General features: G+C 46.6%; 2 protein-coding genes across 2 annotated transcripts; one reads left to right on the forward strand and one right to left on the reverse strand.

Moving 5' to 3' along the window:
• Window positions 1-29,685: 29,685 nt before the first annotated feature.
• Window positions 29,686-40,552, reverse strand: Alg9 (alpha-1,2-mannosyltransferase Alg9). The gene is made up of 2 exons (XM_077686775.1): window positions 39,139-40,552; window positions 29,686-33,529 (listed from the first exon to the last, which is right to left on the reverse strand). Exons 1-2 carry the CDS (start codon window positions 40,386-40,388, stop codon window positions 33,010-33,012), a joined length of 1,770 nt encoding a protein of 589 aa, XP_077542901.1. The 5' UTR covers window positions 40,389-40,552; the 3' UTR covers window positions 29,686-33,009.
• A 635-nt stretch (window positions 40,553-41,187) lies between these two features.
• Maf1 (repressor of RNA polymerase III transcription Maf1) lies at window positions 41,188-59,774 on the forward strand. Its single transcript, XM_077686776.1, has 6 exons — window positions 41,188-41,744; window positions 44,419-44,568; window positions 44,623-44,779; window positions 51,494-51,738; window positions 56,603-56,689; window positions 59,579-59,774. Exons 1-6 carry the CDS (start codon window positions 41,662-41,664, stop codon window positions 59,601-59,603), a joined length of 747 nt encoding a protein of 248 aa, XP_077542902.1. The 5' UTR covers window positions 41,188-41,661; the 3' UTR covers window positions 59,604-59,774.
• Window positions 59,775-68,655: the final 8,881 nt, after the last annotated feature.

Genomic DNA, 68,655 nt, shown 5'->3' on the forward strand with positions numbered 1-68,655 from the left:
CCAGACGGGATACCCTACAGCGCCATTAAGAACCTTCCCCATAACGGCAAGGAAGCTCTGCTGGACTACTACAATGAAATATGGGTTACAGGAGACGTCCCGATGACATGGAAAGAAGCATGGGTCAAACCAATTCCCAAGCCCGGCATATTACTAAATGGTCCTGCTGCCCTTTGTCCTATATCGCTGACATCCACCCTAGCAAAAACGTTCGAGCACATGGTTGCACGCCGCCTGAATTGGCAAACAGAGAAGGACCATGTATTCACTCCTGTTCAAATAGGTTTTCGGACACACCTATCAACTTCAGACAGTCTGTTGATCATCACTCATGACCTTGAAGCTGCAAAGCAACCAGGTGGCCTCGGCATTTTGCTCCTTATGGACGTTAAAAAAGCATTCGATAATGCCCCACCAGCAACAATAATACGTCTCGTGAGAGAAAGGGGACTTGGTGGGAGGCATAGTAGGTTTCTGGAGGGCTTTCTGCTGGAACGTTCCTATAAGATATGGGTGGGAGATGAGTTCTCTAGCCCTCGTGTGCTCGAGCGAGGTGTCCCCCAGGGCGCCGTCTTAAGCCCGACACTGTTCAACATCTTAACGGCTGACCTTCCCAGGGTGCTTCAGAAGGTTCCATGGCTAAGAACTACTATTTATGCCGATGACGTGACGCTCTAGACGACAAAAGGTGATATCACAACACAACAACGAACCATCCAGCAAGGCATTGACGTCACAGTGGAATTTCTACGCAATGGTGGTCTTGAACTCTCACAAGAAAAAACAACTTACATGGTATGTACACGTACCCCCGGACATCCAACTCCACCCTTCATGGCCAAGCTGTGCAAAAAGTTTTTACAGCCCGCATACTGGGCCTCATAGTTGACGCCAACCTACGCAACCAAAGTCAAGTTAGCGCACTAAGAGATACTTGCCTACGACTTCTCGACATACTCAAACGGTGCGCAGGTTATGAGTGGGGTTGTTCTACCAAGGCGCTCCTTCGCCTACACCAAGGTCTCATTCAATCTAGGATACTATACGTCCTACCGCACCTATGCCCTACCAAGACCCATGCTAATAAGCTCGAGGTTTTGAACAGGCGGGGCATAAAAATAGCCCTTGGCCTTCCAGCCCAGACTCCCAGCTTGGGACTTTACACGGAGGCTGGCATGAACACCCTTGCCGACCTCACCTCCGACAGGCATCTAGCACAGCAGCATCGCCTAGCTATGACACCAGCCGGACGTTGCATCATAAAGCAACATCTCAAACAGCAACCGCAGGGATCCAGAAGGCAGTTCCCGCAAGCAACATGGACAGCAGATGTGCCCGCATGTGCTCCAATTCCTGGACACTGCACCGGCCTTCATGGCTGGAGGGCCGAACAACGGAAACTGGTCCGAGCATCCTTGACACTTAAACAGCTAGCTAGACGAGGAGTATAACACCGCTCTCAGGGTTTTCCCCGACGGCTCAGTTGACCCAGTCACTGGGCGTGTGGGTGCTGTCTTCGTGTGTCCAGAATGCGATGAAAAGCGTAAGATACACCTTTTCGACACCTGAGATGGCCGAGCTGATAGCCATTCAGCGAGCTGTTCAGTGGCTGCGAGAACGTTTCAAAGAATCGGTAATTCTTACAGACGCGATCAACGTCCTACGCCGTCTAAAACGACCAGATGAAACCTCCGAGGTCATCTAAGATATCTGGTGACGAGTCAGCACGCTGCGGACCCGCGGACGTCTTGTAACCTTTTTCTGGATACCGGCTCACGCGGGAATCTCAGGCAATGCAAGGCCCACGGACTTGCGCAACAAGCCGCAAGGGACACATCAACTGGCAAAAGCTGCATCACCCGGGCTTCCCCCTTCTCTTCTGAGCATGGACATTCTCCTGAGCTTCCTTCGGTCATAGTGCTATCATCTGCATCTCAGGATGAGCAGACGGATGAGAACTGTGAAAACACAGCGGAGGAACCTTCACCTACTTCGAGCTCGGAATTTTATACCCGCTGCAAGGTGGAAAGGAAGTTGCAACTACGAGCGGCCCTGGGAGTGAAGCATCCCGTCATACCTCAGCATTGGTCCCGGAAATGGCACACCATCGTTCACAGGATTAGAACTGGATCGGCAAGAACCCCGTGCACTTTCGCGCCACAAGATACGGCATCCTAGACGACCCCGAGTGTCCGCGGTGCTCAGCCAATAATGACATTGCATTGCACACATCCGGTGGGACTGTCCTCGCTTAGCCGACTGTCGACAACAATCCTTCAAAACCGTAGGATTGGCAATCCCACCAAACCTTAATGATTGGCTTTATCCAAGCCGTTCCAATCAGAGCGAAGAACGGCGCCTGCTTGCCGCTCTACGAAACTTCGTCGAGAACTCTGGCCTTCACCATTTCCTTTAATTCCACACCCAATTGGATGTACCATTGGATGTATCATGCTGTTTCCCGACTCCCATTACCTAATCACTCTCCCCTAGACACCAAAATTCGCTAAAGCGTAACATGGCGTCTTTGTATCCCTTGTACATAAAATAAATGCGTGTTACCACCACCGCCACACCTTCAGCATACGGAAAAACTCATAAAAATAAGAACTTCCTAGACACTTCATGTTTTCATATAAGACGGCATATATTTCCCCTAAGAAAATGTTTTCCTAGCAATGCATTTGTGTTTAGACGTGAAGCCTACTTTAGGGGTACAATATTAATCCGGAGCTATACGGCGCGCCTCATCGCCGGTGTAGCGTCGGCGTGCAAAACCCCATAGCTAGATTGAATTAGAATTCTAGTTCACTCTACCCATAATTATAGTGAACTAAAATGATCTAGTGGCGCGAACGGCGAGGAATGGGCGTGCTTTTCTGTGTAGAAAACACCAGGTGGCGCTACTGCGCCCTCTTCCAGAGGCGCGCGCCGTCGCTGCCGCCGTAATTTAGGCGGTCGGCAGCGGTTATCATTGTCCTTGTTTCCATGTTGGGATGTAATTAACTTTTATCAAAGAAACCTTCTGCCTTTGCTATCCCCATACCTTGCTAGGTATTTTTTGTAGCTGATCCGGCCCACTTGAGCTGCGGGGCAGCGGCTATTAATCGAGTTGCTTGGTGCCTTCTGCGAACTTCACATAAGATAAGAGCGTATACGTTCGATGTATTGCTGGCGGACAACTGTCACGCTTATTTCTTTACGAGCAGGTTTACTTTTTTTGTTCTTACTGTGATTAAAGTACCAATGCTAACCTGCGTCTGGCTTTGCCTTTGCGGAAATATTCAAGCGACAGTTAGCACCTGTGAGTGAACGGTAGCTGCATATATTTGCATTTAGGCTGCCCATTCTATTGACTACATTTTCTATCCCAAATTTTCAATGAGTATCACTTGCAGCGTGTGCATTACATTGCTAGGCCGATAAGTAATACAAGGAAGGCGAGCTTCGGTGTCAGTGGTGTCAGCATGTGCAATATCACTAAACTCGCTGGCCGTGATGGTCCCTTTGCAGGCCTGATTGGCGTCAGCGTCTTGCAGCACACTTTGACACAGCTAGTAAATCTATAACAGAGCTTCCGCACAGAACACAGCGAAAGAATATTTGCGCAGACGCTTTGTCTTAATGTGGGCATAACAGCACGGATATCTTGAGAAGAATCTTAAGCTTTGCCTTTCTTCGCATCGATCACGTGGTAACGAAATAACGCTAGAATCGTTGACACAATTAATCTTTGCAATAGAGCATTGAAGGAAGCTGCAATCGTTGAGGTGGGCTGATTGTGGGAAATTCAAATTTCGTAGAGGCCAAAACAATTCATTTGGTGAGTCCTGCGATGAGAAAGAAACATCGTGGTGTGGCTACCACACCTCATATATCCTACTCGGCACTTGCGCTTTGCCGTGGCTTCTTCCTTACTGTCAAGACTCTTGTTGTTGCCGGCCTTATTTTTTTCGGCTTCCGTACGTATCTTCGGACAGAAGAGACAAATCCGGCAGGAAGCGCGAGGAGCGAGTGACGGTTTTCCGCGTGCAAGTCGCACTTCAGAGCCATTTATTATGGGATGTAATCCCGCAATATGCATACTGGCGCTTACAGATGGTTGAGGATACGGCCAAATGTTTGTCCAGTCTTCCCGCAGATTTTTTCCCCACTTCTTGCGTTTATCGTCCAGGTGAACGGCAAACAAAGAGACCTTGGGAGCACCTGGGTAACCGCTGTGACAACCTGCAGCAAAGCAGTGGCTGTCTGTCCTTCGTTTGGCATCGCGGCTGCCCGACCTGTCTCAAGCTCTAATCGATAGCACTCGCGAGAACTATAGTTTTCTGATCATTCCACACCTCTTGGTGCTGTAGAGGAACATCAAGAAAACTCAGAACAGGCGGAAAATGCAAGGACTCGATCACACACAGTCGGAGAATCTGTCTGACGCGCGCCGGCAACAGATCGAACATTCGCTCGTATAGCCTGCGCTGCTAGCAGACGATGCCGAACAACTCGATTTATAGCCGTTGCCCAATGGCTCGAATGGGCCGGATGAGCAGAAAAACGTTCCTAGAAAGGTACAGGGATAAAAAAGGCGAGCATCTTTCTTCCATAAAGGGGAATTAGTGCCACCACATCAAACAACGACAGTGGTAAGAACTGCCGAGCGTCTCAAGCAACGGCGTATTCAACAGCGGCGGCGCTGGAGGAGAGCGCAGCGGTGTCCCTGGCGGCGGTACACGCATTTTGCTTCAGCGGATACGTTGCACAGCGATCCCGTTCACGTCACTAGATATTTCTAGTTCACTATACCCATAATCAAACATCAATACTTTAATGGCATCAGAGTAAGCTTGTTTTTTTTTTTTTTTTTAAGATGGCTTTCCCACATTGAGTGTTGCACAGTGAAGCGTGGCCATATACGGAGGGAGTATGATTGCAGAAAACAGCTCTAATCTTTGTACTATCTTAAGAATTCAGAAACAAAATATATCACAATAGCCGCTAAGACGGCTCTACTGGTACGCCGACTTGCATTTGCGTTTGCAAATTATATAGCTCGCAGAGAAGTTGTAAATACTAATGGGGAATTCTCGTCTGCTGTCAATACTTGGGCTTCTGAGGGAGGGAAACAGACAGCCCAGTGTTCGTCCGCTGAAAAAAAAAAACTCTAATCTGTCCAAGTTTCATTCATGTAATTAACTAGGAATTACCAATCGCAAATGGCAAACAAAGTTGTTTTGTTTCGTGCACTCCTTCGACTACATCCCGGTAAAAGCATGCTGTCGCTCACGTTGAGGCTCGGCACGACAGCTTCGCTGGCCATCCTCCTTCACTGAGTAGAAGGGCAGTGAGTTTTTTCTCTATGTGTAATTACCTTTTCCCGGTTTATTCTTTTCGGTTTTATTCAGGGAGATGCCTAATCGCAAAAAAAATCTTGTTTGACAGCTCATTCACGCGAGCTGGGTATTTGGATGTCTGAAGCCTGCAACGAATACCACGAATCAATAGCGCCAACCACAGTGAAGTCACCATGACGCCACCTAAGGTCCCAGTAGGTTACAGACCATGTACATTACAAGCAGAAGTTACGGCTTAAAATGTACAAACGAAATGAGGCTTGCCAGCTAAAAATAGGTTTAGTTGTATTAATCAAAATAACCAAAATGCCAGCCAACTCCAGTTAAATTCATCAAGAAGCTACCGCGGACCAGCGAAGCGCCAATATTGGGTGTCTAATTCTAAGCCTTTATAAGCAACCAACGAGTGCTAGAGGCACAGATAGGACGGGGACTAAAACGAAACAGGTAGTGCTATAGCTACTCCCAAATAGCAAAATTAACATATCTGTATAGAGGTAAAATGTACGCTTTACGTAGAATACGCCCGTAAAATTACGGATTATTTTATTTTACAGTACAGTATTGGTTAAGCATTGGTTAAGCGTGCTGCGCAGATGACCCGACAGACAAGAAAACATCGGTGAAACGCGGAAATGTGGGTATTAGTACTAGTGAACTAAAACTGCGAGCGGGCACGCTAGTTCCCTGTAGATACCCCAAATAACATTTTCGCAAAAGGAGTTTAGGCGTTACACTTGGTGACAGTGGAACATAGGCATATTTTGACTTTTACATAGAAAATGTCGCATATATTATATTTATCACCATGAATTTTTTCGGTGCTGAATTAAAGGGCCTCTGCTTGGGTCTGGGGTGAAGGAAGTTTGGCACACCACTTTCCTTCACTAACATGGGGAAAACACTAGCGGGGCGAAATGATTGTTGTCAGTATGAGCTCAACCTGCACAAGAAATGTTGTGGACCGTGCGAGGTTTGCCACCATAGATGAGGTTAGTGTAGTGCAAAACGAAAATTAGCCCTTTTTTCGTACTTCAAAGCATTACTGACGCGAAATTTCCTGTTACGTTTTTTTCGCTGCTATGGGCGCCTATCAGCCCACTCGTATTAGAATGGCAGATTAGATGGGCGATCGCAGCGTGAATAGTTATTCACAGCCTGGTTTATTCATGCCAGTTTCGGTTTCGGTTAAACGAACACCGAGGCGGCCGCCATGACAGGAGGGTGCTCTTGACGTCACCGTTCTCGTCGCACTACGGCCGTCCTAAACGCGCTCGTCCACACCGTCCCAATTATAAATGCCGGGCCGTCCATGGTCGCACGCGCCCGGGCAGCATGACGCCAGTCACAAAACTGTGACGCTATGCATAAGACGAAGCAGCGCGAGCCAACAGCAGCCCGTGCTTTAGCATACGTCACGGGAGCCCTGACGTCGGCAGTTTGGGGCGAGGCACTCAACGCGTCTTGCTGATGCCAATGTAGAAAGGGTATCTTTTCTGAACTTTCTCGTTCGCGCAAAGATTAAAATTGATTTAAAATATGTTTTCTGAACGGTTACGGTTAAAAATTTATGGGAGGTATTTCCATATACATATATTAAGCATATTACAGAGTTATCTCAGCCGTAAAATTTTGTTAGTACTCCTTTAAAGTGCATTCTTCAGTCTTTTCTGTTACTCACTAAAACTTTCACCACACGCCAGTAATTTTAGAATTTCTGTCTTTATTTTCTTTAACAAATAGCCCTTCTTCGACCGGGTGGGCCGACCCCAGCCGAGCTCCGTCGCCTCCGACGTACGTGTGGTAGCGTGGTGTAAAGCGAGCGGCTGTTGCAGCCGTGAAGAAGTCCAGAAGCCGTAGGCTAACGTAACTGTTTACTTCATAGCGAGAGATGAGCCGAAGCCAAAGAGCAATGCCCCGACGGGCGAGGTAACAGTACAGGACTCGAGCAGAGTGACAGCATGGATTCACTGTTCAAACAGGAATGAAACTACAGCGCTTAGGTGGCTCGTATTTATACCCAAAACGGCCAACGGTCAAAACAGCGTTCCCTCTAGATTTGTGCACACGCTACGAACGTCACACACACAACGCTCTTTCCAGAGTTCGTGAGCAGTCGGTAGCATCGCCGCACGTTGAGTCCGAGAGAGGAGAGAGAGGAGGACTCCGCTGCGATCGCGGGGCCTCTGTGTCCTTGAAGCGCGTTGAGACATGCCTCGCCGGGCCGGCAACCGTCGAAGTTTGAAACGCGCCGAAACCGAAGCGTCTGACCCGGGCTTTGTTGAGACGTGAAAACATGAGTCACCGACACGGTGGGGCTTGTCTGAAAGGCGCACGTAGTGGCTTCGCCGCAAAGCCGAGGGGTGATGAGACGAAGCCCGACGGCGGGCCGATTCGTAACACCCTGTTTAGAAATGCGCGTAAGAGAAAACAGGTTGCCATAAGAAGGTTTTTCTTCAGTCTTTGGAACACGGGGGAAAGGAGATTGCAAAAGAAGGCAAAGAAAACCGGAGGCCCATAACATCATCCTTTGCTGTATAAAGGTTGATTTCTCTCTCTCTCTCTCTCTCTCTCTCTCTCTCTCTCTCTCTCTCTCTCTCTCTCTCTCTCTTAAAATAAAACCAACCCAAGCTCTAAACTAATGCCGGACCCAGGAAATGCAACCCTCCTTTCCGAAGTGCCCAGACCATTGTACGACATTTTGTCCATATCCATGCATAAAGTAACAATACTAGCAATGAAATCATTCAACACTCAAATATAAGATAAATTCGATTTTGTGCGTAACTTTTTTCTGTCTTAAGCTTACGTGCCGATAACTTCGAGACAAGGCACCCTCTCAGCGTAAGTTTTGTTCATGAAACGCGTTAAGGCGCCGGAAAGTGCCGGAGGAATACAGAAGCCGCGCCCCGAAGCCCCCTATGGCGGTTTCTGGCGAGGCCGATTCGCCCTTCGCACCCTCGTTTTGGGTGTGAAATTGTGAGTGCTTGGTTCTCGGTATACCCTTCATGATTTGCGATGATTTGAACATACGCGTTTTCTTCCTCACTTCGAAGTGCACGGACGAAGGCTCTTCCTTTGATGGACGGAAGACAGGGAGGGGACCGGGTGGAGAGGACTAGGATGTGGCGTTGATGATGATGATTAGTTGCTATCCCTTTGAATTGGGGCGTCGGTTGTCAGCAACCGACTTGCCTGTTTTATTCCACTTACTTGCCCTATCTCCTAGCTAACCTAATAGATTTGCCTCCCTCCCATCTCCCCCTCATCCCTGTTTTAAGCTCTCATCGCCCCCACCCCCCCTTTTTTCTCCCCCCACCCCGCTACTCTAAATTCTCATCAGTATGATTACTCCGCCTGCGTACCCATCCCTCCCCTACTTTTCCTCCACCACCATTCCAGTCGCCTCTTCGTCACCTCTATGGCCCTAAAGTTGAGGCTCCCCCTCATCCCAAATCCCAAAGCTTCCGCCAACGTAGTTTCCCCCTCACCCCGCGGTGGTCGTATGTCTCTGCAGCCCCTAACATTTTGGTCTACAGTTTTGCGATCACTGCCGCAGCTTGCACATGTTTCATCCTGCTGCCTGTAGATACCCGTGTATGCCCGGGTTCTCAGGCACCCCGCCGGTGCTTCGAAGAGCAATGCCCTGCCTCTCGAATTACCAGAGAAACCTTCCTTCCTAATTTCTAGTTTATCTGTCCTATAAGTCTCCAGGGCTTTTTTCGGTTCCATTCTGTGTGACCCCATCGTCGTCTCTGCTGCCCTTACCTGCTTTTTAACTGTTGTGTATACCCCACTTTCCCCTACCAACTTTCCGTACCGCTTGGTCAGCTGTCTGGTCCTCCGTCTCCACCGCGTGTCCATGCTCCTCATATACAGGTACTTAAAACACTCTCGCGGCTCATTTTTCGTCCTCCATGTCACGAAGTCGCTCCTCAAACTTTATCTTTCTCTGCGCCTCCATCGCCTCGAAAGACGACCAGCCCATATCCCCCTGTTTCGCTTCGTTTGTAGTTTTGCTGTGGGCCCCTAGGGCTGGTCTGCCTACCACCCTCTGATTTACCTCCAGGCCCACTTGGATCTCTGGTTTCATGCACAGAACCGAATTTCCGAAAGTTAATTCTGGTACCATGACCACTTTCCAGATTCCCCTTACCGCCTCGTATTTGTTGTAGCCCCAGAGGGCTCTAGACTTCATTATAGCCGCGTTCCGTCTTCCTTTCCTCTTAACGTGCGCCGGAATCTCGAACACACGGGTGTTTTCGCATTTCGCCTCAATCAGAAAAGCGACCGCCGCGGCTGTAAAATCGAACTCGCCGCTGTGAAAGGAAACGACCGCGCGTACTCGCATGGCCAACCGATGGTCCCACCACAGCTCTGAGTGCTTCCAGACATTGACTGCTGAACACAAAGTTTATTCGCGGCGCTTCACGGTAGGTGCAATTCTCGGCGGCTAATTCGAATTCATCGACTTCCTTCTCTTCTTTCTTGGCTTTTCGCTCACGCGCCCATTTTCCCATGACAATCCCCTCCATACATTGCCCCTGAACGACGCATGACAGAGGCCAATGATGCTTTCGCCTTAATTAAAAAAACTACTAAACAGGCCAGGAGGCAATCAGGCATGACCTACATGTATTTTTTTTAAATATAGACGGACATCACACACACAAAAAAACCAGAGCGCGTGCAACGCCCGCGCATTTCCATAATCTCCGCGCGAGCTCTCGTGTTCTAGAGCCCATGAATTCCACGGAGGCATTCGAAAAATCCCAGCTCTCTCCTAGCTCCGAAGACCAGTCTCGCTTCCGTTGAGTTTCCCATCGAAGCTTCAACGAACATGAGTCTGGCGCTAATGTTTTGACCCCAACGGCACCTCAGGGGCAATACACTATTACAGTTTCCGGTCGGACTACCTGGACAACCGTCTGGACATATTCAAGACAAACAACATCACTAGCTTCAAGGCACCTAAACTGTACGGTTTGCCATAGCTTGATCAGCTATGCAGGGTGACCGTGAGCATTCCGGGACTCCCCTGTCTGCTGACGGCGGCGCAGGACCTTCTTCGGGAACGCCGCGCCGGAGACCCGGGCCCGTGCATGGTCGCCGTGGAATCCACGGCCAAGGAAACGGCATGACATCGTGCCACCGACAGACAGCGGTGAGGCACGCCCTCGACTCACGGCGTCCTAATGCACAGATGGCTCGCCTTGGGAAGCCAGCATTGCGCCCATCCGGCGTATCAACCAGCGCTGTCGCAACCCCATCGGACATGACTGCTTGCTGGAACAGTGTGCTCTGGAGCTCGCAAGACGCGGCCAGTGACTCGGAAACCAGTGACGAAGAAAAAGAAAACAGCACGTATTCGGCCGTCGTGAAGGGCCTGCGTTGGCATCGGCCAAGTCGTCCTCGTTGGTGCCCTGGGGAGCAGTATAGTCGACTATGCGGCTTCAAACAGGTTCGTCGCCGACTTGTTCCAGCTGACACTAGCGGGATCTGAGAGCCCGTCGGAAAGCTGAGCCGCTGCTGGACCCGAGCCAACCACCCAGAATCGTGCTGATGTTTCACAGGTGCCCCGGCGAACTATGCCTTATGCCGTTGATTGACGACTAAGTGAGACTGGGTGATTCGATAGACGATTGTTTCTTTGACACTTCGGCGTAAGCGTATATTGACAAGCAGTGATCAGTTGCGCGAGGCCGACAGGAATGGTGTAGTCACCAGACATCCAGAGACTCGCTGTACCAACGCCCCCCCCCCCCCCCCTCGTCATGCCAGTGGCCATGTTTTCTTGCCAGTTTTTCAAGAAAGTGGAAGCTTCGAAATGTAGTATCAGTGTCCAGATTACGTCCTTGGAGCGCCGCATCTGTGAGCGCTTTTTTGTTTGTGTCCTCCACTGACCTCCATATGGTAGAGATCAGTGATATAAAGGATGCCTTCGTGCATAAACAATTTTGTCTTACGGTGTTTTTCGACATTTACAAAGCCTATGACACCGCTTGGCGGTACGGCATCCTTTGTGACCTGAAGTCAATCGGTGTTGCGGGCAACATGTTGAACATCCTTTGTAGTTATACGTCGGAGAGAACCTTTCGCGTCAGAGTTGGTTCTGCACTGTCAAAGGTTCATGTGCAAGAAAATGGCGTGCCACAAGGTGGAATGTTGAGCTGCACTCTTTTCATAGTTAAGATGAACTCTCTTGGAAAGGCATTGCCACCTACAATCTCTTATTCCATGTATGTAGATGACGTCCAGATATCCTATAAATCATGTAATATGTCAATCTGCGAACGTCAAGTCCAGCTTGGTGTCAAGAACATTGCCGGCTGGGCAGACAAGAATGGTTTTAAATTGAATCCTGCAAAAAGTTCCTGCGTTGTGTTCTCCAGGAAGCGTGGGGTCCATCCGGACCCAGACCTTACTCTTAATAGCGTGTCGCTTCTTGTGAACAAGGAGCACAAGTTTTTAGGTGTTGTGTTTGACCACAAACTCACATTCATTTTACACATCAAGGAACTTAAGCATAAATGTCTGAAAACAATGAATATCCTTAAGGTTCTTTCACACCAATCGTATGGGGCTGACAAAGAACTCCTGCTGCGCTTGTATACTGCTTTGGTTGGGTCTCGTTTGTACTATGGCAGTGTGGTGCATGGGTCGGCGACTAAAACAGCGTTGCGAATGCTTGACCCAGTGTTACACTTGGGGCTTCGTCTTGCGTCGGGTGCTTTTCGCAGTAGTCCGGCCCAAAGTCTGTATGTCGAGTGTAACAAGTGGAGCGTTGAGAACCAACGCACGTACATGGACTTGCTTTATGCTTTTTAAATTTCATCACTGAATAACCATCCTTTTTATCCTGTCTTTAACAATACATCCACATCTCTGCTGTTTGTAAATCGCCCATCCGTTCCTCTGCCCTTTTCGCTTAGAGTGAGAGAGCGAGCCTTGGATCTCAGCGCTTCGTTTTTAGATGTGTACAGATCATCGTTTTCAGACATTTTACCGCCTTGGAAAGTTCGCCCTGTGTCCTGTGACCTTTCTTTTATGAAACTTGACAAAAATCGGGTACCACGAGCTGCAATACTGCAGCACTTTCTCTCTCTGCAGTTTAAATACCCATGTGCAGAATTTTTCAGTGACGTTTCTAAAATCTCCACTATGGTGTCCTGCGCTGCTCATCGTCCGAATTTCAATGCAGCCAGAATTATGAGCGTACATACAATCATTTTTTCAGCAGAAGCATATGAAATTTTCCTCATCGTACAACACATTCTTGAAAATCAAATTCCCAATTCCATCATCTATACAGATTCCTTGAGTGTTGTTCGTGCACTATCATCGTACAAGCCCCCCAAAAACCACATAGTTAATCTTGTGTTCAACAAAATTATGTCTATCTATGCGCAAAAGCATGAGCTGCTCCTCTGCTGGGTCCCAGGACACGCTGGGATTGCTGGCAATGAGTTGGCAGACGAGAGAGCCGCTGCTGCTGCACTCAGGAACACTGTATATAGACATAACAACGATACCATATACAGACCTCAAGCCACACATAAGACAGCACTTGCGCAGAACATGACAAACACACTGGAGTTAACAGACAGATAACAAGTTACACGTTATAAAACCACGCTTGGAACCATACACCACTGACACACGCAACAGACACACGGAAGTCGCCTTGGCTAGGCTACGGATAAGGCACACCCATGCAACGCACTCGTATCTGCTCACGGGATCTTCAAGACCCCAGTGCAGCAGGTGCGGAGAGGCCCTATCCGTAGTTCACATACTCATTCAATGCACAGCACTTCACACAACACGACGCAAACACTTCCCACAACTATACAGACTACACGTCCCACTACACCCAGTGTTTTTCCTGTCTGACAATCCCATGTTTTCTATCAAGTGTGTTTTTAAATATTTAGAAGTGAAATTTTTAGACCTCATTTCATACCACGCATGATCACTCCCTGGCCCTATACACCAGCCATGTTCATTGTCGTTTTCTGATTTTACTTTTGTTTTTGCTGACTTTTTAGTGTTTACGATTTCACCTCTCATATATGACCATTGTTTTGGCGGTCTTTTCCCCAGTTGACCTTGCGCCATTAACATCCAACCATCATCATCATCATCATCAAGACAATTATACGACAGTTCTTTTTATAAGTGTGTCGATGCCGATCCCACAGAAGAACTTAATACCACTATCAAGGAAACCCTTCAAACATTGCCACAGGCTAATAAGGTAGCACCAGGCGCAATAAAATCCCTTGTTCCACTCAGTCCGGTAGCAGGTAGATTCTATCTACTGCCAAAAATACACAAAAAAGATGATCCAGGTCGTCCCATCGTATCCGGAATTGGCACAGTGACAGAAAAACTATCCCTTTATGTAGACTCGCTCATTAACAATATCGAACCCAAGTTCCTTTAATTTGTAAAAGACACAAACCATTTTTTAAACGATATCATTGAACTCAAATTCCGCCTGGTTCGCTGTTTGTGACTTTGGACGTAGCCTCATTGTACACTAATGTGCCCCATGGCGATGGCATACGAGCTGTCGTTGAAACTTATCAAGCCTTCTGCGATTTAAGTCCGGTTGATGGTGACACACTGGCAACGTTTTTAAAACTGATTCTCGAGCTAAATAACTTTGAATTCGATAATGCACACTATATTTAGATAAACGGTACTTCAATGGGAACGAGGGTGGGACCAAGCAATGCTAATATTTTCATGTGTTCTCTCGAAACAGCATACCTGGATAAATGCGCTCTTAAGCCCTTCTATTACAAACGCTTTAAAGACGACGTTTTTCGAATTTGGCAACATGGCGAACATGAATTTTTCTCCTTCATCTCTAGTTTCAGCAACTGCCACCCCCTTATCTCCTTTTCGCACCAGTACTCGGCTGTAGCAATCAACTTTCTTGAAGTCACAGTGTCCGTGAAGGATGCAAAACTAACTACAAATCTTTATAGAAAGCCCACAGACGGCCATCAGTACCTCCACTTCGAAAGCAGTCATGTAAAACATAATAAAACTAGTATACCTTACAGCCAAGCGGTTCGTTTTAAAAGGATACGCTCACAAGAATCCGACTTCAATCAAAACTGCGCAGTACACCGTGCCGCCCTGACTATAGACAAAAATACCCCACGCAGATTATTGACGATGCAGTGAGACGCGCAAGTATGCTCGATCGCAACGCACTTACTCCCGACGACACAACCTCGCACTCAGCAAACCACTAATCTGGTACTCAGTTATTCATCGTTAGCCCCTAAAGTAACATCAGTTCTTAAAAAGCATCTTAACATACTTATGCGAAACCAGAGGCTCCAAAGCATTTTTCAAGATCCGCCTCGCGTAGTCTATCGACGATCAGCGAACCTATGCGATTCACTCACTTCGTCTAAGACCACTAGCCCATCTTGCATTGGCTGCCAACCCTGCCAAGGACCGCGATGTCAAATTTTTCCCCAAATGACGACAATTGCCACAGCCAGCAGTACAGCTTCCAATTTCACACTAAACATAAAAGGTAATTTTACTTGCGACACCGAAAACGTGATTTATCTGCTCGAGTGTACCGAATGCCGGCTTCAGTATATTGGCCAGACCCGCAAGTCTTTTAGACTTCGTTTCAATAATCACAAGTCGCATATTAAGACACTCCCGAACATGCCGTTGTCCCAAAATATCAACGTAGTAGGTAATTCATTTAAAAAAATAAAAGCAACAATCCTTGAATCCGGTTTCTGCTCACATCATGATAGGGAAGTCAGGGAATCGTATCTCATTCACAAATTCAAATCTATGAAATCTGGGTTAAATGAAAGCGTTGGCGCGCTGGCTTTCTTGTCGCACTGATAGCCTCTGGGTAGCCTTTCTACTTCTGTTTACGTAGATATATTTGTGTTTGCATTGGCCCGCGTGTATGTGGTTGCGCATGACCCCCAAATAAGCATTTTTAGCATTTTTTTTCTGTCTTATCTTCGGCATTAGTCTCACAAGTGATGCCATCTATACCGCATTCCTTACGACCGGCTGACTGTTCAGATGTTACTGTTTTATCTTGGGTTTTTTTTTTTCGCTCTGCATTGTATATTTTATGCTGACTCCGCTGTTCAGTAGAACGTTTGTTTTTCATTCACTGCTCTTTTCCCATACCCATTTCCTGTTATTCTATCTACCTTTATTGTACAGCTGTCACTGTTTCTGCCAGTGTAAGTGACCTGTCACCTAAAAATCCTGTTAGCCTTGATATGGAATCAAATGTTCATCAACTGTTGTCGTCCTGCCCAACACAGCACGTGTCACCATGTTTACCGTGATTGGCTCCTGATGCTTTACAAGCCAGTTTACTTGCCATTTGATTTTATTCTGACGAAGGCTTGCCCCAAGCCGAAACGGTAATGCACTTTCGTTCGTTACCCGTTAGTCTTCTCTTTTACATATACATATTGTCACGGGAAAAATGAAACAGGGGAGTTTAATGGTGTAGACACACAGGGAGAAAGCACACTAGGCCGCGATGCGATAGCACTGGCTGGTTGGTTGGTTCCTTATGTTATGGCGCGTACCCACGCGGGGGATTGGCCAAGAAGCTGCCTGTAATAATTAGGCTGTGACCCGGTTTATTTTAGACAGAAAAAAAAGAAGTACGAGAAAAAACATCGAGAGTAGAAAAAGAAATCTTTGGATAGAACAGGATTGTCAGGAAAAAAAAAAAACTTGCGAATGAAGGCATAGCTATCTAGCAGGGCATCCGGCCTGTCGCCGCAACAAAGGAATGAAAGGCGATCCCGACATCTCTGTGGCAATATCCTATGACGGAAGCACCCAGGGAAAGAATAACGGTTAAAGATAAAGGGAGATTCAGCCGATTAAACGTGTATTCAAGGTGCGTGCGTCGCATCGAGGAAAAGCTGCGGCAATTTAAAAGAAAGTGTTCTATTGTTTCAGGGGCCTTGCAGAAAGGGCATTGAGGAGATAACGCCTGACCAGCTTTGTGTAGATAAAAATTTAAAGGGGGGATTCTGCAACGAAATTTTGTGATTGCGACCTCACATTTACGAGATTCGCAGAATTTAGGCTTCCATAAGTGAGAGAGGTGAATATAGTCGGAGCATGAACGAAGGGCATCTTGCCGATTAATTTGTAAAACTTGAAGGCGCCTGAACCTCGCCCCCAAAAGAAAACTGTCAATTGGGCAATTCACGACGGCAGGACCCCCAAGAGCCAAATTGGCTAATTGGTCTGCCATTTCATTGAAGATTATCCCTGCGTGACCAGGGACCCACACTAACCGGATCTCGCGAAGCTGGTAAGGAATGAATGAACGGAATGACCTGAGAATGGAAGAATCTGGCAAACAGGCAGAACGCGTCTCGATCCTCTTCCCCGTCTTCCTTTCAGTCCTTTCACACAGGCGCTATGACGCATACCCCGATGGGGGGGATTGTACTGCGGCAATATACACAGAAAGATAGGCCGGCAGTCTACAACGCCAAAGGAGGCATAGGGGTGTTGTTAGGCTCTTTTTTTACTACGGTTAGTGAAATTAACATTTTTTTAAATATACGTAAGATAGATAGAAAGAAAGAAAGAAAGAAGAAAAGGAAGAACATGTGCCCAGGGTGGGGACGAACCCACGCCTTTCGATTTGATCTCGAATGTTGGTAAGGCATTCGAGGTCAAATCGAAAGGCGTGGGTTCGGACCCCACTCTGGGCGCGTGTTTTTCTTTCTTTCTTACGTATATGTAAAAAATGTTAGCTTCACTAACCGTAGTAAAAAAAGAGCCTAACAACACCCCTACGCCTCCTTGGCGTTGTATATATATATACATATATAATTTGGAAATGAGGGGCTCGTTAGGAAATACAGAAAGAAATGCCGGCAGTCTACAACGCCAAAGAAGGCATAGGGGAATGGTTAGACTATTTTTTTACCGTTAGTGACGTTACATTTTTTTTATTAATTACGTGAGAAAGAAAGAAAGAAAAACACGCGCCCAGAGTGGGGACCGAACCCACGCCTTTCGATTAGATCTCGAATGCCTTACCAATTCGGCTATCTGGCCGACTGTGTTCTCCTTCACTTTCTGGGGTATTTATATTTTACTACAACTGTATCTGACGCTTGAGGGTGGTAGCCAGCGCCACTCAGACTACACGGGGAGAAGAGGACCTTCTTTTCAACCCCCGGGGCGTGACTCGAACGTCTACAGCCTGTCATAAGCGGGTAACTGGCGGGATACCCTCTTATGCTACCTTGGCATCAAGGCTGCCAGAACCGAGGCCCTCGCTAAGCTTTCGCACGATAATATGGTTTGGAAATGAGGGGCTCGTTAGGAAATACAGAAAGAAATGCCGGCAGTTTTCAACGCCAAAGAAGGCATAGGGGAATGGTTAGACTATTTTTTACCGTTAGTGACGTTACGTTATTTTTTTTTTATTAATTACGTGAGAAAGAAAGAAAGAAAAACACGCGCCCAGAGTGGGGACCGAATTGGTAAGGCATTCGAGATCTAGTCGAAAGGCATGGGTTCCGCCTAAGAAACTGGACAAACGCTATCGTCTCCCTCACTATGCTATACGCTGAACTGGCACATTGAACAAGATACCCGACCAATATATATATATATATTATTTAAGACTATATATCTGCAGGCCATGGAGGCCCAAGCAGGAGGGGCAAGGTGGTAATAATTAATATCGCCTGCCAGAAAGGACCCTGATTGGAGACAGGGATGTTTCATTGCACCAGATGTCATCTCACATAGGTTTGAATAAACAGCACCGGCCATACGCACTTTCAACAGGGATAGCAGCCTTCACGAGACAGTCTTGCCACCGAAAACGTGTGAGGTTGAGGCAAAACTCGGCTTCTGTTCCAAATTTGAGCTCATTAAAGCGTAGGGCTACTGTTCACAATATCCCTATGGCTCGTATGGTACATGGACTGAGAAGACAGCACAGACCAGAGAGGATAGGTGAAACAGAGCCCTCAACACTACCTAGAAATTTACGGTATGCAGTTGGATGGCCGGTAAACAAACGTAATCCAAGCCGCACAAACGTAAGTAAGCCGCACAATGCTTTGCGGAGCCATGGCAAGCTCCGCAAAGCATTGTGCATGGCCTTGGGAAAGCCGAAAGGACGCATAAGTCAATGATGAAATTTTTCTGGAAAGGCCTTTCAATGTGAAAACCCTTTGGCTGCGGATTTGGAAGTACAGAAGAAAAAAAACAGTGAATGTACACTGGACGCTTTTGGTGAACCAACCTTGAGGAGGACTTCACACACAGGACTGCCCTACATGGACATGGTTTTCCAGGGTTAATCTAGAAGTGTTCGTGACAATTAGTTGGTGTCTACCCGTGACTTTTTTCATAGTGTGATTTTTTTTTGAAAGCGTGTTGTGTGTCCCCAACAACTTTTTTTGAGTGGGCAGCATTGTTATGATGTGACATCGTGATGAGATTACATTGTGACAGAGGTGTTTTGTGCGTCGGAAAAGGCGTCGACGACAAGGAAGTTGGTTAAGAAAATCAGATGGCAGGCCGTGGACAATCGCCCTCTGTGGGTATGTGCCGGCTAGGTGTCGCCTCAAGGGAACTGGCCGAATAGCCTGAATAATAAAAGTGACGAGAGAAGAAGATGATGAGGTCGTGGCTGGGCATTGAGGAGGAAGAGGAGGTGGTAAAATGGTGATGAAGCAGGGGTATTTTGAGGAGTAAGGCTTCTGAGGGCTGCCCGCAAGATGCGGTGGCCGTGGTCTCCCGAGGCCGTCGTCGAAGACGCCCGGAAACCAAGCCAGATTACAGCGCCAGCCACGTCTACCTGCTGCTCGAGGGCCGCGCATTTATCGACGGCATCGACTGGGCGACGTGGTGTTTTCCGTGACGAGCTACGGGCAGCCACCGCATCCAGGACATTTGATCGTCTATGCATCAAGTGCGCCACAGCACGTGAGATGGTCCTTCTATTACCAGTTTCTTTGTGAACTGCAGGGGTATTTTGAGGAGTAAGGCCTCGGGAGACCACGGCTACCGTATCTTGCGGGCAGCCCTCAGAAGCCTTACTCCTCAAAATGCCCCTGCTTCATCACCATTCCACCATCTCCTCTTCCTCCTCCATCACCAGCCACGATCCATCATCTTCTTCTCCCGTAACTTTTATTCTTCAGGCTATTCTACCGGTTCCCTTGAGGCGACACCTAGCCGGTACATGCCCACAGAGGGCGTTTGTGCACGGCCTGTCATCTGATCTTCTTAACCAACTTCCTTGTCGTCAACGCCTTTTCTTTTTTAAAAAAATCGTGTTTTGCTGCGCGGCATATGAGAGGAGGTTTAAAGATGGGAAGAGAGAAGAAAGTAGAAGGCAAGAGAAAGAGAATATAGTAGAGAGAGAGGGGCTGCAAAATGCACAGTTGGTGATGAAACCGACAGGTTTTCCAGTCTACAGGTATGCATGCAGTCCAGTGGCGTGCAGATAGTCCATCAGCGACCTGCAGTATTATATTCCTGCACCCAGCGGTTGTAGTCATCCGGTTTATCCCACCGGAGACCAACCTTTCTGAGCGCGCCGTCTTGAGCTGTCCTTGTTCCCGCGCACGTCCACAAAAGATGCTTGTCATCAGCTTCAGTCGCCGGAGACAGACACTGGGGCAAGATCCTGGGTCGTCTTGTGAGTGCCCCCAAGTCCAAGTGACCGAAGGTGTGAGGGCCACCCCAACCCGAAGCCTCCCGAGAGAAACTTCTTCCACCCGGGAATGATTAGGGGGCAGGGAACAGGAACATGGGGGAATTAAAGCACGTGTGTTCCTTCTCAGAAGAGATTTCCGGGCTAAAAGACGGAAGTACGGGTCACAACGAAGGGGGCTAGGGGAGGATTCAGGGGGGGGGGGGGGAGGGGAAGAAAAGGGGGAAAGATGGTCCGCTAATTGGTTCAGTATATTCTGACCGTGCCCCTGTACACAATGTACACGGATCGTTAGCTCTAATGTTTTGTGGAGGCTGTGAATCTGCTGGCAGATCAGAGGTGTCTTCTTTACTTGCTTCTGATGTTTCACAGCACTAAGCGAGTCTGTGCATATATGCAGCTCCGTGATGTTATGGAGTGCACTTGCAGCATTGACTGTGTCATGTACAGCTTGGAGCTCCAGTAGCAGCGGGTCCGGAGTGTCGGTAGTGTAACAGCGCGAACCTTTAATTTCTGGGTGCGTGGCACTGACGAAAGCGGTCCGTCCTCCGTCCGACAGAAGAGCTGCGTCTGTGTTCAGTACACAGTGACCTTCAGGGACTGCGGTATCGGAGGTTGGCGCTGGCTGGTCACGGCGACGAAGCTTCGTCGTCTTATTGGTTGTCATTGTCGTGTACCGCCACGGTGGAAGATCGTCTAAGGTTGAAGTGACGGGAGACTCATTGCAAAAATGGGAATGAAGCGCTGCGGTCATTGGGATATACAAACGCTTGAGCTTCCTTCCTTCTTGCGCTGGTTTATAAGCTCCGTTATAGTATTGAGCTGGGCGTGTTCCTGTAGATAGGTATCGGGGTAAGACGAGGAAGTGCCGTGATGGTGCGCATGGCTTCTCTGTTTATAGCCTCAAGTTGCGCCCATTGTTGCATGGTAAGTCTGTGAAATTGTGCCTGGTAGAGTAGGCGCAGCTGGAGAACAGCACGTACGAGTCATCTAGCCACCTCCGTGCGGGCTCCTCCACTACGCGTTGCTATCCGGTGGATCAAGAGCATTGTTGTCGAGGAGCCCTTAATAATAATAATAATAATAATAATAATAATAATAATAATAATAATACTTTATTTGTACTCATGGTGGGTGGAACCAGGCGTACAGGGCCGCAGAAGGCAGAATTGCCCATACCTATTCAGGCTTGCGTACCCAACCTGGGACCCAAACACACGCACAAACCACAAACACGCACACACTATGCCACTGCGTGCCTTGCGTGCCTTTCGGAGCAAATGAATACCAGAACCAGAGGGGGGGTTTGGGGGATCGAATCCCTCCCGAAATCTTTTCCAGGCAGCACGTATAAGCAATACTTACTGTTGCTTTCAGCAAAATTACCCCCTTCCCAAAATCCTTACCCCCCCCCCCCCCCCCCCGAAAAATATTTCTGGCTACGGCTCTGCAAGAACCCGACTGGTGGATCAGAAGTCCGAGCACCCGCAGCTCTTCTTTGGTTGGTGTGGCAGCTGAACCAATTTTAAGTTTAAAGTTAGCCATGGAGGCTAACTTCCTTCCTGCCTTGCTGGCCACTTGTACGTAGCACGACTTCTCAGCTGAAATTTCTAAACCGGCTGATTCCGCAAAGGCATGAAAAACATCCAGGGCTTGCTGGAGATGACGGCACTGTAAACTGAGGTCTCGGTTTGTGGACCACGGTGTAACATCATCCGCGTAGATGTCTTGTAACTTCCGTGCCAAGGGTGCAAATGCGATGTTGAAGACTAGCGGTGCTAGCACGGAACCTTGCGGTACCCCACGATTCCGACGCGCAAAACACCTCTGTCACAATGTCACCTCATAACAATGTCACCTCATCACAATTATCAAAAATAACGCCGCCATTGGCGAAAAGTCGAATTTGCGCGGGTTCTTTTATGACGGAGACATTATCATTACAGAAAATTAGAAAATGTAAGGGGCCAAGAACGCTGCCCTGAGGGACTCCGGAAGTGACAGGAAGAGTACTAGAAATAGCACCGTACGTATTGGCTTCGATCCGGCAAATAATCCGAAACCCATGCTACTAGAAAGGAAGGCAGCCCGATGAGATGCAATTTTTGAATTAGTTTATGATGCGGCACTAAATCAAACGCTTTGGTTAAGTCCAAAAAAATTACATCTACCTGCCCACCATCATCGACTGTTGAAACGAAAGACTGAACAATTGAACATAATTGAGTGGTGGTTGAAAACCCCTTATTAAAGTCATGTTGAAAAAGAGATAGAGTCTGGTGTTAGCCAAGAAAATTTAGGATAAGAGTTCCTACTATATGCTCTAGAAGTTTCCATGAGGACGACAGAATAGAAATTGGACGATAGCAAAAGATAGAGAGTCACTTCTTTTAAAGATAGGAACCACAGGCGCCACTTTAACATCCTGAGGTCTAATAGCAGATCAAATGAACGCCTGAAAAATAATAACGAGGAAATTGGCTAAGGGTTCAGCATAACAACGCAAGAAATCGTTGGGTAAACCATCGGGTCCTGGAGAAAATTTTAGCTCATGTTAACGCCGTCGTAAGACCCCGCGTTAGTATCTGGGAAACTGAAATTATTTGAAGGGGGTACACCTGAGCTAGAAAATACGCTGTGAAAATGTTGGTTAAAATGGCAAGCGATATCCGAGGGGCTATCTAACATTGTCATTTTTTTACGTTCGCTGAGAAAACTCCAAAATTTCTGGGGGTCCTCTTTTATAAAATTGGACAGAGTAGTATTAAAATAAAACCTTTTGGCCTGGGGGATCTTTTGCGCAAGCGCAGAGCGGACTTCATTAAGTTAAGAAGGGGCAGAACGCTTATATCGCAAGCGCTTGGCTTTACGCTTTAAGTGAATTATCGTTCGCCTGATCCAGGGAGGGAATTTGTTCGTTTCCTTAGTTTTGGTGGGTATGAAACAATATAGGCAAAAGCAACACATGTTTTTGAAAGTGTTCCAAAGTACAGAAACATCATCATGATCAAAGTTAACCATTGTCGCACTGAGGTAATTAAGAACTGCCACGTCATTGGCGCATGCGAAATATTCAAGTTTCTTAATACTGCACGGCCTAGTCATATGCTTGCAGTATAAGAAAGAAGGTGACAGAGACGATGCTATATGGTCAGATAACCCACGCTCGATCAACCGAAACTTCGTACTGGTTGATAGAACGCGGAAGAAAAACAAGATCAAGTAGAGAACATGAAAGGCCGGCAAAACGCGTCGGTTGACATACAACTTGAACGAGATTTTGCTGCAGCAGTATATCGAAAATTGCATTTGCGTTGTTTGTAGTAGGAGCGTCAGCGCCTGACCTCAAGCGATCCCAATCAATGCTAGAGAGGTTAAAATCCCCGGCAATAATTATTTTCTGGTGACTATTTTGAGCCTTATGCGACTTTGAATTCAACAACAAGTCAGGCGCTGATTCCGGAGGTCTGCAAACGGCATATAATATAAAAATATTGTAAAAGAAATTTATCCTCAGGCACAGTCTTTTACTATCCTCAGCTTGGGGAAGTGAAGTCCTCTACGCAGGATTTAACAATAACTGCGACTCCGCCACCACGGGTAAGCCGATTTCTGCGGAAAATACTGCATGTAAGTCGGAGGTATTAAATCTTTATCGCTAATGCCGTCGTAAAGCCAGGTTTCCGTTAAAACTACGATGTGCGGGTCATGAGATAACAAGAGAGATTCCAGCTGCAGAGTTTCAAAGACGATAGTCTTTCTTGGGCTACCTAAACCCAGAAATTTTGGTCTGTCTGTCTGTCTGTCTGTAATTCGATTCAGCCATCCGGCCAAAGTAAAATTGAAATTGCGCAATAGATACTCACAGCCACGCGTAAACGTCTAAGCCCGGTTTATATGTTCATACTTGTCAACTTTGTTGAACAAGAACAAGACATTCCGCAAATATAAGACCGGCAATTAGTACACAAGGGATATTTACAGCGTTCCTACTCCTGGATGCTTGGTTTTTCGATAGCAAATGATATTCTACATCTACTGCAGAACAACGCGTACCGCCTGCTGTTGCCCGCGCCACTTCCTGGCGGCATATGAGAAATCACGGGGCAGCAGCAACGAAAGGTTCCACTAGCTATTTTTCACGTTCTGCTTGGAACGCACGTGGAGCACGGCAACGCGGTTCTATAAACCTTGAAGTCGGCCGCCTCGATTCACGTGCGTCTCCGCCGTACTGCAGCGCTGGCATCGAGGAACCCCGCCTGTAGCGGTGGAACGCGGTAAATTCAAATCGCCTTGAGCAAACCTTTAGTGTGCTTACCTTGGGATGAGCGCGACGGAACAGGAACCGCATGACAGGTGAGCGGGAAAGCGAAGGGGGGCATTTCCTTGGCAAATGTCTACAAAGACCATCGTCTTTTGACGACATTTGCAACGAAAGGGGCAAATACGCGGCCAATTTTTTTTTATTACGACGCTGCGCGTGTTGATATTAAGCAATCTGATACATTTAGAACGGGCCGGTCAAGACGCAATTTGATCGCTGGTTCTACTCAAATCAACGCCGCGCGATGCGCGCGCAGGTTGTTACAGGATCGAGGCATGGAGGAAACTTCAGGATTGACGGGTCTAGACTGAAATTTCAAAGGTGGAAGTTTTTGTCGCTCGTTTGTTGTTTCGTTCTATATGTAGCAATCGCCGTCTATTTTTAACCTATCATCAAACAGACCTACTTTCTAATCCCCTCTACTTATCGGCTTTAGTGCTTTCCCATAGCAGCTTTCTTTTCTGAAGTGTGTGCTGAAAGTAGTCCCCAGACGGAAATGATTTCCAGTCCCAGCTGTGTTATGAAAGTGTTCCAGTCTGAAATCATTTCCAGCTTGGACTGGAGTGAGGTTTCAGCCGGAACCACTGGCTGGAAACCGAAACTTCTAGGCTTGTTTCCAGCCATAAATGACACGTCTACTCGCTGGAAATCACCATTCCCAGCTGGAAAGATTCGCAGTTCTAGCTGGAAATCACCCTTTTCTTCCTGTAAATACCAATATTTCCAGACAGAATGGTGTAGCTTACCAGCTGGAAATTGCTTTATTCTTGCTGGTTCTACAACACTTTCTGGCTGGATATTGATTGTTTTCTTGCTGGACTGTGCACCACTTCCCAGCCTGAAATGGTTTTTCTTGCTGGATTCTGTCCCACTTTCCAGCGAGAATCACTTCTTTCATGCTGGATTTAGTAGCGCACATTACCACATTTAATTTCTATGTGCACCATTCTGACCTGAAGTCATTTGTAGCAGACATCAAAACACTATCAGCATTTCTGAATAAAAGAACTCTTCTGTGTGGGCTTTTGTGCCCCGAAGCAGTAACACAGAGATTTGATTGTAGGGTTTAACGCGCCGACGCAACGCAGGCGATGAGGCGCGCCGTAGTGGAGGGCTCCGGATTAATTTTGACCACCTGGGGATCTTTAACGTGCGCCGAAATCTCGTACACACGGGCGTTCTTGCTTTTCGCCTCCATCAGAAAAGCGGCCGCCGCAGCCGGGAATCGAACCCGCGACCTCGTGCTCAGCAGCGCAACGCCGTAGCCACTGAGCCACCGCGGCGGGTCAGTAACACAGAGGCTAGATTAAACATTTAAAACTATATTGTCTTGCCGTATATTATATATTTTCAGCCTTGTCACTTGTGTACCCAGAACATCCGCAGGGGCCGGAATCTCTACCTTCTTTGGGTAAATGGTCCTCCCAGTGATTCAGGTAGCCTATGAAAAATAAGGCATCATGAGAAACTGCGATGTCACGTGATCTTGTGAGCTTTGCAAAACTGCCAATTAAACCATTTCCATTTTGTTATGTGCTTACCACAGTTTTCGATGCCACTTTTTGGTCCTTCCACCGGCAGTCTTCTGGTTTGCAAGCCTCGTGTACCACATTCTGCCACGTAGACGTTGCCGTACAGATACTAAAAAAAAAAAAGAAAAAGCGATTTATTATAGATTGGTTCACCTTGTAACATATTATCACATGTGACTGTCTGCTGCACTTCAATTCTTGACGGTGCTGCACGGCTCATGCATTAATTACGCCGTGATTATTAAAATAGACGCCGATGTCTGAAACGCATAAGACCTTCGACAGCCACTCTCCCACTGTCCACAAGCCACCGGAATATAATAACCAATGACCCTGTCAAACTTTAGCGAGGCCCAATGCACTGTTTTTACGAAAGCGCCACACACGGTACTAAGTTACTGCAATGATCAAGACGGCGTTAGGGCTATGAACATGCACGCATTTTGATTCCGCTTCCCCCACTTAAAAAATCTACACACTCATAGATTTGAGCAAATCAATACGAATGCGCCCTTTCCTATATTTGGTAGCCTATCAGTGCATTTGAACGCCCAAACAACCACGGACGTCCGTGGGACGTCCGAAATACAGCCGGACATCCAAGGCCCAGTTTGGACGGCCACTGTACGTCCATTTTTGAACGTACATTTTCGGACGTACAGTGGACATCCAGAAACGGATGTACAAGTCCGAATGACATCCGCCAACGGACGTAAAAAGTTACTATGAACCGTCAAATAATGGCCTAAATCGAATATAAAAGCAAAAACAAAAAAGCCACTGTGCTTTTCAATTAAAAAGATTTTGTACATCAACACCCTGGCTTGTAGGTTTCAAGTTTCATCTGAATATTTCTAATATTAAGCTTAATTTTTTAATTGTTTTGAAGCACTTCACCAACTCCAACGATGATCTCTTTGGGGAAGGGTATATAAGAATTGAGAACCGCTAACGAAACGTGAAGCAAGTTCACTGTGTTCATGTATGCCGTCTGCCCGGTAGTGCGCTAGCCTTGCGCGTTGTACTGTACTGCTCGTTGTAAGAACATTAGCTTGTCGTTATGTGATTCTGTAAATTTTTACTCAACATCCAAAATACAGCCGATTTCGGACGTCCGACTGGACGTACGGAAGTGTGAAAACCGGACGTCCAACGGACGTACATGGTACGTCCATCGGCCCTGAAACGGACGTCATACGGACGTCCGCTACAGCCGGAATGGACGTACGGCGGACGGCCGACGGACGTCCGGTGGTTGCTTGGGCGGTACGCAGACCATTGTTGCAACCACATCTTTTTACCGACATTTCACTTTGTTAACGACAAGCGACGCGAATAACGCGGAAGTGATCCTGTCAACGTCCTCCACGACCAGCACGAGCGCGCGCAAAACCGCTGTAGAGAAAACAATTCGCTGTCAAAACTTTAGCCCAAAAGAGGACGTAAAACGCGCTGCAGCCACGTGCGGGCCTCTGCACGTACTCCAACGGGAACGGTCGAACACGTTTTAAATGTGTGAAATGGCGCCGGGCACAGGCGCATGAAAATGGGGTTCGTGCACAATTAAAACAATTTTCAAGAGGTTGTTGCTTTTTATTTCGGAATCGCTTATTGTTGAAGTGTTTTACTTACGTTGTAAAGCGATTAGCACACTTTTTTTATATTGTTAAACATTTTAAAAGCTCAAAGTGCTAAAACGTTCAGTTACAGGAGCACCTTCGGCTGGGGCTGGAAATATCTTTTCCAGCCCCACTTCCAGGTGGAAATCTTTCCGGCCGGGTCACAGATTTCCCGTGCGAAAAAAATTGTGTTCTGGTTGGAATTCAATATTTCTCGCTGGGAATGTTACGTTTCCAGCGGGAAATTAATATTCACAGCTGCCGCTGGAAAATTGCGCTGTAAATGGCTGGAAATCCTCATTTCCAGCAAGAATATGCAGTCCATTTTCATTTGGGTCACTTTGTACAAATATTTTGGTACCTCTGCTTGGAGGCATTTTTTAAAACTTTCATTTTTTCGTTGAAGTTTTGAAAGAACAAAATGACAGGCCTACTATCTGTTTACCGAGTATATGAATCCCACCAACTGATTCGCAGATGACGCCTAACTTATTTGAAAAATATTCAGTGATAACTTTCATTTTTAAATCGGATTCAGTTTCATTCCGAAGTTCAGGGACACCAAAAACTGCCAGATTAGATCGTCTGCTTCTGTCTTCCAGGTCGGCAAGTTTGCGAGTCTGGAAGCTCATTGAGTCTTTGTACATCTTAATTGTGCTGTCAAGGTCATCCAGCCTAGCCGTTTTAGTTTGAGTTCTGCCATGTGCTCTTCTATCGCAGTGTGTGTGTATGTATATATATAATATTGTAAAGGAGGCAATCGACGCGCCGGTAGCCGATTGAGGCGGTTTATTTACGCAGGGGTGAAGCCCATACGAACGCAGGTCCGAGCGTTGAGATAACCCAGCTCGTTACTTGCGCATGCACCTTCTGGGGTTCATCTTCTTCCCTTGACACGTCTTGGCATATCCCCGTGTCTGGATTGCACATAATCCTACCTCTCTCTTCCAGCACGATACATACCCCGATGACTCGATGGCCTGTTGTATCTGTTCATTATCATATATATATATATATATATATATATATATATATATATATATATATATATATATATGAAAGGAAAGAAAGAAAGAAAGGAAAGAAAGAAAGAAATGCCGGCAGTCTACAACGCCAAAGAAGGCATAGGGGAATGGTTAGACTATTTTTTACCGTTAGTGACGTTACATTATTTTTTTTATTAATTACGTGAGAAAGAAAGAAAGAAAAACACGCGCCCAGAGTGGGGACCGAACCCACGCCTTTCGATTAGATCTCGAATGCCTTACCAATTCGGCTCTGGGCGACTGTGTTCTCTTTCACTTTCTGGGGTATTTATATTTACTACAACTGTATCTGACGCTTGAGGGTGGTAGCCAGCGCCACTCAAACTACACGGGGAGAAGGGGGCCTTCTTTTCAACCCCCGGGGCGTGACGCGAACGTCTACAGCCTGTCATAAGCGGGTAACTGGCGGGAAACCCTCTTATGCTACCTTGGCATCAAGGCTGCCAGAACCGAGGCCCTCGCTAAGCTTTCGCAAGAAAACAGGGTTTGGAAATGAGGGGCTCGTTAGGAAATACAGAAAGAAATGCCGGCAGTCTACAACGCCAAAGAAGGCATAGGGGAATGGTTAGACTATTTTTTACCGTTAGTGACGTTACATTATTTTTTTTATTAATTACGTGAGAAAGAAAGAAAGAAAAACACGCGCCCAGAGTGGGGACCGAACCCACGCCTTTCAATTAGATCTCGAATGCCTTATCAATTCGGCTATCTGTGCGACTGTGTTCTCCTTCACTTTCTGGGGTATTTATATTTACTACAACTGTATCCCTATTTTCTTATCCCTATATTTACTACAACAACCCTATTTTCTTGGCCTGGACAACCCACCAACTGCGAACATGACTGCCGTTCCGTTTGAAGATGTTAGCATAGGAGAAATATCTTGAGTCAATGTGTTCATGAAAGTATGTACCTGCAGCTCCTTAATGACTTCAAATGAATTGGTGAGGATGGGAATGCGAGTCGGCAGGACCAAAATGGCACACAATGAGGGTTTTCTAACCATAGGGCACATGAACAAAAGTGGACAGCTTTGCACACTTAGAAAGTAAAAACTGAAACGAGACATTTTTATCAACAGCAGCACAAGCAAGTGATTATGAACAGAGTTTATTGATAGAAAGAAGGCTCCTAGGCCGCTAGGTGAAAGAGGGAGGAATGGGTACAGGAAGGGACGGTCCTTTGGAGTAATCAGTTCCGGTCGGCTGAAACCATGACAGAGCTCGATGTGGGCAGCACGCAGCAGTGGTGCACAACAGAGTAACCAAGAGTTGCTGCCTGCTGGCTATTCCTGCTGCAACGATGCACCTCGCCATTCCAGCCACTAGCATGTCCTTAAATCAAGCCTTTCTTTCAGTGACTGGAGGGACTGCAACCGGTCCAAGACGTAAGGCATGTTTAGGAGCTCTTATTTCTTCACAGCACTGTCTGCCAAATTTTCTTCAACACTGCTTACCCGTCCTGCCTTAATCTTTTATCATTTCTTGTGCTCTTTTTCTCACTGAGCACTCGTACACAAATAAAAAAAGTGTGAAGTCCTGACTGCCCAAATTATCTTTTCTTTTTGTTGCTATGTTTGAAGCTCTATACATACTAAAGTAAAGATGTTCTGGTTTTAAAATATTCATTTCACAGACAAAAATTTTATATTTGCACACGTCTAGTTGCGTATTATTCTTCTAATGACATAGAGAAGATACTGATCTTTACTTGAGTGTGCTTCCTCTGTGCCCACCATGTACTAATTCCTTGCAGAATTTCTCTGTCCTGGTTAGATTATACTAATTTACCTCTTCCATTATTCCACTACATACGAAGCAGATCTGTTTGACTGTTTGGCTGCTCAGCAACTTCCATATCTTCACATTTGCAAAGCACTATGCCTTCCATATGCAGGCCTTGAATGCACATCCCCTCCACAATCACACCACGAGATGTCAACAGCAAATCTCAATTAAGTATTCCAATCCTACTGGTTTTCACCTCATCCGACTTCATAACTCAGGAGACACTGCATTCATGTGTTAGTAACCCTCCAAAATAAAGAACTTCTCCCTACTCTTTATGACAGGGTATAGAGCTTGTGAATTTTGTAGGAACCCTTTAATAGCCCTATGCATGTCTTCACCATGACTACAGCAGCTCTTACTAGATCAAGTACTTTTTTTACATACAATGCCATGTCTACAGGTTTGTTGCAGTTTGCAAATGTATCTGTGGGATCCCACAGGTACACATACACTATGGCACAGGAAAAGGTGGGGTTCTTCAATTATCAGCCTCGGGCTCACTCTGGATAGTCCATAGGTCATTCAAAAATTCCCCACATCTTAATCTATGTGAAAAATGAATGCCGGATTGCTTTTTGGGGAGCTTGCAGCGAGTCTGAAAGTGACAAACAAAGAGACCCAGTCTTAAAGGCTGAGTGCTGGTTGTAATTTACTAAACTTTACTGATAACCCAGTCTAGCACCTTTAATAGAGAAAAGGCCAGTCATCCAGGAACTTTAATTTCGTAAGGGCGATGAGCCTCACAGATGTCTGCTATTTTCACCCGATTTGCATTATTTTGGCATAGCTTCCTGCTCTGACTGGTGGGAGTGGAACAGAGGCCCTCTCACACATCACAGCAGTATCCCACGGGTACTTGAGACCGCATGGAAACGATAATCCGATCTGCCTGTGGGAGGCAGCTTTTCCAACTGATCATTGAGAGCTGTACATGCCTGACTTGTCCTTAAACCACTACAGTGTCTTTGCCTAAAGCTAGATTACAAACAGTCCAAAGCCTACTACAAACATGAGCTATAATAAAAAAAAGAGTGTGTTTTGATGACAAAGAATAAGCTGCCCAAATCAAGGCGGATGAAAACAAGAAAGTGGTGTTCGTGACTAGATGCAACCAGCATTAAATATATAGTCTGCCTCGTTTGCCAGAGTTAGGCAGTGAGACAGCCTGAAATGAAGTGGAGGACCAAAATATATTCACTCAATAGATTGGCTAACTTTCAAAGAAGCTTTTTGTTTTTGACAGTCTAATTGCCATGGAAAGAGTGCACACATATGCCAAAACACACTCATGCCTACAAAAACATACAAATACGTACACATGCAGAACGCTGCAACTATATGGTATATCAAGAAACACTTGAAAACAACAAGAATTCACTTTGATTTCCCTTCATCCATCACAAGGTTATGTCTTTGAGAAGTGGTTTCACAATGAGCGCTTCGCCCCATTTTGGTTGAAAAACAAGATGTTGGGCACTCATGTAAGACAGGCCATAAATAAAAAAATGTAGACACACAATTACACCTTGAGCAACAACTGTTAACAGTCACACACTAGAAGGCTACTCTAGCTTCAGAATATTTCAGGTCATGGTGATTGCAGGCATATGTACAAAGTTTGTACTCATGCTTACAAAATTAAATAGATCGTAAAACTTGGGTGGATTTTACATTATCACATATTTAACAGTAAAACTAACTTCAAGACACTGCAGGCAAGGAAAATGCTCACATTAAGTAGCCCGAATTAAGACTGTTGTCGCAAAAAAAAAAAAAAAAAAAAAAAAAAGCATAAGCTAACTGTTGGTCTTTGCACCCGCAGATTTATTAGCAATAAGCTGGGTAAGCGAGCTGGTCATACGGCATCTACATCACATCTTAGTTTCGAACCTGCACACTGAATCGCCGTAAATGGCCACAGGACTAAATCACGGCAGACCCTAGCAGTTCTCATTATCCTTATGGTAGTATGTAAGTACTGGGGTCGAATCCACAATGTTTTTGTAACAGTCTTAAATATAGGCAATATACTCAACAATGCATCTGACCTACCGAGTAAATATGGCCCTCCTCTTCCCCTCCAAAATTTGATTTTTATTTTTGTGCATGGAATGTTTAAGGTATGTAAATAGATGGGTCTTAGTTATATTGAGAGTTTGAACAGTTGATGACAACAGCTTATATGGCACTGAAGATTGGTTTTCTGGCAGATATGGCACCTGGATCAGTTCACCTGGACTGATACTTGTAGAGCATGTACCTGTTAATTTTTCGTTCAAATTTTTGCATAGACTGCAATTAGTTGTAAGCTTTACTAGGTTGCATCATAGTTAATCTTCATTGGTTGCAAAAGTAGTTCCCACATATCAATGAATTGTTCTTCTGACTTTTCTTAGCTATGCATGCCACAGAACAAGTGTTCACTGAATGCTACAACCATTACTTACATAACAAGTCTAGGTACATTTAGAAATGCACCCTTAGGGCTCCTTCACAATTCTTCAGGCAGCTAGCTACATTGCAATATGTTTCTAAACTCGCACAAGCGAGTAATTGATAGAGACCGAATAAAAGCGTCTCAAGGTCAAGTTCTACAACAGGTTCATGCTTTCTACAAATACAAAATGCCTAAGTGTTGTTTGTGGCTGTATTTTTGCGCTTGAGAAGGTAGTAGTTGACGTACGAGCACTGCCGTTCTGTTACAAACGGCACATAGAAAGATCTTGCATAGGCTGGGGACTTGCTACTGTCCAAGAACTTCACAGAAGAGACCACCTCCCACTCTGGGCTGGATGAATAGTCCGGCTCACGGGCAGTCACTGAATGCCCATCAGTGTCAATGAGGTAGTTGCACAAGCTTGGATTCACATAGCGGGAACGCTCCTCCCTGTTGGCATCATTCATGTCGGTGGGGATGATGCGTGTCGCATTTGCACCAGCTGCATATGGCTTTGGGAGCTGACCCCGGAACTCGGACTCAATGAAGGCCAACTCCCAGTTGAGGGGGAGAAAAAACGACGAAGGAAAGCGGTACCACTCCTTGCCCACACAGAGAGTTGATGGTGCAACAGTGCCATCCTGGCTGCCACGACTTTCAGCCTCAAGGTTGGCGAGCGGCCCAAGCTCCATGTAGATTTCCATGGGGGCCCTGCAATGAAGGCACCAGCGCCAATTGTAGCAGCATTCAAAGCCCGTGCTCCCCGCACGCGGCAGTCGTAATGTTTTTACGTAACGAACAAAAACTGGGCTTGCGGCGATAAACACAATCATTTTCATTCAAGTGTGAAGTCCCCCCCCCCCTTCCCCCCCTTGAAAATGGTGCGAGTTTATCAATAAGTACCAAAAGGACCTTCAAATTTCAACCTCATAAATTTACTTCAAAACAAAACATGCCAAGTTCAAGAACTTCCTCTGCAGCCTCTTGCACTCTGCAAATGTGCACATGCAGTATTTTTGCTAATCAGTCCTGGAAGGGGAAAAAAAAACAACTATGATTTCCAAAATCTCTGCAGTGTACAGTATTACAAACATTTTTACTTTTTTTGGTACCTTTAGCCGCTTAACATGAGAAAGGTAATGTAGTGGACCAATTCTGTAGCACAGGGCATCAATGTTTCTGCATACAAGTCGCTAAAGTGCCGGAACTACAAAACCTTCATTCTAATGAAGCCAAAGGCCTATACAACACATTAGCTCTCCCCCTTAATAAATGAGGGCGTAGTCTTCCTCTATCACAACCTTATGCTCGAATACTGAAGTCCTTGTGTCTTTTTGGTTTACACTGAGGTTAAGTAACCGCTCCTTTTAATGTTTCAAAAGAAACCTTGACACTTCACTATTATGAACATGAGGAAACCATTGTGGGGCATATGTGCACTGGCTATATTTGGCAATCTTCAGGTTACAGTATACCCTCTCAGCTCTCTGTATCCTAATATACCAAGCTTCAAATAGCATGTTCCAGCAGCAATTGAAGATACCGTGGAAAAGCCATTTATAATTAGGGATATGAAGAGAGCAAATGCTGCACGAGATGACAGAATTACCATGGATCTAAAGGATGGAAGAGATATTGGACCATAAAATCCTGCAAAATTATTCGCAGCACGCCTCAGGACTACAAGAATGGAAAAAAAAAAAAAGGCAACCCAACTTAACATGTGGTGAGTTTAGAATGCTGAAGCTACACCTGGGAATGAGGGGTGTCATCGTAGATGGCTGCAAATTAATTTAGGCCAACCGGGGGTCTTTAACGTGCAGCCAACCTTGACACATAGGCATTAACATTTCACAGGGAAGCTGTCAGCCTCTTGCCGGTGGTGTTTCTCATGGCCTACATGTGCAGAGAAGAGGTGGAAGTGAAGCGAATGAATGTGGCATAGTTGTTCCCATGTCCCCTGAGAGGAAGAAAAAGAGAAGAAGAAGAAAAAGCAAGCTAACAAGAGAATGAATGCGAAACAACTGCTCACGTTCCACTTTAGATCAAAGAAGATACCTCCACACTGGCCCGCCGAGAGAAGAGCATGTGAACATCTGAAACACAAAAGCTTCGAGGAGACACCACGAACATGCGCATAGCAGGACACCAATCAACTGGACACTGCCCGCCAGTAAAATGTAATAGGTGTAGCATGAAGAAGGAACGGCAGATGGGAATGCAGGGTATAGAACGAGTAGTTCAGAACTTCGCTGACCATCCACTTCTGTAGGACAAAAGGGCTCCTCAACTTTTTTTTTTTTTTTTTCTCCATCAGAAAGACTGCCACTGCGGCCATATGACTGAACCCGCATCCTTGGGTTGCCAGCCCCATTCCAATCAACAGAAAGGGTGACATCAAAGAGCTTAATACAGACCCATAAGCCGCTGTATACAAGTTTGCTAAGATAACAAAAAATATCAGCAACACCCTAGATTTCACTAACCAAGTGAAAATGTTGGACCAATTAATGAAGCACATTCATGCCATCAAGCAGTTAATTGAGAAATGGAGATAATACAACAAGACCTAATCTATTAGAAAAAGTGTTCAATTCAGAAAATACAGCTGCAGTGATAGAAGCATTGAGATACCAGGAAGTAGAAGAAACTTACATCGGGCTTTTGGAGGACAAAGGAAATATGGTGAAAATTTTTCACCAGAAGAGTGAGAAGTAAGAAGTGTAAAAAGTCTTCCAGCTTGACTCCATTGCAAAGAGTCAGGCTAGAAGACGCCATCTCCAAAATTATTTACGGCCTGTCTAAAGGGGGTATCTGGGAGGCTTGATTGGGAGAAGTCTGGAATAGCATTATCTGGGGAATATTTCAGCCACTTGAGATCTGCTGACGACACCATTTTGTTCAATGAGCTTGGAGAATACCTGCAATGACTGCTTCAAGAACGGTACTTAGAAAGCTCACTCGTAGGGATAAAGACAAATATGAAGATATTGAAAGCAATGTTAAACTGCAATGCAAAGGATGTGCCACTCCACCTAGGTAATGAACAACTAGAACTGGATGAATAAAATTACTGTTGACAAATGATGAGAAAGAAATCAGGTGTAGTATTGATTTCATGCTGGGGTGCATATGGCAAGCACTCTCAAGTAACCTACAGCAGAATACTTCATTCACTGGAAAGAAAGGTATACAACCATTTTCCCTTGACTTTGGGGAAGAAACATGGGGACTTCTGCAATGAAAAGAAACGTACTGCTACCGTTGTTGCCTCTACTGAGATTTGTTGACAACCCAATGCTGGCACTGACGAACTGCCTCATCAGTATTTTGTCAGACAGACAATAGATGTCAGGCAGCAGTAAGAACTCTCATTTCACACCACTGAAAAGCTTCAGCGGTCAGTATTAACTTTCAATGGATTGAAACAAAAAAATGACGACAAAGGCAATGCTCACTAAAGGTGTGCGAATATTAAAAACTTAAAAAAATTTTGCAAACAGCATTGGTTATTCAACTTGAAGTTTTACCGTTCGAATATTTGAAACTTGTGAAGAATAGAGCTCTGTTGCATGACACGCGAACTTTCAAGTTTCACCGCACAGCATGAGCCATGGAGTTGGCTTTTTCCCACGACACCAAAGCTGTGCAAAAAAGCCTAACACATGCAAACCTCGTGCGAAACACGAGGTTTGGTATTCTAAACAGACTAAACAAGCATTAAACGGTTGCTGCTGCTAATAAGCAGCATATATTCGCAGTCTTGACGCTGTGATCTACCGAAACAGTTTTTACATTTTAGTGTCCGCTTACAGCTTTCTACATGAGCTGTTCAGCACAGTGTACTATATGACCTTATTCCAGACCGTGATGGCTGCCTGGTTTTAAGTAAAAATTTATCGGTACATGTGCATGTACACACATCAGAATGCATCTTCGTCACAACCCGATCCTTTTGTTAATGAGAAGTGGAGCGAGGTCCGAATTCCTTGCAAGAGACTGGTAGAAGGACATGCCCTTTCGAGGATCCCTCTCTTTCATAAGCGGCAGGAGTGGATGTAAGGGAAGGGCAACCCTGACCCAACTAGCCATTTAGGACAGGGACGCAGATGTGTAGCTAAATTTTTTGAGAAGTACTTCCTTAATAACGCTTCCGGCGCCACTTAGAACCTGCCAGCTTACCACTCTTCGATCTAGTTTGTCCCTGTCGAAACGAAGGACTAACTTTTGTCATAAAATATGACGTGTGCCCAGCTGCAACAAAAAAATTATTTGTAAGCACGTACGTCTCGACCACCACCGTTGCCGTAGTGGGAACTTTATGATGCTTATGGTTCTCAGTTCCACTTTATAGTTTGAAGTTCCATGGAAGTGCAGCTTGCTGGGCCAGTTGGTACATATCGAAGGAACGGAAACCAGCGAAAAAAGACGCAAAACGTGAGGTTGCGTTGTCTTGTCTCTCCTCGTGTTTTGCGTCCTTTTTCGCTGGTTTCTGTTCCTTAGAAGTTCCAAAGCTATAAAGCAGGGTTGATGTCGAGGCTGGATGATTGCTCCTCCACAACAGTACACTAGGAGCATGTTATATACTGGTAGGGGTGGGGCTGTCAGGAGGATACCGTCCCATAACCTAAATGTATGGAAAAAGATTGCAATAGGATGTGTACAGAAAGGCATGTATGCATATATATATTGTCTCTGTGTATACATAATGCAACCATCACATGACACCAAGTTCCTTCAAAATTTTTTGAAACTTTTCTTTAAGGTATCAAAACACACTTGGCTTACAACATTAACACAGGCAGCAACATTGCTTGAATCTTTCAATATCACATTTGATCCAAACATGCACACCACGAAACTGACAGTTGAAAACATTCTAGAATTTTTATAAAGCTTCACAAAGGCTCGTACATCATCTTTTCGTTGTCTATGAGAGCCACAATGAGGACTGTTGCAAACACAAGCAAGGAGCTCAAGTCTGCCCCTGCACAATGGATTTCTCTCCACCAGCATAGCCATTTCACAGCAGCCTCTGGAAGCATGATTCGAGTGCAACCCAGAACGCCCATTTTCTTTTTAGGACATTGACAGCATGCATGGCAAGCCCCCCGCAGAACTCTCTCCATCTTTGCATAGAAACCTAGCACCCCCCCTCCCCCCATCATCTTTCACTGATTGTGGGGTTTAACGTGCCAACGCAACGCAGACGATAAGGCACGTCGTAGTGGAAGGCTCTGTGGGATTAATTTGGGCCACCTGGGGAGCTTTAACATTTGCCGAAATCTCGACCACAAGGGCGTTTTCACTTTTCGCCTCCATCAGAAAAGCGGCCGCCGTGGACGAGAATCGAACCCGCGTGCTTGGGCTCAGAAGCACAACGCCTTAGCCACTGAGCCACCGGGGCGGGTTCCCTTCATCTTTCAAGGTTTGAGTACTCAGCACGTGTAAATGCTGGCAATACTGCGCTACGTAGGGTCCCTATGGCCACCAAATGAAATGGGAACAATAAAGGTGAGGGCACATGGTCCGGATGTTTGGTCTTCTTGTTTTGCCATATTTTTGCCTTTTTTTTATCGCCTTCAAGAATTTGAAAGCCCGCAAAAGGGAGTTGGTCTAACCAGGTCGCCCACGTGCAAATCTATCACTACTGGCTCTGGCCAGCAACTCTTTTTTGAATTAAAAACTTGCAAAATAAATTGTGTAGGTGCTTTCTTCCACACTAGGTTTGCTAAAGAGACTCCAGAAATAGTGACGGCAGCTACTGAGCTAGAATGCGGTAAAGCGCATTCCGGCTCAATGGACCTTTTTCCAGTACCGGTCCTCCTAGCGGCCACCACAGCGAGCTGAAAAAGGCAGTAAGGCACGCCCTCCCAAAAAGTCAGGCTTTCCGAGAACTCTTGCACAAAATATCCTGGTCCTGCAGTCCCTCCCACACCCACCAGTTGCCCGTTCCTTCCACATGAATGTCACAGTAGCAGGCGCATGTCCCCACAACTAATCTGCAGTGGTCGAAGCGCCCCTTTTTCTTTACTTTTTCTCCATTTTTGTTACTCCCTCACTCGTACCCATGTGCTTGCAGCATGGTCAGCTTCAAACGTCTTTGCCCTTTTCCTAGGAAAGCCTTTTTTGTGTGCACGTACAAACCCACCACAGGCTGTCGAAATAGAAAAAAGAAAAACGTGCAGTGCTAGACAGCACAGCCGCTCCCCAAGCAGAAAGCTGAGGGGCGCCCCTTTGTTTATTTTGCGGGAGGCGCCTGCCAGGAATGGCGGACCGGCAGCCTGCGCATGCGCAGATCGCCCACTGCACCAGCCCACCTGAAGTTGCGGTACAGCGCCACGGTCCTGGACACGGACAGCAGCGTGGTGGCGACGAGAAGGACGATCCAGGCACGCTGCGCCACGGTGGAAGCCACGCGGCGTGCAAAGCCCGTGAGCGAGCGTGCGGCGTGGCCGGCGATTGCCTCGAGTGCGCGGCCGCCGATGGCCGCGGAGAGGCAGATGAGCGGGTACACGGGAAACAAGAAGCGCTCTTCCTTGTGGGCCTGGGTGAAGAAGATGGCACACCACAGGTAGAGGGGCGCCAGCTCCAGCAGGCCGTCGGCGGCGCGGCCCGGAGGAGCGAGACGGCGCGAGAGCAGCACCGCCGGCGCCGACGCCAGGGCGACTGCAAAGGCCAAGTTGAAGTTGAGAATTCCATTTTTGAAGTAGAATGTCCACGGTTCGACTCCGTACAGGTTGGCGCCATGCTTGCTGAATACGTTGTAGGCGACGATGTTAAGCGGAGCCAGAACGGTTCGGCCGAAATAGTGCGTATCGACGCTCACAAGCACCGGCAGAATGACTGCGAGTGAAACACCGCAGTACAGCACAAACGACGAAAGCTTTCGCTTGACGCAGACGATGTCGTACGCTGCCGGGAAGCTAAGCGCTGCCGAGAATGGCCATCCAAGCAAGGCTCCGACGGCGGTGGCAAAAACCGTGACCCGATGATCACCCAGAAACCAAGCGCCAGAAGCCACCATGGTGGCATACATGGAAAACGAGCTGGGTAGGTAAGCGGTGCAAGCAACGAACATGCCGGTGCTGAAAAGGAGCAGGACGAGCGTGGAGCGAGCCACCACCGGCCCGAAGCGCCGAAGCACCCCCTTGTAGAAATAAACCTCGCAGAGAGCGCAAACGAAGCCCAGGATGCAACGCATGAAGTAGAACACAAGTACCCTGTTTGACTGAAGCAGGCTGCTATAAACGAGGCCTGGAAGAGCGTGGAGCCAGAGGTACGCGTATGATCGAATAGCGTACACCGGCGAGTACTCCCACGTCTGCAGGCCCTTTCCGTACATCAGGTAGTGCGTCGGCTCCCAGTAGTTGAAGGTCTCGTCACAGTCAGCAATGTTGTTCCACACCGCAGCGCATAGTCGTGCAGACAAAATAGCTTTGAAAGCTGTGTATGGCAGGGGTGCCCAGGGCCCAAATGTCTGGCCGTCAGACGCAGGTTGGCGGGTCTTCGCGGGCAATTGAAGCTTTCGAGGGTGGTCTCGCGGCTCCTTGCGACGCTGCCGAGCCATAGCAATGCACGTTTGCTGCGAGCTTTGCTTGCTGTGAGCTTACTTAAGTGGACGCGTCGGTAACATAGCCATCGTGTTGGCAGACAACGAGAACAAGCAGACGTCGCACGCCTACACGCGATGTCGCGGACGATGCAGATGCCGCTGTCACTTCAGACTGACATCGCGGATTAAACGAGGAAGCACACCAATACAAATAAGCATACGCTTTTTTATTTTTGTTTATTATGCAACTGTAGCCAAACAATAGTAGTTTATGGCTGTCATTTGGCTCAGGTTTTGTTGTCTTTGTCAAGGTCAAGTCATGTTTACAGACGCGGACCGCGGTTGGTCCTGGTTGGTCTGTTTCTATGCGCTCGTCAGTGGTCTGAGTTCTCTAATAAACTAGTTGCGAAGCTCGCGCGTCCACCACCAAGAAGTAGGGCACATCAGTGAAACCAAGTGAAACTAGCACCCGAAGAGCAAGCGTATTGGCGCGACATCTAGAAACTAAAACTGAACTTTAATAAACATTTACCTTGGATAACATGGATAACATAGTTTATTAATTAAGACTTGCGAATTTGAGTACAATACATTTACAAAAAAATGGTGAAATTTTATTGTGCGTAGCTGGCGCAAGAAGCCGAAAAAAAAGTTGATTACTACTTCAACTTTCTGTCAACAGATAGCAGGGTAATCTGTCTGCCCTTGTGCACTTCCCAGGTAGGGGTGGTAAGAAAAGGATTTTTGTGACAGACAAAATGTAAAAAAAAAAAAATGAAAGACACATCCCGATGAGCCCCGGGACCCCGGGTTCGAGAGTATTCGAATATTTTGGTGGTGTATGTTGTCTTCGGCCGCGGTTATCAGGGGAGCGACGCAAACAGCGCGCCGTGTTTTATTTTAAGGCTACCGAAATTCCTGTTGACGCACGGGAGGACAGTTTGTTGCCTGTTGGCATCTTTGCGCTCGACTGTTTTGTAGAAGAACCCGGTGACACCGTTCCAGAGCGGCAGCGCAGCTAACCCGAAACAGTCCGCCATTGTTAACCAGATGAAAACAGACATTGACTGCCATCCTAAAGTAATGATAACTGGTCTTAGGTCGAAATTTCAGAGTTTTGATCTTGCAACGAGTTCTGGAAGCTCCAAGAGCCTGAAGAAAAGTAAAGAGCCCGATTCCCGTTGTTATTCATCTAACTTCTCCTGCTAGGCTCGCGTCCGTTTTCGAACAGCAGCTCGTCAACAGTCACCGTTGCAACATCTCCCACAGTCACTACCACATCGCAACCATGAAGCTCCTGGAGAGTAGCCGCTTCGAAGCCATCAATGCTGCCCTGTGCTTCGAGACAGGCGATTGCAGGATTGATGGAAGGTGAGTACTTTTCTGGCATAGTTGGCATAGTTACGGTTTAGCTTTTTTCAAAGGATTCCACGAAAAAACTAAGCGTTGAAGCCTTTATTTCTCTCCTCGTTTTATGCGTACAGCTAATTAGTTCCGTTGGAACTTGTTCGAATCACTGAGTGGCATATCACGTACAGAGGGAGATGTGTAGTCAAGGCTGTTAAGTTTTTGAATGTTCACATCAGTTTGGCCTCTACAACTATTACTTTGTGTTGAGCCGTGACACCTTGCCGGGATACTTTTGCAGTAACAACGCAAAAGTATACCGGAGCAACCTTTCGCGCCAACTGTCTCTATCGTGGCTGCCGTTGTTATAACACAGCGACCGCAGTAATAATGGCCCGTGGTTTTGAGTAGTGGCGCATTGTCAAGTATGACCCGCTTTGGAAGGAACAAACGCTCTCTTTACCGTGCGTATGTTTATACCCTGTTTCCACAGCCAGCAATTGATATTCGGAATTTTCGCGCAATAACATAATACCCGTGCTACACGAGCGTTTGAAAGGACATTTGTGACGAATGGCCTTCGAAATTTGAAATCTCATTCGAATTGCACGGAGTTCCACCGACATGTACAATTCTCAAAGGCAGTCGAAAGTCTTCGCATTCACCCGCCATGTTTTGGTGTCGCCGCTGCTGCCCAGTCGCGTTGTTATGACTTGTCAAAAAAAATTTAATGGTAGGCCGAAAAATATCTTTGTGAGCGATAAAATTGATTATACCCTACATACACGGGCACAGCATGCACAAAACAGGCAGTTTCTTTTTTTGCACTGCCGGTGTTGAGAGTACAAAGTTGTAATTGTATAACCATGCTACAAGAGCGTTTCGAAGGCCTGTGAGTCGAATGTCATTTGACTGATGTGACACCTTCGAGCTGCTACACGGCGTTTTTCAAAGACATTTGGTTGAAAAATGCCATTTGAGTCAAAGGAGCACCCCCAATGACTTTTGGGGTTCTCAAAGGCCTTTAAACTCGAACGCTCGTTTCTGCATGCTGTAATCACAAAAACAATTATTTACGAGTAATAGCTGTGCTACACGAGCGTTTGGAAGGACATTTCAGTGGAATGGCCTTCGAAATTTCAATTTCCATTCTAACTGGAAGGAGTACCGCCGATCTACACGACGATTCAGCAGTTAAAAGTTTCCGCGTTCGCCTGCCAGGCTACACGAGCGTTTGGAAGGACATTTCAGTCAAATGGCCTTCGAAATTTCAATTGCCATTCTAACTGGAAGGAGTACCGCCGATCTACACGACGATTCAGCAGTTAAAAGTTTCCGCGTTCGCCTGCCATGTTTTGATGTCGCCACTGCTGCCATGTTTTGTTCTTGGCACAAATTTAATTTTAGAGTTAAAATGTGAAACGAAGGAAATATTAGTGATCAAATTGACAACGATTTACAAGTGCGCACAAGGCAGCCAGTCTCTTTTTTTCTTTTTTCGCACCGCCAGTGTTGACATTACCAAGCTACTTCGTAATCGTAGAGCAAGTGACAGAGAACGAAAACAAGAAAAAATTATGAAGATCGTGCACTTTACACCACATTTTGTTCGTAAATTACGGCATGCAAAATTTGCGCCGGAGGGTACGACCAAACATGGTTTCAGAGGCCTTTGAGACTCAAATGTCAGTTTTTGTGCTCCTTCGGCTCAAATGCCATTTCAACCAAATGCCTTTGAATAACATCGTGTAGCAGCTCATAGGTGTCATTTGAGTCAAATGACATTTGACTCAAAGGCCTTCAAAATGCTCGTGTAGCACGGGTATAAAACTGCGTTTAAAGTGCACGATCCTCATAATTTTTCACTTGCTTTTGTTCACTCTTACTACGATTACAGGGTAACTTGGTACTCTCAACACTGGTGGTGTGAAAAAAAAAAATATTGGCTGTTTCGTTCATGTTTTGTGTGCGCTTGTAGTTTGTGATCAATTTAATCACTAATAATTTTTTTTTAAATTTTAACTCGAACAGTAAATGTTTGTCAACAATGAAACAGGGCAGCAGTGGCGACACCAAAACATGGCGGGCGAACGGGGAAACTTTAAGCTGCCTTTGAGAATTGTCGTGTAGGTCAGCAGAACTCTTTTCATTTCGATCGAAGGCCATTCGACTGAAATGTCCATTCAAATGCTCGTGTAGCACAGGTAGTAGACCGAGCGATAGTAAACAAAAACAAAAAAGATTAGAGCATGCTTTTTGAAAACCAAATTTTCTTTGTAAATCGTTATTTTTGTAATACGGCATGCAGAAACTGCGTGCGAGGGTATAAACGTTCGTGTTTCAAAGGCCTTTGAGATTCCCAAAGGTAGGTTGTTGTGCTCCTTTGACTCAAATGCCATTTCAACCAAATGGCTTTGAAAAACATTGTGTAGCAGCTCGTAATTTGAGTCAAATGATATTCGATTCAAAGGCCTTCGAAATGCTTGTGTAGCACGGATATAAGCATTCGCTCGCTGCTCAGAGCAGTTATTAAAATCTTAAGACTATGCTTGGTCAACTTTATTCAGTCAGTCTTGAAGTATAATTTCACGCACCTTGGTGAATTTTGTGCATGTGCCCAAAGCATTACCAGGGAACAGCCCCTCACTGGGAAGGGGTTTGTTTCTTTTGTTTTTTATTTTTATTTCCTCCCCGCCAGGATTGAGAGCTACTCCTGTAAGATGGTGGGCAGTGACAAGCGGTTGTTCAAGACCATGAATGCCGAAGCGGGAGGCAGTCCGAACGACTTGCAGGCTCTGTCCCCGCCGCAGAGCGTTCCGGTGTCCCAGAGCCCAAGCAGGCTGTACAGGTGAGGCCGGTCACGGGGTGCGAGGTCGCTCTGACCCTGGCTCTCCTCGTGCAGCCGCAGCCAGAGTGATGACGGGGAGTGCCAGCTGTGTGACACCATCAGCCGCAAGACGCTGTTCCACCTGATTGGCACCCTGAATGCATCCTTCCACCCGGACTACGACTTCAGCCAGGCCAAGAGCGACGAGTTCAGCCGCGAGCCCAGCCTCGACGTGAGCACCCATTTCAGTCTGCGCTGTTCGTAGGGACTTCTGATTTGAGCCCCCCCAGTTGGTTCTACTTGCTGGTCCTTCTTGTGCTGAAGCAATACCGCAAGTTGGGCTAGTTGCTGCATCATGGAAAACACAAATAACGGGGACAGATAGGAAGGACACACACAAGCACTTGTGTGTGTCCTTCCCATCTGTCCCCGTTATTCGTGTGCTTTCAAGTTCCAATTCTTGTGCCACTCCAGTGACCGACATTATGGGCCGTATGTGGTGCTTCTACGTAGTGGCTGCCTGCATGCATTGAGTCATAATGAAAACATTGCATGTGGGGGTGTTGCCACTGCCAAGGGCTCATTTTATGTGACCCCAATTTCATGCAGAAACAGCACACACCTCCTTTGTGTTGATAAACAAAGCAGATAAACTGTAGGTGTTCACTGGCCAGATGCCTACAGTTTTAAAACCACTGCAATTATAGCCGGCAATTTCCACCACATGGCCTGATGCCTCATCTTTATTGCTGCATTATCTTTGTGTTATGGTTTGTGCCTGTTATTTAACATGAGCAATTGGCTGTTGTTTTACTCGTTCTTGTTATTTTAACAGCAGTCACTTCCAATGCCAGTGCCATCACATTTTCGCGACATCATGCTGTGAACTAGATTTATAAGGAAATTTCAATAAGTGCCGCGTTTGAAGCCGTCTGTGCCTTTCGCGTCTTTCGTGACCGCAGGAAAATTGACTGATTTTTTGGCGTCCAAGAAAACTTTTTCTCTGCTAAAAAAAAATTAGTTAGGCACTAATTACAGAAACAAAAAATGCAGATTATTTAATGGCCTTTCCAACAACACCAGTTTTTAAAATGTTTTCATACATCAGAGTTGTGAAAAAAGAATATCAAAATAAATTTTTTTCAAGTTGTCGAAGAAAATGATAAAAAAAGTTTTTTATAACAAACCACCGGTAGTAGAAAAAAAGTTAGAATATACATTTTGTAGGGAAACATTTCAAAAACACGCCCTAGAAAAATGACTTGCATGGAACAGTTTGTCAAATAATAAAGAATAAATGTTAGCATGTATGGTGCTCATGCCATGCGGTGAAGCCCAACCTCCATTTCAAACTGCAATTTCGGGTGGTTCCGTGGAAGAAATCTGGCACTTTGAGATTATCAGAGGCACCAATTTGTCTCGGCGTGATGTAAAAACATCTTGTCAATGACTGGCTTTGCACTTACGGCCAGCACAGTATTCGGGGCAAGCCCACGATGCGTCAAAATGTTCATGGAGTTGAAAACGAAACTCGGTGGTTGATGCTTGTTGACGTTCACTTACAGTTTTCTCTCAAAACATAAACTTTCAGTTTATCACCTTCTGACTTGCTGTTGTAGCCTTGCTTGCAGGAATTAGATCTAGAATTGTGCCCTGCAAACTTTAGTAGAGTAGCTGCTGCGCGATAAAAAAAGATCAGCACTGCAAGCCTCCTGCATCGCAGTGCAACCTAAAATATTTGAAATGAAACAGTACAAAACTTACTGGAGTCTCCGTCCGGATAGACTGTTCAACTAAGAAGCAACACTAGACCTCCGGAGATACCCTCGTATGGAAACGAAACTGGCAGGCGAACAGCTGGCGGTGTGTAAGGCCGGTTTGAAGCACTCTCCTCGTAGGAACAGATATCTGGCTATCGCAGAAATTCGGTTAGGGTTGGGTGAAATCAGGAGCGGCATGCTTTTTTCGAGGGTCAGTCGCGGACGCTTTAGGTGCCATGGCAGGTAGGCTTGAAGTTGGGTGACTGTGTAGTAGTGCCAAGTATGAATTTCTTGATGCAGAAACGAAACCGAAACTGTTGTAAACTGTTTGCGAATGGTCTTTTGTTAAGTAGAACTACAACACAACTTAGTACAACGTGTGCAAAGGCAATAAAACTGCCTAAAATCATAAAGTAGCTTTGTAAACAGGCTCTGCTTGACATTTTCAGCCGATTTCAGGAATTATTACTGTCACAGTGCAAACCTGACGATTGAAAATAATTTTCTGATTCACCATTCATGTCCTGATAACAAAAACCAAGCGCTGATGCAGAGTGATTACAAGTGGCACACAGTCTTCGTTGGTACAGTGACACAGGATGACCACGCCCCTTTTCCACACCCAGGTGATGCAAACCCTTGTCAAAAATGAAGCTGTTGTTTGAAAAATGAAAACAAAACTGATTTTGAAAGGGCATTTTCTGAGCTAACTCCAAATAGCTTTACTTGTTCCAGCAACGCCTGGGACGCAATGAAAAGGTGCCCCCAAGGTATTGTTCAGATTGAACAATTTTGAATAGGCGCCGTAATTAAAGAGTTAACATGCAGACAAAATACAAGTTTGTTTAATTTGAGATATTTTGTGTTATATAGTTCCCCTACCACTTGTCCAGCAGCAAACGATGCTTTATTCAGTGAGAAATTAATAAATTTAAGTTAAAATTTGATTGTCCCACCAAATCGTGTGTTTCATGATGTCTGCGATGGCGTAACCAGGACAGGTCTTCAAACGAACGTTAGTGCGCTGTTTAGTCTGCTGCAGACTGTGGAACACCTTGTTTACTGTCAGTCCTACTAGATGGCACCACCATACTGTGCAGGACCGCTGTCCGCCTTTGCTTTGTGACTGTATTTGCATCTGGCTTGTCTTTGTAATGGCTGGTAGTAATCGTTTCGTGAAACATTGGGCATGCTCAACAAACAAGGTCACATAAGACAGCGTCGCTTAACGGAGCCATGAAGAGAAAACACAAGTTTGGTTCATTCGAAAGGTTGCCTCGTTAGAACCATAACGACACCACTTATAACGCAAACTTCGCTCAAATAAGCTACATAATTAGGAAAAAAGGAAATGACCATGCGACCCACCAGCTCATTTTCCGCAACAGAACCTATGATGTCACTCGAGAATGCTCTGCCATTGGCGGAGGCCGGCAAAAGCAAACGCATGTTAGGCAGGGCTTACAGTTTGCATAGCGAGCTATATGCCCGTTAAACATACTGCACATTCCTTTTATGACACCAAGAACGGTGGAGTAAACGGTTTAAGTTCCGAATAAACACGCAAGCGTGTGCGCCAATGCGTACGAAACTACCGCCAGCCGAACTCGACATCTCGCCGTCGTCACCGTCGCGCAGACAAATATTCGGGTTCGAGGCTCTTCGGGGCCAACGAACCGTCCCAGCACGCACAGCCGCGACCTTGCTTGGTATCGTAATCCCTTCACAGGAGGTTTGCCGTCATATCGCCAACCAGCGAAGGTAAAAATAGAAACGAGGGGAGTAAGGAACAGCAAGCAGCGACGAGATAGTGACAGTCGTCGCAGTTTCGGAATGGTGTTGGCTTGCTGCTATTGTTAGGAGCTCGTTTCCAGTTTACAACCACTGAAAACTTCAGTTTGTTCGAGTACTTTACAATGAAATTTCGTTGCTACGTTTTGAAATGCCCATGTAGTACGGGCAAATCGTCGAGGAAGTGCGACATCCCCGCCGGTGAAGAGATCTCCTTTCATGTGCTGCCAAACGACGAACCGCGGCGAAGCAAGTGGCTACGTTTTGTGAACTTTGCAAACGGAGAAGAAAGGGAGCTAAAGGAAATACGAGTGTGCTCGCCTAATTTCCGACGAAGTGATTACGGCAGGAACGCTTACGTTAGCTCACTCCTGGGACATGCTGGCGCTCGTCGCCGACTTCGTCAAATCGCCGTAAGCGCTCTGACCTTGGGGGAAAAAATGCCGTACACAGCGCGCATTGACGCTCGTATCTTTCTGGTCGGAGCAGAGAGCTCGCGCGAATGGCTTTCCATACACGACACCGGCCAAATGGCATAAGCGATACTGCTACTGAAATTGAACTATTATTAACCGTAATAAAAATACGGCACATACGTACCAGTCTGTATTCGTCCGTCGCGGCGGGGCTGACGAGGCAGCGGTGCCGACGGCAGGGCGTTCGTCTGTTGTGGCTATCGCGGAATGGTCACTTTCCCGTCCACCGCGTATCCAACAACTCCTGCCGCTCGTGCACTTAGAAGCATTGAGCATTCAAGTGGTGTGAGGTTGTTAAATGCAAGCCCTAGCTCCGCGGCGAGAGTTTTGTTCTCCGGATCAGGCGATTCCATGACTAGGGCTGCGGGTGCACTAGGTTTTAATAGTATTTTTAAAATGGCCGCCGTCTCGGTTTTGGCACGAGTTGCCCGCGTGTGGGTGCTATATGGAGTCGACATACTAAGTATCTGTTTCATGGACCGGCTCGTATGACGCCATTTGTTCACGTCACCAAATGTGCAGTTTTAGCGGGAGATTTAAAATTTTGGCTTAAATTGCCTCATTTCTCAGTGAATAAAGCATCATTTGCTTCCGGGAAAGCGCTTGGGGTACTATGAAACACCTAATATTTCGAATAAAACAAACTTTTGTTTTCTCTTCATGGCTCCTTTAAGCCAATCGGCCAGTGTCGTGTGAGACAACCCCAAAGCACCGCACTGCTTTGCTGCTATAACAAGCATTGTGCGTGCAGTAGCAACAGCAGTACACACTGGTGCTTGCATGTTCACATGTACTATCGTAACTTTCACTGTTTACCCCACCATTCTTGCTGCTACAAAATGAATATGCATTACATTTAGGCGAAAAAAGCTCGTTATGCAAGCTTATAAGCCCTGCCTAACAGCGTCTGTTTTTGCTGGCCTCAGCCAATCGCACAGCTGTGCATATTACGTTATACGTTCTAGTGCGGGAAATGAGCTAGCTAGTCGTGTGGCAATTAATTTCCTTTTTATATAGCTTACTTAAGTGAAGTTTACATTGAAAGTGGGGTCAGTATGATTCTAACGAGGCAACCCGCCGCAGTGGCTCAGTGGCTAAGGCGTTGCGTTGCTGAGCACGAGGTCGTGGGTTCAATTCCCAGCCCCGGCGGCCGCTTTTCTGATGGAGGCGAAAAGCTAAAATGCCCGTGTGTACGAGATTTCGGTGCACGTAAAGATCCCCAGGCAGTCCAAATTAATCCGGAGCCCTCCACTACGGCGTGCCTCATCACCTGCGTTGCGTCGGCGCGTTAAACCCTACAATCAAACTACAATCAAATCAACGATTCTAACGAGGCAATCTTTTGAATGAGCCAAACTTGTGTTTTGTCTGCATGGCCCCTTTAATAGTTATTGACGGCAGAAACAAGAACACCTGATCTGACATTAGGTGTGCTGAAATGGTACTGAAGTAAATTTGCTGGTCGCTGCACTGTGCAGGGTAGCCTGCATAATGACTATTTAGCGTAAATCTATTGCTTGATTGGTTGTGGGGTTTTATATATATATATATAATATGTATATGTATATATTCTCCCCGTGTAGTCTGTGTGACGCTGGCTACCACCCTCAAGCGTCAGATACAGTTGTAGTAAATATAAATACCCCAGAAAGTGAAGGAGAACACAGTCGCCCAGATAGCCGAATTGGTAAGGCATTCGAGATCTAATCGAAAAGCGTGGGTTCGGTCCCCACTTTGGGCGCGTGTTTTTCTTTCTTTCTTTCTCACGTAATTAATAAAAACATAGTAATGTAGCGTCACTAACGGTAAAAAATAGTCTAACCATTCCCCTATGCCTTCTTTGGCGTTGTAGACTGCCGCCATTTCTTTCTGTATTTCCTAACGAGCCCCTCATTTCCAAACCCTGTGTATATATATATATATATATATATATATATATATATATATATATATATAATTGGTTTTATGGAATTTTTTTATTTCTTTACAATTGTCCTCAAGCTTTGACGGCACTTGCTTTTGGACTGGAGATTCTTTTGCAGCCATGCTGCAGTTGTCCTGCTGTTTGGCCTTTTCTAATCAGCTGTGTTTTTAGTCGCAGATAGCTGAGAGCACTTCTGTGGTAATATTGTGTGTACCCTATCTTCAACAATTGTTCCGTCAAAACTGCAGCTCGGTGTCGGCACAGCGGGCATCTGCACTACAGTGCCTGATACAACACTCCACCACCTGTGTTGGTGTTTCTACCACTGTGTTCTTACTTTAATGTGCTTACCACTGTGTTTTTACTTCCTTCTTAAAAATATTGAACAATCACTTGCAACTCATGGCTGTTCTGTTAAGCTGTAGCTAAATTTTGTATATTGAGGGAACAGCATGTGAAGCTATTTTTAAATTTCCTTTGGATTCAGTAAATTTGGGCTTGAATGAACTTGCAAAAAATATCGATTTTATTGTTCTACTTGTGCATCGATTGCCTGAAACAGTGGCTCCTAGCATGATTTTTTTTGTCAGCTATTCCTGCTTTGCTGCATGCCTGCTGGTACACAGAAGGCATTGGTGCAATTGAATAGATTAGTGGGTGTTGGTGCGACTCTACTGCTACTTTTTTCTCTTGCAATGCCATTCTTTTTACCGACTATCTTTAATTCTGATGTGAGCCGCTTGATAACTAGCTGTATTTTTCAATGAATATTCCAGTGGCGTGGGAGCATTTATGGGAAACTTGCGTAGCAGCCCAAGTTATCGACAGCTTGCTTTGGTTTTGCCTCTAGCCACCATGCCGTCATGGGCAGGTATAATGAGCTGAAGGAAATGGAGGTGGAGGGGGATGCATGCGGGGCAAATATTTTCACTGGAGCCATTCAGCGTGCATCGCACTCTGTTAATGCCTCTTATTACGTGGTGCGGTTTGTGCAGTGGGTGATGAACGCCGTGGACAGCAACCTCTTTGCGACGGCCAACCAGGCCTACAGTGCGCTGCGAGCCCGCCTGTGGGCTGCCATGGACAGTGAGATCACTCTGGCTGAGTGTGACATCTTCAGCTACAATCCGGATCTGGCATCGGATCCGTATGGAGAAGACGGCTGCCTCTGGTCTTTCAACTACTTCTTCTACAACCGTCGGCTCAAGCGCATTGTGTTCTTCACCTGCCGTGCCGTGAGGTAAACCACATAGGTATTGAATTGCGGGGAAAAAAAAATGCAAGAGCTTGCTTCATCAATTTGTTTGTCGCTCGAGGCTGCGGTGGATTATATTGTTATATTTACATTCATACTGGGGGGGCTTTCTAACGCCTTAGTCATTGAGCTACAGCGGTGAGTGCAGGGAATGCCCGAAGTTTGAGCTAGACTGTTTTGTAATGTCAAGTGTTTGTATTGAAGTGGGGGGGGGGGGCAATCATACGATTGTGCGACACCGGTCGCACTGCCACGTCATAGCAGTGCCACCAACGGTCGTGCCAGCCTTGTGGGCAGGTAGAGGCGCATCATGGCTGCCGCTTGCTACTGTAGGCAGGCCTTCACAATAGTGGCAACTGTAATTAAACAGGCTGGTTTTCTCAAGATGTACAGGGCCGGAATATTTGAGGGACTCGAATGAGGACAAAGGCGCTGTGCAGTGCAAGAGCAAGCACACTTTTTATGTCGGGGAGGCTTCCGGAAATGTGACAACAACAGTAGCAGTACTTAATTTCAACCCAGGAGGCTTGGGACGTGCTGGATAGTCCAAAGGCCTATACGGAGAAGCCCCGCACACCGACCTACAGCACAGGAAAAGGGGTGGAGGGGAAGGGAGAAGAAAAGGATGTAGAGGGGGAGAGGCGTGGGTTCAGCGGACTGTTTTCCTCAAATGGTGCGCTGCTTGGTGGCAGAGGCTCCGCACTTGGGAGGACACGCAGAACGAAGGAGTTCTGATGGCGCACTGTGCGGGCCAGGATGGGAGCCAGGTCGTTTGTCGTAGTGCGACGAATATGCCCTGTCAGTGGCTGGGGGAATGTGCAGCTATGCATTCACTAAGCAGACGTTAGGTGGGAGTCTCATGCTGCTACAAATTAGGTCTCTAGCAATTTCTTTTTAATGGTATCTGCTTCCTGCTTGGAAACTATGTAGGACTAGCACCACTGTGAGCTCAAGTACCGTATTTATTCGAATATAGGTCGACCTTTTTTTTTCCGAAAATGTGCTTAAAAATTGAGGGTCGACCTATAATCGTGACCGAAGAACCTCGACCTATAGTCGTGATCAAACATGGCGAGCGCACCGAGCGAACCGTTTCTCCGTCGCGCCCGGCGCTCCTCAATTTGAGGCGGCAGCGCGGAGCATCTAGATCAAAGACAGGCAAGAAAATAAAGGAAAAAATAACAAAACAATCAGCGTAAGAAAACCACCCACAGTCACTGCCGGCTATCACGCATTACCTGCGGCCGAACCGGACACGAGCGAGCTGACGTACTGGCTAGAGAGCCAGATTGGCTTGGCTTGGTGTCTTCGGAGCCAGGTGGGGGTAAAGGTGACTTTCGCCACCTAGCGTAGCCACCTCGTGAACGGAACGGCGTTGCCTGCTTCGCTCGCTGTCTCTACTATCTCCCGTTCTCCGTTTCATGCGCTTTCTTTGTGTTTGCTTCGTTGTGATTTCCGCACACAACGTTTTTCTCGTGCACATTTCGCGATGTCACGTCGGACTTTAAGCCTTTAAGCGCCGGGTGATCCTGTTTGCTGAGAACTTGAACAACTGCGCCGCTCAGCGAGAGTTAGTCGTTAATGAAAAGCTGATCAGGGGATGGCGGAAACAGCGGGACGAACTTTTTGCTTGTAGGGGACTGCGTCGTGCGTTTCGTGGTGGGAGGCACGATGCTCTCGAGAAAAAACTCCGGCTGCACGTGGAAGAGGAGCGTGCGAAAGGACACCGAGTGTCCTGCGAAGATATTCAGACCAAAGCTCAACAGTTAGCGCTGCGAGGCGGGATTGGCCGTTCAGCCTTCAAAGCCAGTCGGGGGCGGGGGTGGGTAATGAACTGCGGCGCATGCGGCGCAAGTTCCAACGACGACGCAGTGTGTGGCTCCGACCAGTGAGGTGACCGCGTTGTAAATAAATGGGAGTTTTAAAAAGTTTCCTCAAGTTTTTTCTGAAAAGTATGGGTCGACCTATAATCGAATATATTATTTTTTTTTTTTTCGGCGACTTCAATTTTTAGGGGGTCGACCTATATTCGTGCTCGACCTATTTTCGAATAAATACGGTAACCGGTCTGATCTTGAAAACTTGTTTGTGCGCTTATTTGATACATGCAAGCTTCGCAAATTAAGAAGTTGGCTGGGCAAGATGCTGTGTGGGGAAGGTATTTTCTGCGCACAGACGTAACCACTAACAACAAATTTTTTCACGTTCAGCGCACTGCACCTCGGTGGCTTGTACTGTGACTGTACTGTAGAACCTGGGACCTAATGGCAGCTCTGATCTGACGCACTCATCATCATTCATCAGTGGCACTGGTGCGGTGCCCACAGCCTTCTATTCTCACCGGCATCAACAGGTAGTCCTCGTGTAACAAACTTCATGGGTGCAGCGAATGACAGCCAGTTTCTATTCTAACCATTAAATACAAAAATAGACTCGCATGTGATAGCACGGAATCCTGTCATCAGCTATCTGATGGGGCAGAAAAAAAATTGCTCGCGTATATGTTGGCGATGCAAGGGCCGTTGTTTCGATGCTGGCAAAATGCCTACTGCATGTTTTTGAGGATTTCAGCGGCTGCCATTGAGCTCCTATTGCGCGCAGAAGAAAATTGCTCGCATATATGATGGCAATGCAGGGTCTGTTGATTGTTTAACGCTGGCAAAGTGTGTAAGTACTTCACGTCTTTGACGACTTCAGTGGCTGACAATGAGCTCCTATTGCGCACAGAAAAAAAAATTGCTCGCACATATGATGGCAATGCGGGGTTCGTTTATTGTTTAATTCTGGCAAAGTGCATACGGCATGTCTTTGAAGACTTCAGCGGCTGCCGTTGCGCTTCTATTTTACTACACAAATGAAATTAGTTTGTGCCATGGTGTGCACGCAGGCGTGCTTACGGTATGAAGAACCTTTACATTACCGTACTTATTCGATTATAAGGCGAGGGGGGAGTTGAAGGACTCAATAAAAAGAAAAATCTTGCACACTTATATCAGTTAAAAGAACCAGCTGAAATTTTTTTTTCAATTCTCAAATTCAAAAAGGCACAAGAGGTAGCTGTGTAAGTGCGTTTGGTACTTACAGCAATCCAACAATCTCTAGCTATCGTCATCTGATATATTGGTGCTTTCCTTGCTGCTTCCATGCTCCAAAAGTTCACTGTCCTCAGTGTCAACTAACGAGTTTTAAATGCAGCATTTCTTAAAAAAGAATTTGCCACCATGGTTTTGGGAAGCTTAGAAGACTGCATTCTAAGGAGGAAGCCGGCGCTCTTCATGAACTTCTGTGGCCAGCTTCGGCTGTTCTTGAATTCTGATCTGGAGGTGCTGCGATCCGATGCGAACTCTCATGCCATTATCTGCAACACTTCTGCTGTCACAGCCAAACTATGGCTCCTTGTTTCTTTGATGAATTTACTCAGGCTTTCTTTTACTTCGGGAGGCTACTTTCTTTAACTTCAGTTGCAGTCGCCATAAAGTTTTTCATGTCGCAGCACAGGCAAAGAAGGCCTCTGCTGCACCATGTTTATCGCGGAAGGATTGCACTCCTCTCAATCCAGCTCGTCGGTGAACTGCGTGGGCCTTTGAGGCTGCGTGCTGTAGCTGGTGCCTGAACCTTTTTTTTTTTTTTTTTTTTTTTTCATTTTCATCGTTTCATTAACGCCACACATTGTTTTCAAGGTTGACTTATATCCTGCCTGCTCCACAGTTCCCCAGCATTGCTCAGTGGCGACGTCTTGCTATAGTAACTTGCCAACTTGCAGAGGTCTTCATAAGCAATCCAGTGGAGTCAAATGCCACGCAAGACGAACGACAGGCAAAGCTTGCATGCACGCCGACAGGTATACACAAGTGAGGAGTGCGTCATGGGATGGCGCTGGCATCGGAACATTCTGACTTTCAACTCCGCTTGTGGATTGGAACATATTGGGTTGTTGGTGCTTCTGGTTTCATTTGTTTGCAACATCACATAATTCAACCTTGGTGTTCTCGCAGTTTGTGATGGTTGTTTTGCAGTCTGATCTGCCGTCGGATCACTTTTTTTTTTTTCTTCCTGGCGATGGCTCCAGGTTCCAGGGCAAACATGTCCTTGTGTTACAAAGTGAAATTTTGGAAAATGATTTCATTTTCAATGATAGTGTGCCTTTCCCCACGCCGAAGCGAATATTGAACCTATTTTCCTAAAATGTCTCAAATATAAGGCGGGGATAGACTTTGAGGCCCCGGTTTTTGGAAAAAAAAACCTCGCCTTGTATTAGAATAAATACTGTACATTATATAAGGGCTCATTTGGCGTTCTTGCTGGTTTTGAACGTGTGACTGCAGTGAAAGTCACAACTGAATTCTTTGTGTGCTAATAATTGTACACTGGACAGCACAGCAATTGGTATGTGATATCATGAATCAATGCGGTGTCACTGCTGCATTCAGTGCTGCAGTTATGCAGACACACCTTTCTATCTGGGTTTGCAGTAATGGTACCACTGTTTTGTCACACGTTCTCTATAGAAGAGAGTGTTTGATGCGATATTGTAACGAACGGAAGAGTTGCCCAACATATATGCATGCACTCATTCACCATTATGTTCTTTGACATACACAGTTTTGAGGACGTTGGATAAAAAGAAAGTGCTGCCGGGAGTTGGGCAAGCGACTGACTGTCAACGTCTTGTTGCACCATTACGTGGCATAGTTTCCTATACAGTCAGTCCCCTTTAGTCTTTCAATGTGATTACCATTGCATTTCATTGTATTGTATGACTATATGTGGCATTTGCTTTGTCAATTTTCGTTTACGTCTAGTCTTAGCACAAATTACAAAATCTGTGCTGCATGACGTTGCTTTACAGTGCAAACAGCTTTGAATATGGTCGAGATGAGCTGGAACATGCAATGGGCATGGATCTGGAGGAGGATTCTGCTGCTGACTTCTCCAGGTGAGACTTACTCTTCTTCTGTTCTTGTCCAAATCTGTGTAAAAACAGCAGCAGCGCTGGGAACCATAAATGGGGGATTACCCTGACAGTCAATTTTTGTTTAGGCAGTTTGGCAGTGCGGTCTGTTGCTTCTTAGTTTTTGCATTTTGTCTGAGCTGTGCAGATAGTTCAAATTATTCAGCCTGACTTGATTAGTGCCAAATGGTGGCAAATCATTTTAATATTGAGTTGAATACGAAATGGTGGAACTTCGAATTCCAATAAACTTCATAGAAAGAAATGCCGACTCGGTTTCGCTCCTGAATGAAATAATAATGTTATGTTTTTGTTTGCGGTTTCGGTTTTCATTTTGTTCCAACACCCTGGTTTTACGTCGTTGCCGCGGTGCAATGGGCCAGTGGGCTAGTGTTGGTGGATTGTTTGGCTATTGAGGAGCAAGCCATATAGTCAGTATGAAAGTGGTGCAGGCTATGCTGCTGCAGTTCATTTCACCTAAGTAAAAATTCTCTTTTACTGCCTGAACTATTTGGCAGCGAGCAAAGTAGTAGTTAATTTGCACATCTTTGCACATTTGGGATGCGATTTCTCATTTGATTTTGGCTATATTTTGGAATCTTTGCCTTGTTTGCTGTAGCAAGAGTTTTCTGTGGCTGTTTCCCATTTGGAGCTGTTTAGCTTGACAAATGTATAATGTAGCTGCTGGGCAGTGGTGTTTGCCTAGAGAATGTGGAAACCAAGCTCATAGGGCACTAGCTTCTTGCATTTTAAAATGTCTGGCTAGCTGCAGCTTGCAAATGGTTTGAGTTCTCTGAACTGTGAAGAATTCTTGCTGCTGAGAGGGAGAACATATTTCCATCAACCTTCCCAGCTTACATTTTCTCTGTTAAGTCTTAAAACACTATGCGTGAGGCATCGTCAGTTTTGAAAACATTTAGCGCACTCTTTTTCTCTGTGGTTAATTTCTAAGCGCAATAAAATGCGCTTCCAATAGTAATTAGTGTCCCTTTCCGGACTGTGAAATGTGGGAAATGAAAGAATGCCTCGTATTACAGCTGGTGGATTAGCTTATGGGGTCAATCTCGGGGGGCAGGTCTGTCTAGCTATTTTCAGAGCTGCCTTGCCACCCAGCTGCATGGCCACAAAGTGCTGTCCCAAGACTCGTGCATGACTGAGCACTTGCGCGCAGTACAGACTCCTAGGCTTCAGCAAGAATGTTTGTCTGAATTGGGCTCAGTGGAAAGGGGCTCCTCCATGAAAGAGGGTGCCGGCGGAAGACCAGGGAAAGTCATCCCCACAGTTAGCAAGTCCCGGTGTGTGTCGAGGATGGTTTGCAAGGGAGGAGCGAGGCTGCATGTGGCTACACTGCTGGCCAAGGTTGCCGCCCCTTCAACCTTCAAATTAGGCCACGTGCACAAACAAGGCATAGGCGTTGAGAAGGTCCCCACAAATGTTACTCCATCAGTATTTCTATTTCTCACTTTGAGACAGTCTAGCTGTCAAAGCATAGCTCTTGGTCAGCCTAGTTTGCGTTATACCTCCATGTTGGAATTTGTGGGGACCAGGGTTCTTACGGCGACCCATCTCGCACTCGAGATGGCTGGCCGCAAGGCTAGCTCCACTGAACTCCGCCACGGACCGCCAACTGGCGTAGCGGCAGAGAACAGCAAGGAACACACAAGACACAACGAAATGGCCAAACCCGCGTTTATTGGGTGCTCCAGTAACGTAGTTAGACTCATTGCTCGTCCTGACCCAGCCGACTGGCGAAGGTCAGGAGAAAGGCACAGTGGGGGCAGACAAAGGAAGGCAAAGCGGGAGCTCCAGTAGTCACGTCTGTGGTGTCTGACCGCTGCAACCCAAAAACCCCTTCCCTTGTCCCGCGCACTCGGACCGGCTCTCTGGGGCCCCGACACGTGAGGGGGATCCGCCGCGCCACCGCCGCGACACGCCTGCCCCGCGGCGAGAGACGCGCGGCCGCCGAAGAGGGAGAGGGGACCGTCTCCTCTTGTCTCGGCAATGGGCTGCGAGGAATGGGGAATGCACCAGAACTCCGGGTTTCCCACAAGTTCCATGGCCAAATGCATTTCGCCGTGTGAGCAGAAAGCAGGTAGTGGAATATTATTAGCATCGGCACCATTGGTAACAAACATCTTGGTTGGGCCTTCATTCTTTTTAGTCCTGTGTATACGGCAGAACTTCATCTATGGTTAACACGTTCACTGTGTTGTGGGTCGCTGGTGGGTCATGGCCTGTGCTCCTTCTATGCGGCAGCGAAGTTACGAGCATGCATCTGCTCGTAATTTCAATAGCTTCATCACTTCGATAACTTCATGCGATAAAGAAGAATACATTTCTGGTGTTAAATGCAGTGACCCCCTCAATGAGAACGTTTTCACGCTGCGTGTGGTGTGACTCACCGGTGACCCACGCTCGGGAACGCTCTGTGATGTGCTGCCATCTGAGGTGTGAAAATGCAACCAATGTATATTTATATATTGCATTGGACGTGGGGCACCGCTATTGTTTTCACGGTGCCGAGGGGCAGCCTATTTCTCTGTTGTGTTGCTCACCAACATTTTTCCAAAGTTTTTGAAATACATTTCATGCATATTTTCTGCTGCTCGCAAACATTTCAGCATTTTTCAAATTTTTCAGGTGCGGTGTGACCCACCAGTGAGTCACACCGCACCTGAAAGATATGCCGAATGGCCCACTCCCACTGGTGGGTCACTCCGCACGTAAAACAAGACCTGAAGAAGGGGAGAAGACGATAAGTGGGCAGAGCTGCAATGGACTCATTTCGTTTTCACGTCACTCATGATATTGCCAGCCCAGATGGAATGGCGGCCATAGCGCTTGCACTGGTCTTGCCTTCTCTTGTCTTTCCAGCCGTGCCACCCAGGAGGCGTTCTGAGTGAGAACCTCCGCATGCAGCACCTGTGCAAGTTGGATCCGGACCCACCGTCCGAATCTCCCGTCCACCTTTGCACTGCATTTTCCATTCACACGCACAATTCATGATTGGCTGATCACATGGTATATTACTCAAAATTTGTACATAAGAGTGCATTATGTACCTCACCAGTTTTACGCTGTACAGTCAGAGATTTTAGCTACGTGTTTTTAAAGTCCAACATGGCATATAGTACCTGTCTCACCCATCACTCCTTTACACCTACCTGCCACATTTCCCGGTTCCTAAAGGTCTGCCTATTCGAACTGCTTCCATAGTATTGGGTGTGAAAATTGACACCCAAGTGCTGGTTTTTCTGGCATTTTTTTTTTGCGGTTGTGGGATGTCCGGTGCCACTTAATAATTGTTTGCTGTGAATGCTGTGAAGATTGCTTTTTTATTCTCTTTTTTTGTCTTTGTCTTTGGTGGGCACAAGCAATAAACCCCAAGGATTTTTGTCTGTATGGTATCACAATGCTGATCGGCTGACTTTGTTACCCGATTGCTTATCTGCAGTACAAGTGCTGATTGGCTGGCCTTGTTACCTAGTTGCTTATCTGAAGTACAAATTCTGATTGGCTGGCCCTGTTACCTAATTGCTTATCTCTATCTGTGGCAGTTCTAAGAATGCTTTGCTATGGAATACTACCAAGTTACCACAAGCTTCGTGTTTTTGTTCCTTGCAGTGTTAATGTACATTGTACCATTATTTAACCCGGAGTGAAATAAACAGTTGAGACCTTCTTCGTTGGACTTTTACTTCATCCACTTCAAAGTTGTAGCATGCCATAGTTATCACCTGGAATTCCCCAGGGTCATGTACAAGGGCATACCTTCATTACCAGGCCTACTTTTGCTAAAAACTGGCAACGTGGGGGTTTTGCTCTTGGTGTGGCTTGCTATTCGATATAAGGTGAAAGTGAAGAGGGTTTAGAAATAAAAGTTGACTAGCAGCAAGTACACATTAAATAGTACCCGTGTACAAATGATTTTCGCAAAACTGCAATAGAAGCAGCGCAATACACAAACAAATGTGGCCTGATTCCCCGCCCCCATCTCTGGGCGCGATGCCGGAAGAGCAATGGGTGGAGGCGAAAAATGGCGGGGAAATGTCAAAGCCAGTGTTTGGCTGTAGTGGCTGCCTGTGACATGCTTGTTTCGCCGTGTTTCCTGTAAAGGCGCGCCACAGGAAGAATGGTATTCAGTTTTTGTTTTGAGCGAAAGGAAGACTCAACCTCTGTGCCTTCCGTCTCCTTTTCCGTGAATACATTCACAACGTACACTGGTTTCGCTGCAAGCCCGCCAGGAAATGCCCGTGAACGATTTAAACGCAGGGCCTCCAAATATTAGGATAATCATAAACTCCGTTTATTTTTTATTGTTCTCTGATGTTGCTGTTGTGAGCCCCGTTAAAACGACTTTGTTTTATTTGTTTTATTGAACAGCATTTATTTGCAGTGCAAAAATCCCACATGCATTCCTTTTATATCTTGTACTGACGTAGGTATTTCGACTTTTTGACAGCTTATTTTCAAACAAATGGCGCTACTTTGTTTAAGAACAATCATATTTTTTCCAAAAAAGGGGTGAGATGTTGCAGCCATCAATTAGTTCTCTTACAATTAAAATACGGCTGAGTGTTACGTGCCGCATGAATTTTCATTATAAAAACGCCGCGGAAGACGCATGCACGATGCAGAGAAACCAACCAATTTATTGTAAGCTTACGACTATTAACAGCTGGCAAACCAATATACTTTACTTTGACAGCAGCATGTAATCTGCTTGGCAGTCATCGCCGTTGTATTGTCTAAAAATTTCAAGGAGACATGTGCCGCCTGTGAGGCTGTGACCAGCCTTCCCAACTCGAACGATTCAGGGCAGCGAAGGCGGTAGCTTTCCTTCTGGGCTTTGTTTCTTTTAACGCCTCTCAGTCGATAACATTCCATCCTGTCGCCATTGCAGCGTATCCCACAAACTTAAGCCACTTATAGCGCACCTAACCACTTGATAGACGCCTTTGCAAGGGCGCGGGCACAGTGTGTAAAGCAGGCGGCTGGCCAGGACGGTGAGGCTCGGCCTACCCAGTGTTGCGCGGAGGCGCGGTAGATGGCGCTGCGCTCGCTCGGCAAACTTGACTGCACGGAGCCTGCTTGTCACCGGTAGAATCATACCTCTAATGTTGTTCTTGACCGGACATGTTATTCTGTGCAGTGGTTATACACGCGTGGTGCTCGTGAGCGTACATCTTGTCTAATGTCTGCTTCCTCTACCGCGAAGCATTGGCGGCACTCTCAGGACGCGGGCCGCTAAATTTTAAGCGACAACCACATGGAGCGTTTTGCTCGCGTCTGACCACGGCCGGACTGGAGGAGCGGCGGGCGCGCACTTTCGCGCCCGCCGCTCCTCCAGTCCGGCCGTGGTCTGACGAACGAGCTTCGAACGTGCGCCGTAGAAGCCCGACCAGCCATTTGTCAAGCAAAACATCGGGACAACCACAACTTCTGGGCCGAAGTTGCGGCCGCAGTGCGGCGCGGCACTACCGATATCAGCGGCGTCGAAAGTGGACGACAGCGTCCGTGTGCGTAAATGCAGAGCATTTCAGTAACTCACGATGTCACCCGCGTTGTCCCGTCGTAGTCCGCACCGTCCTTGTCCGCACCCCTCCCCCTGCACTATATAAAAAAAACTACTATCCGGCGCCAGGTTTCGATCCCTCGACCCTGCGGGCGAAACGCAATGGGCATGGTGCTCTACCGACTGCGCCAAAAAGCCGACACAGAGCGGGATGCTATGAACGCGCCTTATATCGTTGACTCATTCAAATTACTGCTGACGAGCGCTCTCTCTCCTCAGCAGTTGCCACAAGTGCAACTACATTAACGTAACGCAAACTACTTAACGTCGTGCGCCCCCGGAAATGTTCTGCATTTGATCGTGCCCCTCGCGAGAGGGATGTTTATACAGGAACTCCTACTTCTAGCGGACTCCTGGCGCCCTCTTTCTGCCATTGTAGAGACTATGAGGCGGTCTTCGAAGGGCGCCAAATTTGAATTCTACAAAATCGATTTTTTTTGTACCCCCCGCCCTCCAAAAATTATCAGAAACGCGCAATTGCCTTCCATTTGTTATTCCGATTGAATCTATCACAGAAAAAAAAGGATCTCATAAGTTCTTCTTGACCAATTCCACTTCTGCGTCCAATTTTATGAATTAAATACGACAGCTCTGGCTACATCGCTTGTAGCATTAGCATGATTGGCCTCGTCTGTCAGTGCGTGAGAAACAAGCGTTATCAATGTCAGAACTGTAGTGGCGCATTTCATTCCATTCGTGCTAGCGTGCTTGCGTAAGGAAGATCGGGGATCCGCAATAGCTTTTCATGAGTCAAATAAGGGAGCTCTGGCTGCATCGCTGGCAGGGCTAGCATCATTGGCCTCGTCCCAAGGTCGGTGCGTGAACAACGTGTTATCACCGCCAGAATTTCTCAAATACGGCAAAAACTAGGCACACCTGCCAATATTCGTTGATCACCTAGCTCACGTTTTGAAGGTCGTTGGTTCGAATCCTGACTCGACCTCTATCATTTTTTTTAGGGACAGAGCTGCAAAGCTTTTTTTTTTTTTTAACCGCATGTGCCCCCGTTCGTTGCCTTTCATTTCTCAAGTGATGTTAAACACAAACCTCAGTACACTCCAGCACTGAACTAAGCTTCATGCTTTGAATTCACGAGGCAATCGGTACATAACTTAAAGATAGGCCTTCTTATGAACAGTGGCCATATTAACTACGCCAAATAAAGTAGCAGGGAAGTTGTACAAGGTCCATTCTTTTTTATCGTGCTGTCTGATTTTGTTCAGATTTGGCTGTCACTACTTGAAGATGTACATTTCTCAGTACTTCAAAATTGGCCTGCAAATATTTTTAGCAGTGAAGACAACATCCATCATTCCATTTTCCTTTTTATTTACTGATTACGCTTCGACCTATTAACAGCGACTTGGAACAGAATGCTGAAGCCTTTACCAAAGCGCGCGTCTCATGTGGTTACTCGCCCTCTCCAATGTCCGTTTCGCGCCGATGCCGGCCAGGCGCCGTGACACTTCATGTGGTTACCGCTTTAGCCATTTGTTTGTTAACGCTGCGGAGGTTACGTGTTTGGGATTAGAGCGCATGGTTTTCATGGTGTGGAGGCATTCGCGTTCAGCTATTGCGAACGTTGCTTAAGCAGATGTACGTAAACGCCGTTGCCGGAACGTCGCGCTCAAATGAAGCGCAATAATTTCTTTGAACTGTCAGTTTTGTTATGTGCATACCGCCCTCGCCAGGTGTTGGCAAAGAAAGCAGATGTGCGTTTTTAATAATCTTTTGACGTACTAAATATTGTTTTTTACCTTTCGGTTCATTCTGCTTTTTGAGCTTTCACAGTGATGATCTTTGCTGGTTATTTTGCGTAAGCAAAAACCAACCGGCACAGTATTGTTAACTGTTGTGTTTCAGATGGGATATTTCAGTGGTGGTTGAGACTAATGCGGTGTTTGACATCACTGCTTGGCCTGCGGGTATGCAAGCAGCATATTGCTAACTTCTTGTCATGGAAACATCTCTGCTTTCTTCATGTAAAGGATTGTTCCCTTTAATTTCATCCTCAGAACCTTTTTTTTAATTCTTTGCAGAAACGCTAGTCTACACCCACCCTGACCTGAAGTGAAGTTAAATAGCAGCATTACATCTTCTGCGTACTCCTAGCAAAATCTGGAACTTACCTTTCTCTCGTAGCCCAAATGCAGCATTGGGACAGCGTTTTCAGATGTTTCTTTTTTTTTTTTTTTTCGCCGACAAAATGTTGGGCGCACACACGAGACGAGGCACTAACCGTAAAATCCTTCCTATTCACAACAGCGACCCATTGCTGTCGTAACTCCGGCGAAGCGGGGAACCGATGAAGAGCGAACATTTCACACTTGCAAGTGTCGCGAGTCGTGCCGTGTTGCGGACACACGATCGCACCCAGAACATATCTTTTGCACTGGTTGTTCGTGCAGCCGTGAACTGCGCAATGCCGGCCACTAGATCCTTCATGGGCATATGGCATGTCATCGGTTAAGGAAAAAAATACACGAAAACACACCAGGGGAGTCGCAGACCACGCGTACCGACGATGGGGAAGAAAGATTTTTCACAGTTCAGTCCAAGAGGGCAACACTGGGAGCTTATTCTCACCCTCGGAGCGCCCGCGCGCAGTCCCTGGGTCGAGGGTGAGCGAAGCTAAAGTTTGCCGGGCGAGGGCAGCGCTGACATTCATCGCGAAGCGGCGTCCTTTTCGTTTCGGGGGTGTGAGGGGCGTTCCCACCGCCCTTTGTACGTGCTGGCTGGCTCGTGCAGCCGGCGGTCGCTTTGTTCGCATTCCGGAGTAGGGGGGACGGGTACTTCGAGTGGTCGGGGAAGGCGGAAATTGATCCGGGAGTGCGACAGCGTTCACAGCGAGCTAGCTGCACGTGCGGTTGTAAGACGGACCGCGCGGGCCGGCGGGCGTCTCCCTCGGATCGGGTGCGCGGGGCGAAAGAGCGGACGCTCCCGCAGTCGTTTCGCGATGTCTAAGGTGGTAAAACTGAAAGCCAAGCAAACCCCTGATATTGTTGCATGGTCAGCTGCCACGGCATTAACAAGAAGGCGAAAGAAAAGAATCCATCCATTAAATTCAACGAATTCCCGGCGAAAGCGCGCCAAAAGGAAAGACGGTAAGCATGGATCACTGTGGTTCGAAAGGTGAAATAAATTGGCCCATTTTTGTTTGTATGTGTGCACTTTCAGTTTACATTTCCCGGATTTGAAAATGCGAACTAGTGTTCTAACGAGTCCTCCCCTCTACTATTTTTTTTAAATGCGTGCTGCCATTGATTGTTTTCCGCTATAATAAATTAACTTGGGATTTGTTTAGCTGGTGCCGTTCGATACCGTCCATATATGGTACAATAGGTTCATATTTTGCATGGGTGAAAAAGAAAAATAGTTTCTAGCAATTTGACTGGCTGTAGTAGCTCCGTTCATTCTTGTTATTATAATTTGTATTCTCGACGGGACTGCGTGTTCGTTTTTTTTTTGTTTCTCCCACATTTAAAAATACTGGTAATTAAAATAGTTATACACCAAATTCTACGTATTAATAGTAATTAAAAGTTATACACCACAAGCTGTTCTGTTGTTTCCGCGAACTGTCACTCTAACCCATAGTTGTACTCCAAGCAGGTGACAAACATTGCGAACAAAAATTCCATCAGGGACAACTGCGACGCTGTGTAGCGCACCCCTTAATTAGCCTGTGCCTTTTTAATGCATTTTTATAAGATGCAGCTGATTGTTTCAAGAGTAAGAAATAACCTATTAACCATAATCAATCACGTTTATCTTATATTTCTTGCAAGCCTCAGTGTTGCTGCAGTCCATAAAATCCGCATGTCCGAAGCGCGAACACGCGAAGGAAGTAACAAACAAAAGAAAACTACGCTATGACAAGCTGAACAGCTGTCGCCTTGCAGACGAAAAGACAGCAGCCGCCGAACAACGCGCTTCCCCCCTTGAAATCGTCGGGGCAGTCTGCCGGTCGAGCGGCGGGTAGCAGACGACAAGACAAACGCCGACAAAAATGAACTCACTATATACTTTACGTTTAAACCGAACTTTCTGGACATGTGCTGACGCGTACAGTTTCATAAGTCGAAAGAAAATTTTACCCAGCCCTCTTCCTAGCGCGAGAAATGCAGCACGCGCGCAGCGAAAAAAGCACGTGCCGAAGCGGCGGCCGGCCCGGCGTACTCCCGCGGAAGGTCCCTGAAATTACTAAGGTAGCGCCATCTTTAGATGGTGGCGGTGGTGGTGGTGGTGATGTTTATTGACGGGTGGACCTAGCCTTGCGTGATATGCCGGCAATTGCTCACCCGATCAGCACCTTTTTACCGCTTTGCGCGGGAATTCACCATGACTCGCTGAGGCTTGTGGCGCGTAAAAATTGCAGGATCAAACGAAAGATGTCCCTCCACGTGATCCAATGGCCTTCCGGGAAAATTAAATCGTTCAAAGAGGCATGCGGAGCGGCTATCCTTCGAAGTTCTTTAAACAATGCTAACCGCTCCTCCGCATGTCCTCGGCAGTCTATAATAAAATGACCGATGTCGCCTGTAGCACCACACATTTGATTTGAAAAAGATCAAATCTTTAGATCTCGCCGCCTTTCGCCCTCGCTCGCGCTCCTTTCCTCCTCCGTTTTTTGCCATTTTCTTTTCCGCCGGCGAACGCCGCGCGCCATTGGCCAACGGCCAGTGACGCAGTACCTCGTCCCGGCGTTGTTTGTTTTTTCTTCTCTTCGCCGCCACTGTCCATTTAAATTCGCCATTTTAGGCTCAGCTGCCTCGGAGCAGGCCTTATCGAAGCCGCCAGCGTATAATAACCGATAACAACCGAAGAGTCAGCTGCTCGTTCCAAACAAGTGTTGCGTCGGCGTCACTTTATGTAGCTTCGCGATGCCGAGTTGTGCCTTCGGCTGCTCGAATAAGGTCACTGCCAGCTCGGCTGTAGCAAGCTGTAATTTATCAAAGCCCACACATGAATCAATGTTAGCTGTACAGCATAAAATGATTCACAATTGCGCTTGTTAGCGCGCTTCTGGCCTTGGAATACGGTAGTTATTATAGAACTGGGCACTACAGCTAATTGTAAGCTGAGCGCATTGTTTAACTGCGCGTTCTTTGTGCCAGCCCTTTCCAGATATGCCCGACAGGGCCTTACTCGAAGTAATTGTGAACGCCAATCGCACGAACATTGGTATGCCACGGACGCACTGCCAAAAGTACAGCCGTCATGGGCGAGGCCAACGAGGAGACGCGAGAACTTTGACCCTGACAGCAGCCTATAACGACGTGAAGGTGACATATATTTTTCAACAGCGTCAAAGAACCGGAAAATGCACGGAATAAAGGTGGCATGAATGTCAGTAGCTAATGCGGGACGCGTACTGAGCGCTAACGCAAAAAACGCGAACGCAAAAAAGCCAGCGCAGCGCTCGAACTGCCGCGAACCAAGGTCACCGCGAACCATGCGCAAGCCCTCTGTGCAGCGCTTGCACGACCACAACTCACGCAAATGCAAGAACGGAATTACTGTAACAGAGCAATTTGAAACGTCCACGTTCCATCCTTTCGCGTTCACGAACTATCCTGAGGATGCCGCACACGTAAACAAACAAAGCGCTGTCCGTATGCGCCAGCGGCATCCATCCCGCAAATATCCCCTTCTACACAAAAATATACAACAAAACAGCCTCACTTAGGGCGTGTTGGTAATACGGGCTCTAGAAATACTATGTAACGGATCAGTTTGAAACGTCCACGTTCGATCCCTTCGCGTTCACGAACTATCCTGAGCATGTCGCACACGTAAACAAACACCGCGCTGTCCGTATGCGCCCGCGGCATCCACCCCGCAAATATCTCCTTCTAGACAAAAATATACAACAAAACAGCCTCACTTAATGCGTGTTGGTAAAACGGGGCTCTAGAAATGCTATTAATGCTACGAAAGAGCGATTGCGGCGCGAAAACAAGAGCAAACTGTACGAAAAACTGCAGCGAGTGGCCCGAAGCGGTGCGAGGGCGTCTGCTCTGAGGAAGCCAACAAAAATGGCGGCCCCGCCGCGGAGTTAAAGGGACCGCGGCTCCATGGACCGCGGCGCCGCAGGTGAGGGGAGAGAAAAAAAGAGGAGGGCAGCGGAGAAGGAGGGAGCAGTTGGCGCTACCTTAGTGGAGGTCAGTGGCTACCTTAGTAATTTTAGATTCAGCGTCTAAAGGTCCAACGAGACGAAAGGTCCAACGGTGGATATTCTGTCTCGTTGGATCTTTCGTCTCGTTGGACATTCAGACTCGGTGGATCTTTCGTCTCGTTGGACATTCAGGCTCGATTGGACCTTCCGTCTCGTTGGATCTTTCGTCTCGTTGGACATTCAGGCTCGATTGGACCT

This window comes from Haemaphysalis longicornis, unplaced genomic scaffold (genome assembly GCF_048455015.1).
Source record: "Haemaphysalis longicornis isolate Haplotype H1 unplaced genomic scaffold, Haemaphysalis longicornis Haplotype H1 scaffold_1, whole genome shotgun sequence".
Taxonomy (NCBI): Eukaryota; Metazoa; Arthropoda; class Arachnida; order Ixodida; family Ixodidae; genus Haemaphysalis; species Haemaphysalis longicornis.

Coding starts and splice junctions, on each gene's coding strand:
- Alg9 (XM_077686775.1), bottom strand. CDS start 40,388: ATGGCTCGGCAGCGTCGCAAGGAGCCGCGAGACCACCCTCGAAAGCTT. Junction 33,530..39,138: donor GCGCTGTACCGCAACTTCAG/GTGGGCTGGTGC, acceptor CCTTCATTGCAG/GGCCCCCATGGAAATCTACA.
- Maf1 (XM_077686776.1), top strand. CDS start 41,662: ATGAAGCTCCTGGAGAGTAGCCGCTTCGAAGCCATCAATGCTGCCCTG. Junction 41,745..44,418: donor GATTGCAGGATTGATGGAAG/GTGAGTACTTTT, acceptor CCTCCCCGCCAG/GATTGAGAGCTACTCCTGTA. Junction 44,569..44,622: donor AGCCCAAGCAGGCTGTACAG/GTGAGGCCGGTC, acceptor CTCCTCGTGCAG/CCGCAGCCAGAGTGATGACG.